Source organism: Nelumbo lutea, chromosome 1, assembly GCF_056320005.1.
Source record: "Nelumbo lutea isolate HS-2025 chromosome 1, American lotus-T2T, whole genome shotgun sequence".
In the NCBI taxonomy this organism is placed as follows: Eukaryota; Viridiplantae; Streptophyta; class Magnoliopsida; order Proteales; family Nelumbonaceae; genus Nelumbo; species Nelumbo lutea.
In genome coordinates this window covers 216,844,550-216,908,896 of record NC_142684.1, presented here as the reverse complement: position 1 = coordinate 216,908,896, position 64,347 = coordinate 216,844,550, and the positions used below count along the sequence as shown (strand labels likewise).

The 64,347-nt window shown below is 37.9% G+C and overlaps 1 protein-coding gene, 3 long non-coding RNA genes and 2 pseudogenes across 7 annotated transcripts; 4 read left to right on the top strand and 2 right to left on the bottom strand.

The window, feature by feature from the left end:
* Positions 1 to 4,098: 4,098 nt before the first annotated feature.
* Positions 4,099 to 8,532, bottom strand: LOC148880994 (auxin response factor 18-like). The gene is made up of 14 exons (XM_088963175.1): positions 7,931 to 8,532; positions 7,703 to 7,806; positions 7,447 to 7,542; positions 7,314 to 7,370; positions 7,019 to 7,171; positions 6,837 to 6,921; positions 6,597 to 6,687; positions 6,302 to 6,463; positions 6,083 to 6,196; positions 5,901 to 5,973; positions 5,661 to 5,814; positions 5,018 to 5,577; positions 4,723 to 4,910; positions 4,099 to 4,577 (listed from the first exon to the last, which is right to left on the bottom strand). Exons 1-14 carry the CDS (start codon positions 8,001 to 8,003, stop codon positions 4,430 to 4,432), a joined length of 2,058 nt encoding a protein of 685 aa, XP_088819301.1. The 5' UTR covers positions 8,004 to 8,532; the 3' UTR covers positions 4,099 to 4,429.
* Positions 8,533 to 15,563: 7,031 nt separating this feature from the next.
* LOC148880993 (uncharacterized) lies at positions 15,564 to 24,668 on the top strand. Its single transcript, XR_016104703.1, has 2 exons — positions 15,564 to 16,082; positions 24,483 to 24,668. It is a non-coding gene; the product is annotated as an uncharacterized LOC148880993 (long non-coding RNA).
* Positions 24,669 to 26,116: 1,448 nt separating this feature from the next.
* On the top strand, positions 26,117 to 34,085 carry LOC148880992 (putative GPI-anchored protein At4g28100; annotated as a pseudogene). Its single transcript, XR_016104702.1, has 2 exons — positions 26,117 to 26,790; positions 33,581 to 34,085. The product of XR_016104702.1 is annotated as a putative GPI-anchored protein At4g28100 (transcript).
* Positions 34,086 to 44,377: 10,292 nt separating this feature from the next.
* On the top strand, positions 44,378 to 45,011 carry LOC148880991 (nicotinate N-methyltransferase 1 pseudogene; annotated as a pseudogene).
* A 3,898-nt stretch (positions 45,012 to 48,909) lies between these two features.
* LOC148880990 (uncharacterized) lies at positions 48,910 to 53,980 on the bottom strand. 2 transcript variants are annotated; one of them, XR_016104700.1, is made up of 9 exons: positions 53,505 to 53,980; positions 52,541 to 52,931; positions 52,017 to 52,209; positions 51,605 to 51,692; positions 50,405 to 50,442; positions 50,202 to 50,236; positions 49,958 to 50,075; positions 49,787 to 49,838; positions 48,910 to 49,062 (listed from the first exon to the last, which is right to left on the bottom strand). It is a non-coding gene; the product is annotated as an uncharacterized LOC148880990 (long non-coding RNA). The 2 variants fall into 2 exon arrangements; XR_016104701.1 differs by lacking the exon at positions 53,505 to 53,980 and adding an exon at positions 51,039 to 51,188 and having other exon boundaries at positions 52,541 to 52,850.
* Positions 53,981 to 54,407: 427 nt separating this feature from the next.
* On the top strand, positions 54,408 to 59,633 carry LOC148880989 (uncharacterized). Of its 2 annotated transcripts, none has more exons than XR_016104698.1 (2): positions 54,408 to 54,767; positions 59,412 to 59,633. It is a non-coding gene; the product is annotated as an uncharacterized LOC148880989 (long non-coding RNA). The 2 variants fall into 2 exon arrangements; XR_016104699.1 differs by having other exon boundaries at positions 54,460 to 54,767; positions 58,972 to 59,633.
* The last annotated feature ends 4,714 nt before the right edge of the window (positions 59,634 to 64,347 follow it).

Sequence of the window (64,347 nt, the reverse complement as noted above, 5' to 3'; positions counted from 1 at the left end):
TCAGTGATATTTGTTCAACTACACGTTTTCCCTGACTCTTTATTGTGCTAGAGTGAGACGGACTGATGGGGAGGGTTCCAGGTCCCAGTTCTAACCCCTGGCATTCTCAGTGATATTTTTCGAACCACACGTTTTCCCCGACTCTGTTGTGCTAGAGGAGGTTAAATTTTTAGGGGTGGATTGAACAGTTAAAACCCTTAAAATCAAATATAGAATTATAGATCCCATTCTTTTGCCTTTTTATAATGTTTTAAAAATTGATCTGGAATCAGAACCATTTCTGACCACCTATTATTGGGTAGATGATCAGCCATTTGGTTTGAATAAATGGCTCCTTTCAATTTAAAAAATAAAAAATGACCAAAACTGTTGAATGGATCGACCGCTTGGGTCAGTAGGCTGCTGACCAAATCAACAATTTTTTATTAAGAATCAGGTTAAAGGTGAAATAGAACAGATTTCCTGGGCGGTTCCTAAACTGAATGATCCGACCGCCTGGGTGAATGGATGTTCAAAAACATTGCCTTTTTATTTATTTATCAAAATTCTCTGTAAAATGCCTTCTTCTCGAAAGGAACCCCCAATGGATAGAAATAGGAAGTGGAATCCTCGAAAGGCCGAAATGTCTGAAAGACTAAAATACCATGTGAAGATGTTTGTCTTGATTCTTGATCAACTAACTTATTGTACATCAGCAGAATACTGATTCCCACGTCCCCTCGCAGTTCACAGTCATGTCATTTTTCAATTTTTTAGGCCCTTGTGGAGTGGTCTATTTAACATTTTGAATGTTTATAGATGTGCTGCATATTGAATATGACTGTCCGTACTTTTCCGTAAAAATAAACGTCTTGTAATAATCAATAACGCAACTCCCTTTTCTGGTCTGCTCTACCAACTACAATACAATACATAAATATAAACCAACATAAATTGAAACAGAGATGGCTAATGCTCCCCAAATGGGAGTTAAGATCAGCTCCCACCTGATGCTCCCAACATCTCCTCATGCTATTTATGGGGAGATGTTTTCAATGAACGGCTGCAATGGCTTGTTGAGACAGTTTTGGAATCATTATGTTGGTAGCAGATCTACAGCTTGCAATGATTTGTTGGGACAGTAATAAAAGTATTTTGGGAGGACATTGAGACGTAAGAAGAAAAAAAAAACGTTAGCTCTGAAACCCATCGTTTTTAAAACCGACCGGGTGACCAAACCGATCAAGGGTCTCCAGGCCTGTTCTGACAAGAAATAAAAAATTTAAAAAAATTAAAAAATGGTCAAAACCATTTAAACGATTAACCAGCCGGTTCAGTGGTTTGCTGACCAAGGTCAGGCAACCGGTTCCTTGTTTTTCTGATCCAACCATTCGGTCTGATCCGATTTTAAAAACCATGCTAAGCCAACCAAATTCATTGACACACCCTACCAATATGACAACACATCTTATGCATGGCAGGTCTCATTGTGTGCAGTGTAGAAGAGTATTGGAATGTGGAATGTGTGGCAGGAGATCCCATTCCACCAACCCACCCCTACTCCCTCTACTTCTACACTTCTATAGCTTTGACGGAATGGTCCATGTCCATCCAATTGGGAAACTTTTGGCTGTTTGATTTCAAGTAACGCTAGCGTGAAAACTTCAATTTGCCTTCATAAATAAAAAATAAATAAAATACAGTTTATTTTCAAAAAATCCACCCCACGGTAATAATGATTCTAACTCCCAAAAAACCCTTTCCGTCCAATCCCTTCCATGTTTTTTTTCTCTCTCTTGGTGGAATTTGTTTCCGATGCCAAATACGATGGTTCTTCACCTCAACGGGTACTCATTCAATCGCTTTGGGCTGGTGTTGAACAAATATTGGTCTAACTTTGCATCTTCAATAATGTTAAACAAATGCCGGTGAGTGATTAAAAAATTAATCCATTCAAACGACTAACTGGCATATTTTGAAGGCAAATTGAGCTTTTAATGTCAACGTTAAATTGATCTATTGGTGGTGAATACATGTCATGCTTGGGGAGAAATCAAATAGCCTGTTTTGTGCAAGCAGCCAAAGTTTACCCATCCAACTGTTCAGAAATCAAATAGCCTTAAACATAACAGATATTTATGAAAATGAAGAATCCAGATCTGCTTTATTCATGGGAGATGTTCCAAATATAAGGTGGGATGTCCTTTATGTATGATTTTTATATAAACAATGCTCGGGTCTATTTGTCAATATATCCAACTACAAGCCAACTTTAACAACAGTAATGCAATTGACGGTGGGCCAGTTAGTTGGAAGGAAAAGGATGACCATTTCCGTTTATTCAACTTTTCTTTTTTCTCCTGTTCCTGTACGAGAGAAATGAAGTAGGGAGCTGTCTTGCCTCCTGTGCACATTTATAGGAATTCACATTCATGTCATTTTCAGCACTCTCTCTCTCTCTAATGTCACTCTCAAAGAAAGTGTGCATGTGTATGTGTGTATTAATTTGTTAATTTGAATTTAACCGACTTTGATGTAAAACATTTAAATTGGGGTGGGTCATGTCAGGAAGAAAGGGGCCATTGTAAATTTAAAGGAGAAGCTCTGAGGCGCGTCTAAAGATATAGTCTTTAGAACGTTATTTGCCCCTATTCAGTTTTATTGAGTTTGCTGTTAGGTTACAGGCAAATTCGTTCTCGAGATACAACAGAGTCTTGGGCAAGAATCTGCAACCAACAAAGTTGAAGAGTCTCCAGAGAAACCTTTTGTGAGACTGTAACAGACCGGACAGAGAGAGAGTGTGAATTTCAAAATTGTGTGATTTGGAATCTGATTCATACTTCTTAAATAATTTGTGAAGAGGTATGAAAAAAATGTAGGTGTTGGTTTAGAGAAGACACCATGAACAGTCACAGTTTCAAACATTGTGACTGTTTAAAAAGTAGTTAATAGTTGGTGACTGTTAACTTTGAATTGTGCCTCTTGATCACACCTGATCGAATGGTCATCAACGGTCATCAATGCACCAAAACCAAAACCGTCCATCGCGAGCCACGTGAGTGCTAGCAAAGTGCACCTCATTGCGCCGCACACACGTGCATTGCACGGTATCAAATCACCATACTCTCCTCTACTAATTCTAAGGAGTGTAAATCAACTCCTATTGAAATATTGAAAACAAAACATATAATTTTTCAATGTGGGACAAGTTCAAAACTGGGTTTTTGTAAGAGAAAAACTGATTTTTCAATCAAGTGTGCAAGTGCAATTTCTCATGTAATTGACCAATCAAACCCATTGGAGATTTAAATCCAACAATCCCTCGCATTAATTGATCAATTACATAGTTCTCTCAATCCAAACTACTATGACAGTTATACATACAAAAGGTGTTTATCAACTTAAATCTCTTATTAATATAACTATCTCAGAGCATTGTCAAAATTATTGGTGATAAGATCTTAAACCAATTACTCTGAAAACAGATCGAAAACACCTATACACACAAAAATGTCCAACATAATTAGTTGCTACTTGCTTGACAAGACCTAATTCCTTTTGAAATAATCTCCTTGAAAAGTGAAATTTACCCAAAGCCGTGCCATTGCTTCCTTTTGCCGCCACGGCCACGGGATTTCGACTATTATTTTATGCACCCCCCTATTATGTGGGCCATCGAACGACCCATGACCCAACCCACATTTCTCAAGCATCCTACCTCTTGTCCCTGGTTATGAAGTGTGAGAAGCAAATACTGCCAATCCATACCATACCCTCAATATATACGTCACACGATCCTCTCTTATTACTATTAGCATTATCATGGACCACTATATTGAAGTGCATGATGTATACTAACTACTACTGCCTCACCCTGAGGCCCTAGAAGTTGATACCCTCATTATCTTATATTCTAGTTCTAACCATTAAATTTAATTATCACACACTGTAAAACACAATTACTTTTTTACTTCACAAATTTCATTCTTTTGATTCGTTGCAGTGGTAAGCCATTAATGGGCCCGGGTTATTATTCATTGGGCCTCCGATTATTGAACTACAAACCAATCCCGGGACAGGAGTTTAGGACCCATTTTTCCACTCACCAAAGCCAAGCCATGACCCAAATGCAGATTATATATTATATTTACAAGCACATAAATTGCCCAGACAAGACAAGCATGATATTCACATCTTACCTCCTACAATCAAGCCTACTCCCTTTCCTAACCCATCCTACTTTGACTTGGCCCTTTATCATCATCATCATCATCAACCTCCTCCTTCCTTTGTAATAAAGCTCTAAAAAACTCAGCTTCCAAATTAGCCAATATCCTCCCTCGCCTTTCGGACCTTTCCCTCCAAGTTAGACACGCCCAAATGATACTAAAATAAAATAAAATAAAAAAAGAATTCAAAAAAAAAAGACATCATGAAAGAAACTAATCTTTCATATCTCAGTCTTTAGCGCTGAATCTAAGTATACAACAGTCCCTTCACCCTCCAGAGATGATGTGGGAATCTTGTTTCTTGGACTCATCTTCTTCACTTCTTCACTCGAGTAGATAAAAATCTTCCTTGCCATGTTAATGAACTCCCTGCCAAAAAAAAAAAAAAAAAGAATGTAAAGATGACGTCTAGTAAACAGGGGATTAAGTTTTTAAGATGCGGAGATAGAAGCATTCAGCTCAAATTATTAGGCAGTGAACCATTACCATCCATGATCAAGCAAAGGATACTTACAGCCACGGGTCGTCACCCACAAGCATCATGTCTCCTTCGTTATCAGTGTAGACAACTTCCCATGTTTTCCGTGGACGGAGCTCTCCTTTAATCTGGAACATCTCCTCCAGTTCATTTATAAGCTGATCATAGCCTTCCAACACAGTCAAGTCTACAGCCCGACCAACTGCATGTCCTTGCATATGCACCTTCAACACCAACCACAAAAGATCAGACTTTGACCATTAATGGAGCACCGTGCTTTTCATTTTCATTTTATCCCCACACCAACACCATATTCAGTTTCTAGTATTACCTTTATGCGACTTCTGGCACAAGTACCGCAAATCTGCATGCTCTGAATCTCCTTCGATGACACAGACACAGTGGTTGGGTTAAGCCCTTCGGTAGTCGCACTAGTTACACTTTCTGGACGCGAAGGTGCCTTGTCTGGAGTAGAGACGCTAGATTTATTTATCAACTCAATTCCAAACAACCGACAACCAGCAGATGGCTCAGATTTCTTCCCATTTTCCACTGGGTCAAGCAACGTGCTATTGGTTGACCTCGAGGGGTCCAGGGTTGGAAACCCTGAGAGGACTGACCATGTTTTGCCATCTATTTTGTCCTGAAACAGATTTAAAGAAACATTCACGAGTGTAGAGGGCCAGCCCCCCCCTGGCCAAATGGTCGTCCTTGAACTACAGCTGCTGTTGCTGTTTATGACATTGCCCTTTATTTCTTTCTGCTGCTTAGGAAGCCAGCCAACTTGGTTTTCACTTCCCTGTGCTTCAGCTCCACTTATTTGTGTAAGGTCATTGGACTGGGTTGAACCAGGGTACCAAAATGCTGAGGTGTCAGGACCGGTGGCTCTTTCTACATTACAAGTGAAACATGTCAAAAAATATCCAATTCTTTGCAAAGTGGAATAGGAGGGGAACCGGGAGAAGTTCCTGTACCAAGGACAGGGAGATCTACTGATGGTCGGAGCTTCTTGGTCTTAATGGCTGCTGGTTGAGTTAGACTCGGAGGGACAGACACAACAAAAGGCTCAATCTCCCATGGAGAAACCCTCTCTGGTCGTTGAATGGATGCTGTCTCATCCCATTGCACCTATGAAGGAACAAAACGTTAAGATTCAAATTTCCCAAATGTCACCAACAAGAAAAAGAATAGTATTACTTGAGAAAACATTCAACCTTCAATGATCTCCACTTAGAATCCTTCCAATAGGAAGATACATCTCCAACCCCAACAATTGTGCCTGTAAACCTGATCAACCAAAATGCACAAAACTTTGAATACCCCTAAATTTATTGACGAAAAAAAAAATAAAGAACTTCTGATGCATATTTCCCTACACGCATAAATAACCAAATACCTTCTCTCGGGAGAATCTTCTCCCTCAAATCTCATCTTGAATCTCATACCAACTGAAAACCCATTGTTAGCAGCATCTAAATATTTGTTCAAGCTTATGATGAATTGACTTGTTCTGGAGAAAACCATGAAGATTAGTAACAAAGCAAAAATCAATAAATGAATGAAGTAACAACAAGATTTTAAAAAAATCATAAACATCTTTAGGAACATTTCTAACCTTGGCTTGTAGTAGACAATGAAAAGGGTCTGCGTAGCTACTGCATGAGATGCAGTAGCGAGCACTCCCAGATGCATGCTCTGGCTGGAGATGACTGAGGAAGGCATGGTGCTATGCTGACGAGCAAGACGTCTGACTCCAACACGTAGGCCATCCTCCCCTCTACACAATCAGCCCTTTTAGTTAAAGTGCAAAGCTACTAGATAATATACCCCTAGTTGGTTGGATCCTAACTAGATGAAAAATGAAAAATATGTATTTTTTGGAAAGATCATACAGATCCGACATCAAATACCTAAGGAATACAAAGGCATCCCCAGCAACCAGTCGCTTAGAGGTAACAAAAGTACTCCACCCTGTTGTAAGCAAATGTCTCCGTGGTTGACCTGGAATAGTTAATTGTAAATACCATTTACCTATTGTTACTCGGTTTGTTTCAAATGGTTTAAGAAATAATCTAGTGCCTTGATACATGAAACATCGTTGTAGGTCTTGGGTGCAAGAGTAAATGGAGGATTCAGGCATAATCAATTACCTCTGAAGATGTGTTTAAATCGCCACTCATAACCATGGAGATCCTTAGCGGCCAATTCCTGCGTTGGGGTAGGCTGGCTCATGTCCTTGGGAAAGGAAAGTGGCAGAAGGCAGAACCAGGGTGAGGAACGAAAGAAGAAAATAAAAAGAAGATCCAAAGAATAAAGAGTGAAGGAAAAGTACCAAAGGAGGAAGGCATTCGTTGGCATGCTTACGCAGAACAGAGAACCCGCCGTGTGTGCTTGTATCAGATGCAGTCAAGATCTTACAGAAGGAATGAACAGCCGGCCTTGGATGTTCAGGAGGGCATGGATCAGGACTCGTCGGCTCATTTTGCTGCAGAAATTTCATTTGAAAAAAAAAAAAAAAACTCAGAAGTAAAATAAAAATATATAGGCATACACACCCACTCTTATAATCAGAGTTAAAAATGAAAAAAACAAGATCAGAGACAGAAAAAAGGTTAGAAATAACTTACATCTGATTCCGGAAGTAGGGTAATTTGAGCATAAACTTCATCTGTTTCTGGTTCCACCTGAAAACCCGAAGAGATAAAAAAATCTTGAAAAAGAAAAAGAACCAGGTGAAGCTAACATTGGTTAGAAGGATACCAGTAACTGAATGTGAACAACGCGACAAAGTATCTTTGAAGGAAGATTAAACAAATTGTTCTGATGATTCAACTCCTGGTTCGTTGATGCTTCCAACTGTAAAAACATAAACAAAAACCGATGAAATACATAAAGAACAGAACATATTAAAGTGATGTGAGAAATCACAGAAAAGAAGCTACTTTCTTGAGCAAGCAAAACCAGGAAAATAGGAGTAGAACTAAAAATTAGAAAAAAAGAAAAAAAAATAACTTACTTGCTCCATGTGACCTTGAGGGAAGTAGAAAACCCTCTCGTCCGTCCGAGGAACGTCGACGAGAGGTCCTGCACAAGCTCTCCATAGCTCCACATAGAGATCGTCTGCACCAAAGCATATAAAATACATTAAAAGATAATAAGCACTAACAATCTCCAGGAAAACAACAAAACTTCACCGGAAAACTACCAAAAATCACAGTAAACCAGATATCAACAGTCATTTCACCTGTCTCCGGCCGTTCACCCGAGAAATTCGGTTGCGAAATCGTGGGGCCTCTGCAGCTATCTCCATACGCCATGAAATCAGTTACCGAAGCTCGATTAAAATCGCTGCTCTATCAATCAATTAGACCTCAAATACCTTCACCGTACGACAATCTACCCCATTTTATACGAAGAAAAAAAGGAAGGAAAAAAGAATTGAATGAGCACGAAACCGTTTTTAGATTTTTATTGAACCTCCCCCGACTGTTCGGTTTGTGAAACTCCCTCTCTTTCACTCAAGACTAAAGATCTCGGGATCCGAACGAGAAAAACGTGAATCTGCTCTTCGCTTCGGTTATAAAACCACTTATCTGATTTGTCTTGTCCTGCTCCAAAACCGCTTTTATGAAACCGCCCTCGCTCTACCAAACCCACCAAAGCCAAAGCGGCTTACTCTCTTGCTTCAATCAACCAGGCAGCAGCCTTCTCTCTCCTTCCACCTCCTCTCTTCAGTCTTCTGTCTTCACTCCCGTGAGAATACCAGAAACGCCGTTACGGAATCCTAGAAACCGCTCTCCGAGCGTTCTATTATATGCCTCTCTGCTCCCTCTCTCTCTCTCTCTCTCACTTTCTCGTTAACCTAACCGTGGTTAAAGTTTTAACCAAGAGATCGGAATGCGTTTTTCTTCGGAGGTAACGGAAAAAGGTTTGCAAGTTGACGTTGCCGTTAGATGGAGTCTCTTTCGTTGTCTGCTTTGCAGCAGGCAGAGCTGTTGGCTCGACTAAACCCGGCAGAAATTTTCGGTCTTTGTTTTTTTATTTTTATTCTAATTATACTTTCTTCGCGAGTTTATATTTATTTATTAATTTATTTGGACCTCCAGGAATCGTTCCGAATGGAGTGGGATCTGCTCGCAGCAAAAACTATGTTGTATTCCAATATAATCTGTATCCGCACATCATACAGACATTGATCATGATCTGGAAGCCGAAGGTGGTGGTACAATTTGCTCCCAACAATCTTCCAACAAAATACGGAGATATTCCAATGTGCGGCTATTGGAAGATTGTTGGAAGTGCTGTGTCCCTACTTCGCCTCGTTTTGAATACGTAATTATCTACGATTCTCGTTTATGCGGGGCCCATGTGAAAAGGAAAACATGGCACCCATGCGCTTGTCCTTTTCTGCCTCTCTCTGGGATGCCTTGGTTTTTCTCCTCTTCGTTTTTCTAATTTTTCATGAAAATGATGGAAACTAACCTGGTCCAGATTCCAGCAACCCAAGTGGATTGGATGAGGTTGAAGAAGAGGGACGTAGGATTCTTTCCTGGAAATGGCGGGGGGGATATTTGGACATTGAGATGTCTGGTCAAGATATTTAGTTTAGGTTGTTGTTTTAGGTAGACAGGAAAAAAAAATCCAAAAGAAGGTTTCATTCAGTAAAAAGTTGGCATGATAAAACATATCCCCATTATGAATCATAGCTAGTCACGTTCGGCCCTTCATATAATTGGGACTCTTTTAGTTCAGTTAGTTTGCTAGAAAGCAAACCTCATCAACTAAGAATTAAGAATTAAGACAGTGTTTGGACGTCGATCGAATTATATTTCATTGTGGTACAGGTACTGTACTAAAAAGAGCTTTTACCAATACCATCTGATTGATCACCACTTTTAGACATGGATTGATTGGCAAATTAATATTCATAAGATATTTGAATAAGTAAAAATAGGATGTGTGAATCAACAATTCCTTACTTTCTTCAAAAATGGATTTGAGCAAATATACACATATTGTTTGCATGTTAAAATAGGGAGCAAAAATATCTGATTGCAGCGTCCAAAAGTGGAATTGAAGAAAGAAATGGAATTTGATTAGGCCCCGGTCGGTTCATGAATCATCATGCAGTTGGGATGTGTATTTATCATGAATGATTAGGTAGTGAAAACGTGAAAACAGGCCATTACTACCTATTCTTTTTTTTTAGGTAATTACTACGTGTTCATTGACCTCAACTCATCGCTTCATTCCCACTATAATTAAGTAATAGGAAGACCGGTGTGATGCACGCGTTTTATTAAGCGAAAGCTGAACAATAAAAGCATATAAGAGTAGTAGACAATTATTTTATATTTTAACTTTTTAATTAATTAATAATCAGTTATATTTCATATAAACTTTTAATAATTTTTTTACAATACAAAATAACAATAATTAATTTTAGATAGGGTTGTTCATCAAACCGATAAAATCAACCAAATTGACCAAACTAACCAACTTGACCCAACTCGACCCGAGTTGGTCAATTTTCTAGTTTTTTTTTTTTGTGAATTTCAATTCAGCAATTTCCCAACCCCACTAAATCAATTTTGTTGGCCAAACAACCTACAACTAAATCAAACCAACCCGTGAACACTCTTAATTTTAGCTAAACTAATAGTCTAATCTCTAATAAATAACAATAATTTAATCTCCAAATTCCAATGATTATTGAAAGTTCAAGATTAAATAATAAAACAAAAATAGATTTATACATAATTATTAAAAATATATTTATCACAAAAATACAATAAAAAATTAGTAAAAATACAAAAAACATAAATTTTAGTATATATAAATATATAATAAATGTAGACTAAGATTTTAAAATTATTATTAATAAATATCAAATTTGGTGAAAGTTATTTTCTAGAATTATTAATTGATGTAATTAAAATAATGTTTTTATTATTAGTACATTAATATTTGTAATTATTATTCTATTTTTTAATATCGATTAAAAACATTTTTTTAATCAGATGCGGATGTGGATGTTCTGATTGTATCCCTAGCTCACCCCCCTGCGAGCCACTTATTCGATATTCAGTGCCTTAAAAAAATAATTAAAAGATAGAAACCTATTTTCTATTAAACTTATAGAACCAATAACTTGGATTGAAGCAGTCAAACAAGGCGTGCCACTGTCTCTTCTGCATCCTCATCAATCACCAAATAAAACAAAACATGCTTTGAATGATATCGTTAGAAAGAAATAAAAAGATAAATAAAAGAATTTGGTGGTCTCTTTCTATCATAAGTGGGTTTATATGCATACATACGTAAAATATGTCCTACATTCAGTCGACAACCGGGCAATTTTTGGATTCTTGAGACATTCCAGAACCACCTTACGCAGGTCAAAAAACACTCTCTCTCACTTTGTATGAACATATCTATTTATCTATCAACCCCTACTCTGCATGAGTCCGGCTTCAGTCCAGGCACCTTTACTCTGGATGCACCATGCGTCCTTCAATTCGTATAAACGTTTGAACGATGCAGGGGATGCTTCATGCTGTTAGTTTGCAAGTTGCAAGCAAAACCCATTTTTTCAAATCCCCTCCCCTCTTCTCCTCTCCTCTCCCTTCTCCCTTGACTGTTACAGGGACTCGTTCTCTTCTCCCTCTCTCTCCCCCCATTCACCCAGCGGCGACTTAACAATTGTTACCGCCGGTGACAAACAACCATCACCGGCGGCTGGAATGGTGCCATTGGGACTCGCCGCTGCTGCGGAATGCTCCCGGGATTCCCGTCAAAAGGAAACACTATGGATGGGACATTGAATTCTTGCGCCATTTACAAAAGCTCAAATAGGGATCGAAAATGAAAATTATCACTTTTTAGTGCTTCAATTCGATCCTAACCGTAATTTGAAATGGTAAAGTGCCTAGAAATTTGAAGCCATAATGCTTACATCAGATCAATTCCTCAGATGGAGCACAACATCCGGCGGTCGGTTGATAGTTGCAAGAAGAGAGACCTTAAGAGGCTTCTGATGGAGTGGAATGAACTATAAAGAGAATTAGAGATTTATTTCAGAAAGGAGACGAGAACTAGGGTTTGTAGATGGAGAAATGAAAGCTGAAAGTCGCTTCTTAGTGATTCAGTGTAGTTAAAGGTAGCCCTCCTCCCCCAAAGAGAAGCGACAGCAGATCTTTCGCCATGTCTCCAATTCTTCCTAGGCTCCCATTGGTTTGGTGGCAACTGCAGCGAGCTCTTTGTGACTGTTTTACCCAAGGGGCTATGAGACCTCTGTTCGCCAGCAATAGTTGTTGGTATTTGGTGATGATGGCTGCCGGTTGCCGGTATCCAATTAGGGTTAGTTTTCATGGAAGAAGAAGAGATGAAAAGAAGATAATACCTAAGGTTGATCCTACCACCGGTGATGGTTGTTAAGTCGTTGTCGGATGGGTGGGGGCAGAGAGAGGGAGAAGAGAACAAGTCCCTGCGACACTCAAGGGAGAGGAGAGGAGAGGAGGGGAGGAGATTCGAAAAATGGGTTTTCCTTGCAACTTGCAAGCTAACAGCGCGAAGCTTCCCCTGCATGCTTCAAATGTTTACACAAATTGGAGGATGCGTGGTGCATCCTCCAATTGCACGAGAAGTGCCCTGACTGAAGGTGCCTAGACTGAACCCAAACTCACTCTGCATTCTCTCTCTTTGGTTCTCTCTCCTCTCCTCTTCCCACCACTCCTATTAAGACAAATCAGCACCCTCTCACATACTTTGTGATGATAGGAGATTTGGCCCTCCAGTGAAATTGCGACACGTGGTACCTCGTGACAATTAGCCAAACACCTAGGCAACAACTTACCAAGTCGGTGTCCCACCCGAGCACCAGTCTGGCCGGCCTGACGTGGCCTGGCGCGACCAGCACGCGACCTACGGGCGGCTTGCGCGCTGCCTGCGCGCGGCTTGCGCAAACTGTGTGGCCTGGATCAGCCTGGCACATGATCCGACCTAGCCGACCTGGATCAGCCTAGCACATGATCCGACCTGGATCAGCCTGGCACATGATCCGACTTGGCCGACCTAGCCTCCCATAAGACGCCCATACCCTACGAGCTCGATAGCTCACCAAGGAGCTCACCAAGGAGCTCGGTAGCTCACCAAAGAGCTCGCCAAGGAGCCAAGCAGCTCGGCATAGCTCCCCCGGGCAGCTCGCCACTTGTAGGGTAGCTCGATACAAAAGAGTAGTTTGGCATATCACAAGAAGATCTCCTACCTGACAACCTGGCCTAGACACCGACCCGTCGACTGAAACCGGCACCAACCTGACAACCTGGCCTAGGCGCCGACTTGGCCACCTGACACAAGCGCCAGCTTGACAACCTCGAGTAGTTCACCACCGTACCCCGGTTCTGACGGGATGTGACGAGTCTTACTGTTTGAGGGCTTTTCACCCACCTAACCCGCGAGGACTCCAGTATATAAAGACCTCACCCCCCAAAGGGGAAGGAGAGGATGGAAAAAATGGAGGTAATCCCTACTCTCTAACTCTTTTGTTTCTCCAATATCATCTTCAAAGCTCTCTACAATCAGAGTGCTAACTTAAGCGTTGGAGAGTCCCCACCAAGAAAATACACCCGGGTCCTCTGATTTAGTTCTCGTAGGTCCCTCAGCTCCCGCTGCCTACAAAGAGGAGGAAAAGGTGGAGTTCTCGCAGGTCCCTCAGCTCCCGCCGCCTACAAAGAGGAGGAAAAGATGGAGTTCTCGCAGGTCCCTCAGCTCCCACTACCTACAAATGAAAGAAGATCACCTCACGTAGAGGGCAGTCGGGTTGCGCTGCACCAGGGAGCTCCACCATTCTCTGAGTCACAGGCCGCCTAGTAGGGAGCTCGCCACCAGGGAGTTTGCCACCAAGCAGTTCTCCACTAGGGAACTTGCCACCAGGCAGTTCTCCACTAGGGAGTTCGCCACCAAGTAGCTCTCCACCAGGGAGCTCGTCATCAGGCAGTTCTCCACTAGGGAGCTCGCCACCAGTTAGCTCTCCACCAGGGAACTCGTTACCAGGCAGTTCTCCACCAAGGAGCTCGCCACCAGGCAGTTCTCCACTAGGGAGTTCGCCACCAAGTAGCTCTCCACAAGGGAGCTCGTCATCAGGTAGTTCTCCACCAGGGAGCTTGCCACCAAGTAGCTCATAACCAGACAGTTCTCCACTAGGGAGCTCGCCACCAGGTAACTCACCACCAGGCAGTTCGTCACTAGGCACTTCACTACTAAGTCAAATGATGAGGTGCGTAGCCAAAAAAATTGATACATCACAAAAAGTTGGTACGTGACCAGAAACGGTTACATCAATTGGCGCCGTCTATGGGAACACGCTACAAAAATCTAAGTTCTCATCCTACAAAAGCTAAGTTCTCATCTTACCAAAGCTAAGTCCTCACTTTTTAGAAATTGAAACTATCGCTTTATAGTTTACATTTTTTTATGAACTCAAAGACTATGTAGGGAGCTAGCAAACTAAGTAGCTCTACCAACCTTACTTTCAATTTAGATAAAGCCTCATCAGTCCTCTCCGCAAGGTCCCCCTACAAAGATGAGCTCTTCGTGGCTTCTGCGGGAGCTGGCGGCCAACAGACTACATAGGCGCCCTTACCGGTCGAGCCTTCCAAGGCTCCCGTGTGAGCTGGTGACCTAAAGTTAGTAGTGCTGCCCCCGAAGGTCAAGCTCTTAGTAGCTTCTTATAGGAGTGGGTGACCGGCATTACAAAGCTGATGCAGCGCAATCATAGCTCGGCAAAACCTACGGGCCACATTACTGCTGAAGACCCAGTCGCCTCTCCTGCATGGGCAAAGTAAAAAAAGAGTAGACTACGAGTCACTCCCAAAGCCTACTAGCCACACTATTGCTAAATACCCAGTTGCTTTCTCAACATGAGCACAATCAACAAAAGTGAACTATAAGTTGCCCCCAAAGCCTAAGGGCTACACTATTGAACTGGCGGAGACCTCCTCACCTTACTGGTAGCTCGCCACATACAGGCGGCTCCCAAAGCCTAAGGAATGGGATCAACACTTACTAGCTCGTCGACTTACCGACCAAAAGAAATCTACTCCCTTCACTGAGTTACTCTCAGCTCGGGAGTGGGGGGCAAATGATGAGGGCAGATTTGGCCCTCTAGTGAAATTGCAACACGTGGCACCTCGTGACAACTAGGCAAACACCCAAGCAACAACTTACCAAGTTGGTGTCCCACCTGGGCACCATCTAGCCGGCCTGACGTGGCTTGGCGCGACCTACGGGCGGCCTGAGCGCTGCCTGGTGACACCCATACCCCACGAGCTCGGTAGCTCACCAAGGAGCTCGGTAGCTCACCAAAGAGCTCGCCAAGGAGCCAAGTAGCTCGGTAGAGCTCGCCACAAACAGCTCGGCATAGCTCCCCCGGGCAGCTCGCCACTTGTAGGGTAGCTCAGTACAAAAGAGTAGTTTGGCGTATCGCAGGAAGATCTCATGCCTGACAATCTGGCCTAGACACCGACCCGCCGACTGACACTGGTACCCATTGTCCAGCATCATATCACTGCCACCTCACATCCCTGTTGTCAACAACGAGCTGCAGCTCCAAGAAACGCCTAATTCGAAGTTGCTCTAAGCCATGCCTTCTCGATTTCTAAGGCATAGATTGGAGCACCATTTTTTAATGAAAAATGGTTCCAAACAAATGTCCGTTTCCTAGAGCACCATTTTTTCCAATGTGGCACTAGTGTGGCGCTGTTTTCTAGAGCAACGGTGTAAGTAGCAAACATTTTTTCTCTTTTATTTCTGACATAGTGGGCCCCACTTGCTTTCCTCTTCCCCCCCTTTTCGTCTCTCCCTCTTCTTTCTTTCCTTTTCTCTTCTCCGTTGATGCTTCTCTCCACCCATATCTGTCCAAATTTCCCTCCCTAATTCCGCTCCACCATCTCCTCTTTCCCACCGTTTTCTTCCTTCCATGTCCCCTCTTTCCATTTCAAGAGGAAGCCCTAATGTCTTCCTCCCAAAACCTTTTAAATCCCAAAAGAGAGGCGCCTTGAAAGGACAGAACGCAGAGGCGACCATTGTCTAAGCAACACTTTATCCACTCAGCATCAAGTTCCGTTTCAGTTCAGAAACCATTCCACTGCTCTCTCTCACTTCATTGGGGAAACCATTGTCTCAACCGTTCACTTGGCTTCACAACAGGGCTGCAATCAGCCTACCATTGGATCCACATATCAGATTACAGACGCAAATCTAACAAAAATAGGCTGATGAAACAAATCTCTGTTTACTGCATTTGGCCTTGGAGAAGAAAGCTTCAGCCGACTGTATGCTCTATCATCATCGTATTTGCAAAGGGAGAAGAAACCCAATGTTATTTGAACAGGAAGGTACTAACTCCCTACCTATTGTGATTTCCTCCATGATCTATTCTGTACCAATTTGCTATATGATATTCATGCTACTGTGGTTTAGCAGAATGGTCTAATTGGTTTACCCTTTAAACATTTGATAAACACATGTCTGATTTATTCCTTTCTTCATATTAGTAGAATTAGATCCAAATCTTTAAAATCCCTTTTCTTTGAACTAGCTATTGTCTTCATTTGATAAATTGTTATTTGTTACTAATTCAATATTAGCATTTAGTATTTCTTATACAAATTGTTATTCGTTGCCTTGTTACTACCTCATTTTGTCATTTCTTGATAATTGTAGCAGCTGTACCTAACCAATATTAGCATTCATAATCAGGCTGTAATGCCTTATTTGCATATTTCGTACTACTAAGCTAAAGTCTGTTTTGTGAATTCTGTTACACTCACAACTATTATCTCTTTTGTTTTGTTGACTGGCTTATTTAATCCTACTTAAGTTGACGCAGCGTGACGTATTCGACTAGGCTAATTATACAAGCTCCCGGATGATCGAATCGGCCTCAGATTTGAAGTCTCACGAAAAGAACTAGGCGTAGAGAGAGAAGTGATGAAAGAAATTCTTGTGTGTTATTAAATATCAGAAACATAAGTATTTATAATAGACACCGGTAGACTTGTAGAGTAAAATAACTAGGTAATTCAGACTTGTAAAACAACTAGAAAACGTGACTTGTCGTCCGATGTCAATGCCTTCGGCATCCACCATTCGATGTCAACCATCATCCGATGCAGGTCGGTTGGCATAAGGAATCCTAATCTTGAGCTGGCGCCAGTTGGTTCGGTGGGTCCCGAGCTGGCCCTCCATCATTCTCCCCCACTTGGAAAGAACTCAACCTCGAGTCATGATCAGGATAGGCAAGCGTCACTTCCGGCAAATAATGGCGAAGATCAATAACATTAAACATTTTGGAAATACCCATGTGGTTTGGCAAGTCCACTACGTAAGCGTTGTCATTGATCTTCTTAATAATCCTGTAAGGACCGTACTTTCGAGGCTGTAGCTTGCTATGCTTCCCGATGGGTACACGTTCCTTCCTTAAGAACACCATGACTTCATCACCGACTTCAAACACCTAGTACCTACGATGCCTGTCAGCTGCAAGTTTATACTTCGCATTGGTCCTTTGAAGTTTTTGCTGTACTTCCTCCTATACGGACTGAATCTGTCATGCCAACTGCTCTGCTGAGGTACTAAGGCATAGTACCTTGGGTAGTTTCACCAGGTCCAACGCATGGTTAGGGACCTTCTTATAAACAATAGAAAAGGGGGATCTACTTGTAGAGCTATGAACTGCACTGTTGTAGGCAAACTCTGCTTGAGCAATGGCAAAGTCCCATTGCTTCGGCCTCTCTCTGCAAATACTGCAGACCAGGTTACCTAGAGTTCAATTTACCACTTTTGTCTGCCCATCAGTTTGTGGATGAGCTGTATTGCTGAAATTTAATGACGAGTCAAATAGCCTCCACAAGGTCATCCAGAAGTGACTTAGGAACCTCGTGTCTCGGTCCGATGTAATGGTCTTAGGCATCCCATGTAAATGGACAATCTCCCTGAAGAATCGTTTGGCTGTTGTTGTCGCATCCACGGTCTTCTTGCATGGGAGGAAATGTGCCATCTTGGAAAACTGGTCAACAACCACAAAGACGAAATTCATGTTTCGTGGAGTCTTCGGCAAGACCATCACGAAATCCATAGACAAGTCTTCCTAAATAATAATAGGAACTGGTAAAGGCATATAAAGACCAGTATTCTGGGCCTGTCCCTTAACTGTCTGACATATATAGCACCTACTCACAATAGTGGTCGCATATCTTCTCAGTTTAGGCCAATAGTAACGCCCTTTGGCAACCTCAATCGTCTTGTCCCTCCCGAGGTGTTTTGCTAAGCTGCCACCGTGCAAGTCCCTAATGACTTTCTCGCGAAGGGATATGCAAGGAATACACAATTGGTCTCCATTCATAAGAAATCTATCATTTACGTAGAAATCACCCGCTGGCTGCCTGTTCATGCATTTCTCCCAAACCTGCTTGAAGTCTTCATCCTGGGCGTATAGATCTTTCAAACATTCAAAGCCCACAATTTCGATACTGAGAGTCTTAATCAATGCCACACGCCTGCTCAAAGCATCTGCCCATGTATTCTGTTGTCCAGCCTTATACACAATTTTGTATGGGAATTTATCAATAAAAGCAGGCCACCTAGCATGCAAATCATTCCCCAACTGTTTTTGCTTACTTAAATACTTAAGAGCTTGATGGTGGGTATAGATGACAAATTCTTTAGCAATTAAATAGTGTTCCCTGGTCTTCAATGCTCTCACAATAGCATAAAACTCTTTATCATAAGTGGACCACTTCTTTCTAGTTTCACATAGCTTCTCACTAAAGAAAGCAATTGGTTTCTTCTCTTGTTTTAACACAACCCTTATGCCCACTCCACTAGCATCACACTCAACCTCAAATAATTTATCAAAGCTTGGTAGAGTTAAGACAAGAGCGGTATATAACTTCTCTTTTATTAGAGCAAAACTTTGCTTATGTTCCTCTCCCCATTGGAACTTACCTTTCTTCAAACACTCAGTGATAGGAGCTACAATACTACTAAAGTGTTTAATAAACCGCCTATAGAAAGTTGTTAGCCCATGAAAACGCCTTACGTCAGTGACATTCGTTGGGGTTGGACACTCCCTAATGGCTTGCACTTTCTCCTCATCCACTTCAATTCCATCCTTACTTACAACGAAACTCAAGAACAATAAACTATTTCTCATAAAAGTACACTTATTTAAATTAACATATAGTTTTTTTTCCCTTAACGCACTCAACACCCCTCGGATATGTCCTATGTGCTCATCAACAAATTTGCTATAAATCAAAATATCATCAAAATATACCACAACAAATTTACCAATGAAAGGGCGTAGTACCTGATTCATTAGTCTCATGAAAGTGCTTGGTGTGTTAGTTAGTCCAAAAGGCATGACAAACCACTCAAACAATCCATCTCTTGTCTTGAAAGCGGTCTTCCATTCATCTCCGGGATGGATCCTAATCTGATGATAACCACTCCCGAGATCGATCTTGGAAAAGACCACAACCCCATCAAGTTCATCAAGCATGTCATCTAGCCTAGGAATAGGAAACTTGTAGCCAATAGTGATCTTATTGATTGCTCTACTGTCAACACACATCCTCCAACTCCCATATTTCTTCGGTGTTAATAATGCCGGTACCGCACAAGGACTCATGCTAACTTGGATGTGCCCCTTTTTCAACAGTTCCTCTACCTTCTCCTGTAAAATCTCATTCTCTTTAGGACTCATTCTGTAGTGTGGCAGATTAGGTAGGCTAGCACTAGGAACAAAATCAATGTGGTGTTGAATGTCTCGCATGGGTGGAAGCTCATTGGGTAACTTGTCAGGAACTACATCATGAAACTTGTCGAGCAGTCCCTGCACTTCCACTGAAATTTTGTTCTCCCCTAGTGGTTCATTCATACTCTTCCCTTTTATAACCAATAAGTGGACCTCGCGGGTATCTTTACACTCCCTTACAAACTCAGAGTGGCGATGTGTTATGGTAAGAAAATTCCTCTCCTCTACCTTTGAAGCCTTGGTTTGGTTCTTTTCCGCCATAGGTAACAGTGTTAGCGCACACCCTCTTTCTCAAGCTGGTATGTGTTCTTCCTACCCAAGTGTTTGGCATCTGCATCAAACTACCAAGGCCTACCAAGCAAAATATGGTAATCATCCATATCCACAATATCACAATAAACCTCATCAATATACTTACCAATAGAGAATGGAATTGCAACATTCTTCCACACGTACACCCCCAACTTCTCTGATCCAACCAATCGTGTAAGGGTTCGGGTGTTTCTCAGAAATTAGTTATAGTTTCCTCACTACGTCTGTGCCAATAATATTCTCTTGATTGCCACTATCAATAATTAATTCAAATAATTGACCTTGTATCGTACACCTAGTGCGAAACAGCCGGTGTCGTTGTGTGTCATCTTTACTTTTCTGAGATAGCATGAGCTTCTTCACAACACACGTGTACTCTTCATGCTCATAAGTACCTCCTTCGTCCTCTCCATCGGGACCACAATATACTTCATCATCACAAACTTCTTCCTCATCCCTTTCTACTATGTTAAATGCCTTTCTCCTAGGACAATCACTAGACCTATGCCCAATTTCATTGCACTTGAAACACTTAAAAGGAGCAGGTCTTGCATAGGGATTAATGGTTTTAGGAGGGTTTGAAGTGTTACCTTGAGTATTTCCTCCCGTTGCGGCCTTATTGGTGTTAGCTACATTAGGCGGGTGGGAGGGTTGTACCCCTTGAGTTGGCTTGCCCTTATCAATTGTTGCTGGCCTATTGTCGTTCCCACTATACTGTCGATAATTATCAGCTCGAATCTTCTCTTGAAACATCAACTCAGCCTTCAAAGCTATGTTCATTGCTTCCTTCACACTTAAAACCATCTGGACTCCAATCTTGTCTCGAATAGTAGGCTTCAAACCACTCAAATAACGGGTTGCTTGTTGATTGTCACTTTCTGACAATTGGTTCATCTCGGCCAATCTCAGAAATTTTGAGGTGTACTCGTTCACACTCCTCGTTCCCTATGCACATCTTTGATGCGATTAAAAAATATATTGCTCATAATCAGGATGCAAAAATCTTCCTCTTATTAACTGTTTCATATGTCTCCATGTTTGAACTGGACCTCTTCCTTCTCTGATCTGAGTCTCCCTCATTCGTTCCCACCAGACAGATGCTCCTCCCTTCAGTCGAAAAGCTACTAGTTTCACCCTTCTCTCTTCTAGGATCTCCATGTACTCAAAGAAACGGTCGACCTCGGTGATCCAATCCAGAAGACCCTCTATATCCAGATCTCCACTAAAAGTAGGAATATCCACCTTTCGCCAATTCCTTCTAGTCTTGCCATCACCGAAAATAACTAAAGCAATGTCGAACTCTAGCTCATCGTCGCTATCATCATCAATAATAGGGTTCCTAGGTAATTGAGGCATAGGATCAATGATTGGCCTACCGTGGTCGTCTCCTCCGGCTTGATGCAATGTGTTATCCCTATTCCTTGGAACATCCTCTTGCAACAAAGCCTGTAGTTGTCCAGCGATCTTTGCTAACTGTTACTCAATGTAATGAGTGGTTGTTCGCTGTTCTTCGATTGCTTTCCAAACAGCTTGTAACCCTTGATCTCCGTCACGGGGTTGGTTGCAACTGCTACCGTCTTGGTTGGCCATCTGATTGGGTGAACTCCTGCTCTGATACCACCTAACGCAGCGTAACATACTCGACCGAGCTAACTATACAAGCCCCCGGATGATCGAATTGGCCTCGAACTTGAAGCCTCACGAAAAGAACTAGGCGTAGATCCTTAGTAGAGAGAGAAGTGATGAAAGAAATTCTTGTGTGTTATTAAAGCTCAGAAACAGAAATATTTATAATAGACACTAGTAGACTTGTAGAATAAAATAACTAGGTAATTCAGACTTGTAAATTAACTAGGAAACGTGACTTGTCGTCCGATGTCGATGCCTTCAACGTCCATCGTTCGATGTCCACCATCATCCAATGCAGGTTGATTGGCATAAGGAATCCTTCTAATCTTGAGCTGGCGCCGTTTGATTCGGTGGGTCCCGAGCTGGCCCTCCATCATAATCACTTTAGTTATTATTATCATTGCTCGTTTTCTTCATGTTAACTTTCAATGCTAAATCATTTGTCTTGCTGTAACTATTCCTTATAGCATTTATCCATTATATTTTGCTCATAGCTCGCCCGCCCCCCCTAATTTCATTATTGTTTTGTAACTTATATTTTACTGTATTGTTGTTCTGGGTATCTTCAATCTGTACCCCATTCCGTCATCATTTATTTGTTCATTCTACCTATTTGCTGTTTAAACCTTTCAGATTTTACTAGTGTTTTCATTTTCGCACGCGCACGCTCCCCACGTACCTGATCCTATTTAACCTCCTTGCATGTCGGTCCAAACACGACTACAAAAACTTAGAAGTGTCAACGAAATCATGGCATTAAATCAATTCCACTCCCTAAACTCAACTTAGAAAACCACACCCACCCCACATTCCCTGCCATTTCCCCTATACAACAAACAACCATAGCTTAAATTTCCGTAATTACCAAACAATATTTTTAATAATTTATCAACCTTGTTAAATTCATTTAGAGGTAATTAATTTATGTAAATTACTTTTGGTAAATTTCATAATGGATTTTGATAAATTAATTTTTTATTTGATAATTTAATTTTGTTAATTTTGTAAAATTTTGATATATTCCTAAAAATTTATTTCACTAAATTAATTTTGGAAAATTAATAATTACCTAGAATTTTTTTCTAATTTATGAATGAAAAATTTTGGTGATTTTGGGATATTATTAACTTATTAATTTTGGTAATTTTGTTTATTTTGTAATTATTAATTTATGAAAGTGAAGTAATTTTGGTAGTTTTTGTACTTTAATTTTGGTGATTACATTTGTTATGTCAAAAATAAATTTGTTATTCATTTGGTATATCAAATTTGGTAATTTTGTATATTAATTTTCCTAAAAATTTTATTTTTTGGTAAATAAATTTTGTTAATGTTGGTGATCTATAGGAATTTAATTATTGTAATTTTGGTTATTTGTGAAATTAATGTTGGTAATTTAGGTAAATCAGTTTTGGATTTTTTAAGTTTGCTATATTCCAAAAAATAGGTTTCACTAAATTAATTTTAGTTATTTTGGTAAATTAACAATTAGCTTTTTCTAATTTATGGATGAATAAATTTTGTAGTTTTATTAACTTATTAATTTCTTAATTTTGGTAGTTTTATATATTAATTTTCCTAAAGTTTTTAATTTTTTGTAAATAAAATTTGGGAATGTTGGTAATTTTTCATAATTTAACTATTGTAATTTTATTTGTTTGAGAGATTTGGGTAATCAATTTTAGTAATTTTGGTAATTTAGGTGAATCTAATGAAATTGTTTGCTCTCATTACAACTTATTTTCGATTCAATCAGCTAGACAAAATCATTGTTCTCAATATCAATATTCTTGATAAAAAAAAATTGCTTATGGAAAGTTTCATTTGATTAAAACTATATTTTTTTGGGTAAATTACAAACACTCCCTATATTTTGGGGTCTGTGACAAAAACCCCCTGGACTTTGTTTTGCAACAAAGACCCCTTGTACTATGACCGTGAGACAAAGACCGTTTTCCATTAGCTTTCCATTGAAATCTGCCATTGCAATATTTTAAATCCCCATACTACCCTTATCCCTTCTACCTCGGTTCCTTCACATTTCTCTCTCTCTCTCCCCCGATCTATCTTCTTCCCCTTTCTCTCCCCCCTTTCTTCTACAAGGGCTATAGTCTACAGGACAATAATTATTTTCCCCTTTCTTTCTATTTTTCATGCCTCTCTCTCTCTCTCTCTCATGTTGACAAATCCCTCCGGCGGTGGCACACACATACTAGTATTTCCCTTTCCTGCGCAGGGATACATGCAACCGCTTCTGGATCTCACCCACTAGTTGGTCATTCGTAGCTTAACCATCACCATACTCGTCACACCCAACAACTTCCCTTTCTACATCCTCTTCTCTCCAAACACCCTTCCATCCAAATCCTTATCTTCCCTTTCCCCCATCACCCATCTCTTCCCCCCGGCGTCGAGAATGTCAAGGACATCGGAAACCGCGGCATTACTCCCATCATACACGCCTTTTTTGCACTTTCTGATCGGATCACCCATCTCACGCCTAGTCGATGTCGTCGACCTAAGCCGATTGAAGTGAAAAACCAGGTAAAGGAAATGAAGGAAAAGTTAAAAATTAAACAATCAATAAATAAAGGCAAAAGAGAGGGGAGGCTGGAGCTCGCTCTTTCTTCTCTCTCAAAGCCAAACACAGCCTTGAAATAAAGGAAGGAAGGGATGAGAAGCTGTTTAATGTTTACCAACCTCCTCTGAACTCTCTCTCTCTCTCTCTCTCTCTCTCTCTCTCTCTCCATTTAAGACTGAACATTGTTGTCTTTCTTCTCCTGTGCTCAAAAACCATTTGTTTTCTCTTGTTCCCTGTGTTCGGTTGGAAAACCCCCAGAAGAGGAAAGCTGGGGAAAAAAACTATCTGGGTTTTGTATAATTTATCTCCTCTTTTTCAGCTATTTGGTTACTAAGATCCATCAGCTTTCTTTCTTATTTCTTTCATTTCTCTGTGGTTTATCTTCTTCCATTCGCAAATCGAAATTTATCTCTAATATTCTTTTTGTTCTCTCTGTTGCTCTGCTTGTCCTTGTAGACTTGTTTTCTCAAAGTGAACATTGACTGTGGTGGATGTAAGCCGAAGGTGAAGAAATTGTTGTAGAAAATTGATAGTATATTTTCATTTCCAAAAGAAAATTTCTTTTAGAAAAAAAATATTGGTTTTTGTGCAGAAACATTTGATTTTCCCAGCATTATAATTTCTAAAGTGGGTTAGCTGGAATTTATTGGTATTTTAAGCCATTTTTGTTGATTTTCACTTCAATACATTGATTAGGGGGAGAGAGGGGGAGAGAGAGAAATGTGAAAGAATCTGAGGTAGAAGGGATTACCACCACAGCTGTTCCTGTATCGTAAAGTCGGGGAATGGGAATTAAAATATTACAACGACATATTTCAACAAAAAACTAACAGAAGGGGTCTTTGTCTCACGGTCATAGTACAAGGGCTATCTTTGTTGCAAAACAAAGTATAAGGGGGTCTTTGTAATTTACCATTTTTTTTGAAAAATTGATAAAAAACCTACCACACTATCCATTTTGCATTTAAAAACATCAAAATTATCAAACTATTTAAATAAAGTATATCAATGAATTAAATATATGATATGATAACCCATTTGGAATGTCACATGGTTTCCTTTACTTCAAAATTTTCTTGACAAAGCTTATGCAATGACATGGTGTCCTGCTAGTCTGTCTATCTTAGGTCCTGTGCCCTTTTACTAGCCACCTATGTCTATTTGTCCTCAAAGTAATGAACAATGTCTTCTTTTGAAGGGTAATTTTGATATTTTCAAAAAAATTAAGTTGCACATATCATCATATGATCATATAACTAAGAATCAGGTACTGCATTAATACATTTGAAAATTCGGATATTAACTTTACACTATCCCAAATTTCTAGGTAATAAAATGAAAATTTCCATAATAAATATTGGGGCCCAATTTAATTAACAAAGCGAAGCTATTATACCTTTACACAAATTTTACACAAATTGAAAACTATAGAGCCATGTATCCATCTGAATGATAACAAGTCTAAATGTATGGTAGAGTGAAGAAAGTTTATTTTTCTTTACGAAAAAGACATTTAAAAAGTCAATTGGAGTCTTCAAAATTAAAACGGTGGATGAGCCTGGGATGGGAGCTTTCTTTTCAGACTAATTGGCACGCAACCAACCAACCCCAGAGCCCAGCAGCCCTACTAGTTTTATTATTTATAAACGTGGCAAAAAATGCTGTCTAGTAGTAGACGATGAGGTCACAGTCACATAATGCATGTAAACGTCATTCATCTACTTGCTTATTACCAGTATTACCCCACTGATTCCTGTATGTTTGGCTATCTTCCCTATCCCTCCGAAGAAAAGCATATATAAATATACGGGAAAATTCTCATAGGTACTTTATATTTTTGGTCGAATGTTAATTTAGTACCCAAATTTTAAAATGAAAGAATGTAGTATTCGAATTTTTAAAATGCGGTAATTTAATATCTACAATTAATAGACCGTCAATTATGTATATCACCTGATCTCATGTATATTTAATATTTTTAAAAATATCAAAATTATCTTTAAAATAAAATACTGTTTATTATTTTCTTTATCATAAAAATAAAACAGATAATCCTTGAATCTTTCTTCTTCAAGCAGGCAGAGTTTGGTTGCAGAGTAACAACTCCTCACAAAGGCAAAGTTTCCTTGAATCTTCACATTTTAGACATAAATAAAATGGACTTTTCGTTATTATTCGGATTCTCGTATCTCATCGCTTTATCCTCTTTGTTTTCTATATCCCTTTCTGCAATCCCGTCAGAATCTCAAAGCGGTCCCCAACAGCCCATCAAACCGGGTGATTTCTCTGGTACGAACACCGTTCTCACTTTTCTCGTCCAAACGCAAGCACAAACATGCCATCTCGACCTCTCTGAAGAGCTTTTCGGCGGCATCAGTGAGGCATGCGGGCGCAACCTCGACCGTAGCCCCTGTTGTCCGGTGCTCGCCGCCTGGCTCTTCGCTGCGCATGCTAGGTCAGCACTACAGGTACCATCAGCTGTGCCCTGATGGTACCGGATGACTCCCAGAAGTGCGTCAACTCACTTCAAAGCTTGCTGCAGAGTCGTAACATAAACATTCCACAACCCAACACCACATTTGACGCCATTCTCTGTTTCTATGGCATTCGACTCCATCAGAGTACCTCGCTGAGTTGCCCCGTCGCATTCAACCTTACCTCCCACAGGAACACAACTCCGATGGCTGGCATCAAGAATTTGGAACGGAATTGCCAGAATTCATCCTACTCCGGCTGCACCAAGTGTCTCGGCGCCCTCGAAAAGGTTAGGTTTTTTTTACTATTTCTTATCGTTTATTTCTTCCAATTGGCACTTTCTTCATAATTTCCAATCATCTGCCATTACTTGAATGGCAACTGAATTGTTAACAAAAATCTGTTGCTCTGTCATCTCTTCTGTATATTTCCTATTGCTAACATGCACCATACAAGCATACCAAGAACAAATTAACAACCAATTAAATCGAGCTATAACAACCAATTAACTCTCCATCTCGCTAGAAGCAGGATGCTTCATCAAAATTAAATTTGCGAAGCACCAATACAAATTCAAATCTGCCCAGAACTCCCAAGCCGAACCAGAAGAATTAACTCAACTCTTACGAGTCGATCCCGGCCAGCAAAACAATCTTTAGTCTCACTCTAAAAAACAAAGGAGAAAAAAAATTAAAGATTATCTATCCCCGCCACTGATGTGCAGCAACAACAGAAATCGAGATGAACCGTTGTTAACGGCAGGTACCAGTAAAGTTACAACTCTCGTGTTCATTCGAGATATTAACGAGACGTTTATATTGTCATTTTACGGATGGGTTGATAAAGAAAACTAAATGATATTTTAAGGGCAGTTTTGTCTTTTCACATGCTATTTAACGATTGTCATTTTTTTAAATTCAGGTACTAAATTGGCAGTCGACCTAAAGTACAGGTACCTATCTGGAATTTTCCCTAATATAATATAGGATAAATTTCTTAAATTATTCCTACACGAAATTGACAAACTCTACCTTTGCTGTTTACATATTATCTAATGCTATCCTTACTATTTCTGATAATTGATTAGCTCTACCCCTGTCATTAGCATCTGTTAATGCTCTGTCACGATTTGTGCATATGTGACCTATATAAAATTTTTTCAAAACCCAATATTACCCTTGTCCTGAAGCCCTCACTCTCTCTCTCTCTCTCTCTCTCTCTCTCTCTCTCTCTCCATTTTCAGACCTTCCCTTGGCCTCTATCTCTCTCTCCTTCCTTCTTTTTCTTTTTTTTTTTTTTCTTCTTCTTCTTATTCAACTGTAATAACAGCCATTCCAACCATTTCTTGCTAGATTTCCCGAAAGAAAAAAAGAACTGGCATAAGGATCGAATACACTAGAGACACCCAAGTTTCCGATGACTTGTGCTCACGGAATCCACTTATCAGGTAACTTGTGCTTGGAAAGTACCTTGGTGCCCAAAACATGTCGTCTTCATTCACCTCTGTGTTCATCGCAGTGGTTCCACCCAGATTGAATCCTTTGTAGTAAAAAATTGAAGATGAACCCCACTTTTTGAAATGCCAAGGAAAGCACACTGAAACGCCAAAGGAATGCATAGTGGTATGATTTTGTTGTCATGCTTGAAGCTCCCGTGATTGGGGGAGGCTTCTGATGAAACCCAAGTCTTACAAAGTACTCTAATGGTGGGTTTCTTGTCGGTGATAAAACGCCTTTATTGCTTACAACTAGTCCATATTTTGTTTCGGTCATGAGAGATAGAAAGAGAGAAAGGGATGACCCATCTCGTTCACACCAGTGCCTAACTCGGGATTTATCATGTTCATCTCCACCATCCCAGTAGTCTTCACTCTTTGTGTAGCCTTTAGCGTTGCTCACTCAGTTGTAGGAAAGAGATTCCACTACGATTTCTAAGTACATTATATGAGTATTGCAATCTCTATTAATTTGTACCCATGACTCACTATAAACCTAACCGATTTGGTCCAGAACAACACCATTGCAGGAGGTGGTGCCCTGATGTTAAACTATGGCTGGGTTTCTTTAGTGGAGACAAATGTTGGTCTCACCCATAGCTTCCATGCCCCACGGGTAGCTTTAGCTGTTGGCATGGAACATTGGTAAGGTCTACAAGTAGACAGAACATCATCAAGGGTGATGATTTAAAGCTTGCGGTGGCAGTGGATCACTCCCTTAGTAGAAGAGGCGATGCCGGAGGTATACACTTGAAGTAGGGGTCACCCTGGATAGATGGAAAAAGAAGAAACATGAAAAACTGGGGTGGGGGAGGTCTGAGAATGGAGAAAGAAGGAGAAATCTGACACCACCGTCGTGCATTCTATCTTCCGACTACCACTCTGAAATCCTAATGTGTTAAATTGCATAGGAGAAGATCTTGAAGACCTTGGCTTTGTGCTCAAAGTCCACTAGTATGGCGAATTCTGCGGTTGCATCCGTTGGGACAATGGGCAAGGTCATGGAGAAGGCAAATCTCTGTAATGTTGTCAATAGTAACCCCATCAATCTCGCCTCCCCTATTTTAGTGAGCACGTCACTGCCGCTGCATTCTCTCCGACAACCATTAATAAAGCCAATCGCAGGAAGAGAAGGTTCTGTCGGAGATTAGCTTCCTCCTCTCTCTATGCCAAAGAACGGTGTCTATGATGGGCATATCGACAACAAGTGCAGCCCTTGTCACCATTTGCTTTTCAGATTACCCATCTGGTTCTGAAACCAGTTGATGAGGACACAGAATGGTAGAGATTTTAGTTGTTGGGTTTGCATTTCAGTGAAAGACCAATTCGATTCATTTCCAAAATATCATTTCGTTTCTTTTAGTTGAATTTTATTTTAAAAATTGAAAAATAATGAAGGGTAAATTTGATATTTCGTTGTTTTCCATTAACACTTAGGGATGATGTCAATGAGTTCGACTATGATACAGAAAAAATATGATAACTGAAAAACAACTGACCAATAACACAGAATCTTAAACGTGGTTAGGAACATGATATCATTTATCAAAATTTATGGATGAATTTTGATTAGTCAAAACTCTTTTTGATACCATATCTTTTCCATATGATAAATTTTCCCTTTAGAAACAGTACGAATAATTTAAGAATAAAGACACAGTTGTTACTTTCATAAACAGTAGAGATAGTTTAAGAATTTACCCTATAATGTCTATTGCTTCCTGCTATACTCTTTCAACGAAAACGAAAGGTTGTGAAAACTGAAAAGGAGGAATTGGTGGTGTTTAATTAAATTTTAACGTAAGGGCCAAATGATTCCATCACTGTAATTTGGTGGCCCCATGTCGGCCAAAAGAACCTTCGTGCTTGACACAAGACTGGAGTTTAAAAGAAAAGAAAAATTTATATGTATTATATATCACATTCATGTCTTTTGACCGGCAAATAACCGCCCTGTCAAATGGCAATATATTTGATCCTTTTGATTAAGAAATTAAGAGGAATCTTTTCTTCATTTGTTGAAGAAAAATATAAAAACAGCTAACCCAAGATCTGGCCAGATTACATCCGAAGGGTTTTTAACTCTTTATCGTTATTAGATATGAAAATCTGTTGACTGCTATTTTGGTATTTTACTTGTAAAAAAAAAATCCTTGTTGTGTATCAATAAGGGGTGCAATTGAATTAAGCTCAATTCCATTCTAATTGAGTTTAAATTAATTTCGAATCGTGAGATAAGGTTATGACAAAAAATTATGTAAAATAATATAAAAATAAAATTGTTTTCAATTTCAAGTCTCATCGAATATTTAATCAATTTGAGTTTGAATTGAAAAAGTGTTTGAATGAAACTCAAACTCAAGGTCAAACCTCGTAGTATGTTAGTTGAGCCTAGAGGTTAATGTGGGCCACGCTGACCCACATGCCTGATAGGCTATGCCTACTTGGCAGGACTCCCCAAAAGGGGAGCCTAGCACAACCCATGGCCTGATCCCCATAGGTCAAGCTACTGCAGGCCAACACACACACACACACACATATATATATATATATATATATATATATATATATATATATATATATATATATATTTATGGAAATTTTGAAAAAAAACTGAAAAGTAAAAAATTTAAAATTGAAGCAAGACAAGAACAAATTGAAAAAATATTAAAATCTCATTCCATATGAATAATCAATTCATACAAAAAAATTAATTAAATGAAATTTAAAAAATTACAATGAAATTTGAAAAAGTATCATAATAAAATTGAAAAAAAAATTATAAATAACTTACAAGTTACAAATAAAATTAAAAAATCTGAAAATTTACAATATTCCCCAAATTTTTCTTTAATTTCAATTTCCACATTCTTCTTCAACTAGTGTGGTTCCTTGAATGATGTGTCATGTCTTCCTTTATCATCTAGACAAATACAAATCTTCAATGTTTCATTTATCATCTAGTTTTTCCTCTCACCCAACACTCTTTATTGCATTAAGCAAGATTTTGATACTATTATGGATATCAAAAGGATTAATAGATCATGTGCCATGACAGCAATTACAGAATAGTTATTTATTTATGCTTTCACATTGCTAAAATATCAAATTAAATTATCTATTTCCTAAGATGTGAGGAAATTTAAAACATTATGTTGCAAATAAAAATTAAGTTCATTGAAAGATAACCTAGAAGTAGAGGAAGATGAGGAAACAGTGACTATTTATTAAAGACCACGTTTCAGCTCTACTTGATCTTATTTTCTTGTACCTAATAAAATATAACTTCTAATGTTTTGAACCTGTTCTGAAATAAATTCTGAAATAAATTCTAAACCATACTGCACACATAAATTTAAAATACATAAAGCACATCTAATATACAATAAATTTCCTTCTAAAACAGGTTTTAATTAAGATTTTAAAATACTCGTAGCTAGATCATTATTACTAGCATTATTGAAAATAATTGAAAACAATTTTATCTTCTATATCATAAGCGCATTTAGTATTTAAAATAGTAATTACAATAGCTAGGCCAATATGTGGGCATTCTAATCTTGTAAAACTTAAAATTCTTTTATGTAAAACCCATGTTTCATCAATAAAGTGAGCAGTTACACAAATATAATTAATATTATACTTAGAAGATCAAACATCTGAAGCAAGAGGAATTTTAGAGAAAGATTTGTCAAAGTAGAAATTAATTTTTTTTTATATGTTTCAAAATTTTGATAGCACCCAATCTAGTTGTATTCCTAAAAACTTTTCTATACGCATAATTAATTGATGTTTCTACAAAATATAAATGGTTGCACAACATGTACTATATATCTAGCTAATGTTTGTCTCATTTTCTCTTAGAAATGATGAAAATTAGAAAATGATCCAAACCCAAAACAAATGATCCCATTTTGAGCTTGTTGAATATGTTTTAGCATGTCTTCTTAAATGGCAAGTTCTACTACTATTTAACTAAAATCACTTTTGCATTTAGGGGGCGTTCTTTTTTTTTTTTTTGGATTTTGAGAGGGGGGAAAGTTGGTTAATGGGATTTTGGTTCCCATTGACCAAGAATCTCATGTTCTTTTTTCAGCTTTATGTGGGAACTAGGAAAAGTTTTGTTTTCCTGGGTACCACTTACCCGGGAAATTGATACCCATCTCCTAGATGGGTAAATAACTTTCCCACATAGGGGAAAGTTGCCAATACTTAAATGGGACAAAAATGCCCCTTTTAATAATAAATTTCTATGGTTAAAATGGTCATTGCCTTATTCACCTAGGAAATAAAAGAACATGGGTAAATGCACTTACCTGGGTAAGTGTTTCCAGGAAAAACTTACCCATGTAATTGCACTTACTTGGTTAAATAACTTAACGAAAAGTGAACGGGGCCTTAATGCAAATTGCTCTTAACCCCTTTTCTGATAGTTCTTTAAGTGTAAAATATTCTCAACAATTGCTGATTTTTTCTTTCATGTTTTAAAACCTAAAGGTCTTGAATCATTGAGAATAGCTTCATTTTGATAGTAGTGGTAGAACTAGCACCAATTCCAGAATTGGTGCTAGCGTACTAGTAAAGTCAAAATGAAAGGGGGTTTGAGAGGAACTTACTGTTTTAATAAATATTAAAATGTAAATTTTATAAAAGAAATTCAAATAACCCAGGTAATTGAACCCCTCTGATCTGCTTTTAGGCCTCTCAAATTGAGACATTTGAGTAGGTTGCAAGCCTCCTTCTTGTTGAAATTAAAAAAAAAAAAAAAGAGTATGAAAGTACAAGAGTGTGAGATAGATTGATTGTTGTTATGATGAAAATGAACAAGGATTGGAGTATTTATAAGGGTTGGAAATAATTGATTTGACCAAAATTCCCCCCCTGTTTATAGCTATTGGATGATGTATTTTAGTCATTTGAAAAGTAATAAATGCCCCCCTAAATTAGTAGTTTATAGTTATTGGGGGCATTTAAGTCATTTTGTGCATTCTCATTTGGCAAATATACACAAATACCCCCAAATTAGTTGTGTATAGATATTGGAGGGTGATTTTGGCATTTAACCCCCTGAAACGGCTATATAACGGTTAATATACTCATTGCAACAGTCACCAGACCACAAGCCATGAACCCTTGGCCTAGTCTAGCATGGAGGTTTAGGCATGTCCTATTTTACACCTCTGGTGGAGCCAAGCCAAGACTTGTCAAAGTTCATCTCAGCTCAACTGAACTATACCCGTAGTATCAATCCCTTATTACATTCATCAACCATATGATTTTACATATTTGACAATTGTTTTGTTTTAAATAAACGTTTTTTTAGTTCAAAAAGCAAAGCATCCATTATTTAATGAGAGATAAACAATCAGTTTCAATAAGGGCAAATTTCTTAAACTATCCTTATGGTTTAGCTAATTGGCTAATTCACCCTTACTATTTACATATTGTCTTAAAGTACCCTTACCATTTCTAACAATTGTCTAGAACCTTCCCTACTGTTAGCTCTACATCATAAAATGTTCACATGTGACACCAAGTGATTGATATACTTTTCATAAATCCCTAAAATACCCTTTTATCACAGAGAACTCAAAGCATGATATCGGGAGCATTTGGCGGCAAACTCAAGGCACCTCCAATCCAATCGGCCAAGAGGATTGCATGACCAACAATGGTGCTGCAGTGAAGACTGTAACAAGGCTGACATCAGAAATCAAAAGCAACTGAAGTTTGATGGTTGATAATTAAAAAAAGATGAAAAGGCTGGTCGAGTGGCAACACCAAGCTCCTATTGGGTTTAACTAGGAATAAGAATGATGACTGATCTGAGGCTCTGTTTGGTTCATAGGAATAGGGGTCCGGAATTGGAATTGGAATGAGCTATTCTGATTCCAACTGTTTGATTGGGTGGAATTAGAATGCATTTCCCCATTTTAGGGAATAGCCACTACTTGCCCCTCCCTTGGGAATGAAATCTCATTCCTATTGGGTTAGTTTTGCACTAATAAATTTACCTTCTTATCAAACAAACTTTTAGCTGTAATAACATGAATTCCAATAAAACATATGCATTTTTTATTAAAAGTCTACTTGAATGCAAATCTTCTGTTTTATTGATCTACTTTAATTTCTTATTGTGAATGTAAATATGCATTGAACAATGTGTTTTTTGTAATTTGTCAATGCATAAATGTAATATTGCCAAATACAGGCAAAAGTGAATCGGAATGCAAATTTACCCTGAACTGGAATTTACACTTCATTTGCATCGTTTCCAAATGCAGTCTAAGGGAGACATGGCGGCATTTCTTTTTTTCTCTTCGTTAAAAATAGTAAAATGCTTTTATTTGAAACATTTAACTTTTCCAAGGTAATCAAACATAACATCCAATTGGTACCATACATCTTCCAATGACAACAAATCTTTGATAAAGGACGGTTCCTTTTCACGATGGGTGAGTACCAGTTTTGGGAGAGACTGTTCCTTTTCACAATGAATGATAAGGCCATGCCATTTTTTTAAATTCAGCATTTCGTTTTCTTAAATTATTAGTATATTATAATTTTTCGAAATTTTTATCAATTGGATTTTATTTTAAAAATTTAATAAATAATGGAGAACAAATTCAATATTTTATTTTTTTCCATTATCACTTAACAATAATGTCAATTGTGAGAGAACATAAGAATACTTTAAAACAATATATAAATAATAAAAGTAAAATTAGCCCCAAATCAAAACAAGTGATCGAACCAGCTTTGCTGAATTTCAGATCAATCCTTTCGAGCTGGCCTTAAGACATAGTAGAATAGAAGCGACATTCGTTAAAAGGCCAACCTTCCAAAGATTTAATAGGGAAATCGAAATCAAATCATAGATTTTGTGAGAGTTGGCCAATACGTAATTACCTAAAACTGAAACGACATTGGTAAAACAACCCCTGAACAGTGGCTTTGCTTTTATTTTAAAAATTGAATTCATGTAAAGTCTAACAACCCCTGAACCGTTTCAGACGAATTCATCACCTCAAAAATCTTGGATTAATTTTACAATCATCTGGGTTCAGGTTAATTAATGTTTTTCTATTTTTTCTTTACTTATCTATACTCGAGCCATTGAAGGATTTTAGCTTCTGCTTTGTATTACTTTTTCTTTTTCATAGTAAACTACTGTCATCAGTGCAAAGTGCAAACGTATCAGAGATGCATGCCTCCCACATAACATCTAATCTTCATATCGAAATAAATAAATTAGACAGCTTTTGAATGGCAAAGCCGTGTCTGTAACACAGGGAATCAGATTGTGTTCATAGTAGATGTTTAGACTCTAGTGGACATCGTTATATATATACTTCAACTATTTTCTTGTTCTTGAATGTTAATCAACCTTTTTTATATTACATGTTATACTTGGGTGGGACAGAACATGATGCACATGAGGTCTATTAACCTTATTATGGAGAGCCTTCAGTCTCATAGATTTTGATCCTATGCCATATATCGGAAGGATGCCAAATGAATCTCAGTCGCTTGCTTATTGTGAACTTTAATCAGTTCAAAGAATCACATATTTGAACTTTTGAAGGAAAGTTATATATTATTATTATTATTATTATTATTATTATTTTATTGGGCAAAAATAAATAGTGCGCATATATTACATCATGCATACATCAAAAAATATAAATAGATGATATTTTTAATTTATGAAAGTATATTTTATGAAATATAAACTAATAAAAATAAATATATTTTAATATGATCCATAAAAATCTAAATTTAATCAATATAATGAATGAACCTAATTCCATCTATTATTTAGGTCACTTAAGTATAATTAATTGGAGTGTTCATTCTAATTAATAACTAAGAGATTAATTAAGGGCCTCTTGTGGGTAACCATGTATATGTATGTTGAATCCACATCAGCATTATTAATGTTATAGTGGTGTAGATAAGAATCCCATGTACTATGTTTATTGTCCATGTGTTAAAACCTTTTAATTTTTCTCGACACAAAGACGACCGATGTTCGACCGAGCTCAACCATATATAATTGCTGGGTCCGAGGTATATATGCTTGAATATATTAATATTATTTTCACCACAACTCTCACAACCATACTTATTTATTTATTTTGGCTCCATGTTGTTTGATTATTATCATAAAAAACAAATCAATTAAGCAAATCAGTAAAGGCCAATCACAAGTTAAAAGTCTTGCTTTACCTCTTTGTTCATTTTTTTTTCATATTTCATGTATGGAAAATCCGCTTGAATCATTTTCCCCAACGTTTTAAAAACCAGACTGGATACAGATCAACCGTTTTGGGGATCGGGTCCTGGGTCGAATGGTCTGACCATCCTCTTTGAATGGACGGGCTATTTTGATTTAAAAAATAAAAATAACAATTAAAATTAAATAATGGCCAAAAAATGATGTCCGGATTGATGGGTTGAAGGTTTGAGTTCCCAGGTCAACAGGTTTTTGACTAAGTGGTTCAAATCAATGGTTTTTGGCCCAGAAATGGTTATAGGGTGAAACAGAACCGATTGGCCCAGAAATGGTTTTTGGCCCAGAAATCATGATTTTCCATCCTTGCCAAGATACAGAAAAAGTAAAAAATAAAATAACGACTTTTTCCTGAAATAAAATAATACAACAACCCAATAACCTGCTAAACGGTGCAGATAATAAAATAACAGATTTGAAGTTGATCCAAACCGATATTATCACCAGATCAATGACGGATTAGAAAACACTGCCATATATCTTCACCCGACACAATATTCTTCTCGACTCAATTCCATTCGTATCACATAATCTTTGAGAAATTCTTCCGATTATTTGTTATTATTATTTTTGGTCGAATTCTTCCCATTAGTTTGGCTTGTTGGGTTTGGCCAATTTTTTCTCAATAAGACATCTTAAGGCTTAATGCGTGATCAAATCATCTATGAATAAATTAAAGAAAAGAAAAAGAAAGAAAAAAAAAAGAAGAGTCCAAAAAGGAACAGAAAATTGAGTTCCATATCTAGACAGTGAGCTTCTCATATGTAGCTATGGTTGTGTTTATTTGCAATACAAACGTAAATATGTACATTACATATTTATTCAGTTTTGGTTCATAAATATAAATATAGTTTATATTTTAAACTGTTTTTACATTCATCCTGCTTGTTTAAAATCAGTGCAAAGGTGTGCCACTATCATTAAATGCTTTGACTATCTTGTGGTCAAATGCCTCAACTTTGATTAAAAAGTTAATTATTAAATGAATACAAAATTGTATAAAAAAAATAAGTACAGTCTGCTTTTTTTTAGAATAAAAAGGTTTGAAAAAATATATTTTTATTTTAATAATCGTTACTTTTTTAAGTTTCAAACAAACGCTCGCTACCCCGATTCCGTATTTGTATCGCAAACAAATGGAACCTATATTGCAAATTACATGATTGATGGGTAATTGATTTCGTATCCACAACTCCACGTGGACACCAATTTGCCTTGGGTGGTGTTTGGCGTTTCCTTGGTTGCTCTCAATGAGATACCACACCTTACAAGTTACACCTACACTGCTGCCACACGCAATGTTGTGAACGATTAATTAGTATATATTTGATATGCGGGGGCTACAAATAGAAGATTTATTTAGAAAGATGAGGACATTTCATATAATAATAATGCGTTTAACAAAGACAAGAAACATCTATCATTGTATTATAAAATTAATATAAATAAAATCCTTTAAAGGTTAGTTTATTTGATGTAGAAAACCCTAGAAACACTTGAAAAAAAAAAGTGGGCATTTGGGAACAGGAATCCATGTGAAGACAATCATGGGCAAATGGAATTTTTAAGCTTTATTGAGTGGAGTTCCCCTCAATCGTTTCTACGTTAACCGAATTGTGTATGTCTAAGCAAGTAGCTAATTGCTACCTAGTTTATACTTTATACTGTACACGGGGGGAGGCTGAGTGGGGTCGTACATTTATCACTATCTTTTGACCTAATTTGAGGCTTTCTCAGCCGTTGGATCAAATTATTAGCTACTGATTATCCAACTTAGACTAAAGAAACAAGGATTTATTGGATCCCCTGCTTCATCCATCTCTACTACCTTTTCCTCCCTTTATTATATAAAGTAGAAAACAAAGTAGGAAGAAAAGGACATAAATCCAATGTGGAAATTAGAAACAGCTACCTTCATCTGGGCCATAGCCCACCCCCCATGAGCCCTGTGATTTATTTAATAATCAAAAGTGGGTTCTGTAATCCTTTAACAAGGCAAGATTCCTTGTAGATTAAGCAGGGTCTTGATTAAATAAAGAATTGAGGTCATATGGAGAGCAGAGGATTGGTCAAAACAAGGGAAATGAGCACTAATGTGATCAACTCAACAATCATCTTATAAACTTGCTTCCGGTTGTCACACCATCAAATTAATTAGGGCTTAAAAAATCAAATAAATGAATAAATAAGAACAGCAGACCGGATGCAAACCGAGTAATGCGGTTGGAAACGACACTTTGAGTTGTGATTAGTTACCAACTTGGTTGCAAAATAATCTTTGTTTCTAAACATGCATGGTACATATCTCTTCTCTTCTCGAGCAAATCTTACAGTTATTAGTCTATGGCTTATGTGCATTTTTAAGTGATATATATATATATATATATAGAATTTGTGGAGTTAATATTAGAATAATCAGTTGGTGCTTGCTTGCTCTTGGATATATTATCAAAAGATGTTATTTATTTGTGGGGATGGGGCGGGGGATTCTTCTTCCAATCTTCATTCGTTTCACTTTCAGTCTTTCACCCTTTAAAAATGTTATTGTTAGGGCAGGTCCTGAGATCCATTGTTTAAGGGGTTGGCCCACAGCACTAATCTACCCAAAACTTGCTTTGGGCTATGGGATGGGCTATGATATTGGGGATAGTGGCTGACACCAAATGGAAATGATTGTTCTCAGCCTCAAGACCGGCCTAACTCCACTTTATTTCTTTTTCTTTTTCATTAAGGTTCAAAATATTAATATATCTGATATGCCGGTAGAGATGTATTGGGCGAATTGATATTGTTTTTTTCTTTTTTTTGTTATTTTTTTTTCTGAAATCGGTTTAGGGGGGTCGGTTTAGGATTCCTTCACCCTCTGAACCGGTCAGACCTCTGATACATCCACTGTAGAGGCATAATGAAGGAGTCTTAGAACGACAGATATTAGCTAATGCGGGCTAATACGTATCGATATTTTAAACCTTGCTTTCATCCTTTGTTTAGCATGGCTCCTCTCCTGTTATCTTGTTGAAAAAAACAGAATAGATGTTTATATTGATGTTAACTGACCCACGTTTTCTCTTAAGACATTGCCCCCTACAGAACACTCACTTTGATTATCTCTGTAAATGTGAGCTTTTGAGACTCTCTAAATATTGTCCCCTACAGAAGACTCAAAATGTGAGTCTTTAGTTCTCTGTAAACGTGAGTCTTTGAGACTAAATATTGTCCCCTACAGAAGAATCACAAAGGGAGTCTTTGATTCTCTGTAAATGTGACATGGGTCCAGACTTCAGGCCCAGAAACTCTCAACTGTGAATATTCGAAAACCAGGTCCCCTTGCTTTGGTTTTTCCATGTGAGTTGTGAGTAATTTCCTGTTTTTAGGCATTTTCTCCTTGCAAAGTTGTTTTGCTAATTTTGATGTATGAGCGGAACAGAGTTGACAAATCTCTGTTATCTATCAAAAAGAAAAAAGTTACAAAATCTGTGTTCCATTAGAACATTTATTGGAGGGAGGAAATTGATGCCCACAATCGAAGTCGAATAGTGGATCTGTGCTTCATGCCCTGTGAGTTTACGTGGTCAATATGGACATTACCCACTATTGTATGTTACTTAAAAGATATCTTAAAATTTTAAAATTGACTTAAATATGTCTTATCACTGTTTTATCCTCTATTTTCTTTTAAATGGACTTAATTTCCATCCTTAAGCCTTTCTGTTGTTATTGTTAAATTGTGATTAATAAAAGCTTAATATGAACCAAAAAGAAGGTAAAGAGAATAATTCTTTTGTATTATATTATTGTTATTCGTTTGAGCCAATGTTTTAAAAACTGATTAAGAATTGAAAATTTGGAATCACCTTGACCACCAGCTTTCAGTCCAACGGGTTGACGGTTTAACCACCTAAGTCATCAGATTGTTGATCTAAGTCAACAGTTTTTGGGATAAAAATGAAATTATTTTAGTTGTTTAATTGGAATCATTTTGATCATGGATCTTATTATACATCAAATAAAAAATCCAAAACTATAGGTACATAAAGTCCAAAAATCCCAATTCAATGACACTATGATCACCCAAATCCAAACACCATTTGCCCCCTTCATCCTAAGACCTGAAGCCATAACCAATTTCGACCATCTAATTGGGGTCATTTTGATCTTCAACCTCATTTTACATCAAATCACAAATCCAAAACCATGAGCCCAAAAATCCAAATCCAACGACATCATGATAACTCAAATCCAACACCATTTACCCCTTCATCCTAAGACCTGAAACTGAAACCAATTTCGACATCAAATCACAAATCCAAAACCATGAGCCCAAAAATCCAAATCCAACGACATCGTGCTAAATCAAATCCAACACCATTTACCCCTTCATCCTAAGACCTGAAGCTGAAATCGATTTCAATCATCTGATCGGAATCATTTTGATATTCAACCTCATTTTACATTAAATCGGAAATCCAAAACCATAGGTACATAGATTGCAAAAATCTAAATCTAATGACACCATGATCACCAAAATCTAACATCGTTTACCCCTTCATCCTAATACTCGAAGTCAGAATTAATAACGATCGTCCGACCGGGGTCATTTTGATCTTGAACCTCATTTCAGAACAAATCAGAAATTCAAAATCATATATTGGTAGAGCCCAAAAATCCAAATCCAATGACACCAAGATCACCTAAATCCGACATCGTTTACCCCTTCATATTAAGATTAGAAGTCAAAATTGATTTCGATAATCCGATTGGAATCATTTTGATCTTGCATCTCATTTCATGCCAAATTAGAAATCCAAAATCATAAGTACGTAGAGCTCAAAAATCTGAGTTCAACAACACCAAGATCACCCAAATCTGACACCGCTCACCATTTCATCCTAAGACACGAAGCCGAAACTGGTTCTGATTGTCCAATCGAGATCATTTTGATCCTGAACTTTATTTCACATCAAATCAGAAATCCAAAACTATAGATACATAGAGCCCAAAAATCTGAATCCGAGTACACCAAGATCACCCAAATCTGACACCGTTTACCCCTTTCGTCTCAAGAACCGAAGCTAAAACTGATTCCGATCGTCCAATTGGGATAATTTTTTTTTATCCTGAACCATATACCACGTGAAATCTGAAATTTAACCTTGTACATGGATAAATTTCAAAATTTTGAATCCAACGGTATCAAGATCATCCAATTCTGACATCATTCACCCCTACATTTTGAGACTCGAACAAAACTCGATATGGGCCTTCCGTTTAGAATCCTCTTCACTACAACTTCGGACCTAAGGCATCCTATGACCGAAATTTCCTCCCAAACTCTAGAACTATCCTAAAATTCAAAGATTTAACCAAGGATCTTCCAATCAATTAAGGCAATCACCTAAATTTTGAAGAAGTTTTCTTTTTATTGCGTTGATCGATTGAAAGAATCTCCCACAAAGCTGTCTTAACAGTCCATTCCCTTGCAAAAAAAAAAATCTTTAAACCTAAGCCCTTGATATTTATTGGCTCCCAATCTCAGCCCTCCATTCCTTTCTCAAAAATCTATAAGTACCTCTATTTTGTCAAATTTAAACACAATCTAGCTTAGAGAGAGAGTTATATCCCCATTAGCCTAGAGAATACCCCCTCATGTAAAAGGCCTTCTCCACTCACTCTCCAACATCTCTAGACTCCCATCATACCGGCATTACAGTCAAAGAACCCCGTGGTTGTGTTTATGCCCATGAGTGAAGCATGAAATGTTTTCTGAAGTAACGGCAGAATAGAAGAGAAGCAAATATATCCAGCATCATCCCTCACCATTTAGGCAATATACTGCTCTTAAGAATGGCATAAGATCGACCCAGGGCTCTCCATCAAAGTGTCTCAGTGCAGCACATGTCGTTGGAGTCGTGTATTACTCCATCTAAAGAAATGCAACTCGTTTAATGAAAAAAAAACATGTAGAAAGTTACAGACATTCAGCATTTTTTTTCAGATCATGGTCTACATTTTGAGTAATGTTGATAATGAATCGTCGCTCACTCCCTACATATGGCTTTAGTAGTTTTCGTATGATTCTAGTCGTTTTGGTATGTTGATTTTCTCCATTTACTAGTTTAATTTCCAGCTTAAAACATGAGCAACTTTCTTCTTTATTTGATTAACATGCTTTTATTAATTAGCTGTCATTTCTTTTTTAAGTAGTCTAGTAGGCTTTACCCAATTCATTCGAAAGATGAACAGTGTTTTTATCAATTTCCCATCTTATTTCGCCTAATACATGTAACATCATTTTATTATTATTTGATTAGAATGGAAATCAGTCCGCTCATTCTCTTCTTACTCGGCACCCATTTTTGGGATCATTCACTAGCATTTCATCCTATTATGGCATACATCAGTTAAAATGATCCATGTTCAGGTATTGTAGGCATATATTTCAAATTCAAATGTGGGCTCATTTTAATTTAAAATTTCAAAGGTTTTCAGCCCCACCGTTTCTATTATTCCCTTCATGGCTTTAATTCTTGGTCATTACACCCTTTATCAAAGTTCAAAGTATCGTTACTTATTGACCTGTGTTGGCCGATACGTATCATTCTAGGACCCATCCGATATGTCTCTATAAGGGATGGAGAGGTCCTAGACCGGCTCCCCTAAACCGGTTTTGAAAAAAAATTAAGAAAAGGTAAAAAAATAAGTATTTAAATGCCCGATATGCCCCTACCAGCGTATCGGGCGTATTGATATTTTTAACCTTGCCCTTTACCACATAGACCCCATTCGTTTACTTATCCAAGTAAATGTATTTATTCGGGTAAAAGACTTACCCAATTAAGTGCATTTACCAATGTTTTTTATTTCCTACATAAATAAGGCAATGACCATTTTAACCATTAAAATCCATTATTAAAAGGGGCATTTTTATCCCATTCAAGTGTTGGCAATTTTCTCCCTAAGTGTATAAGTTATTTATCCACTTAGGAGATGGGTATCACTTAACCGGATGAGTGATATCCAGAAAAATAAATTTTCCCTAATCTCCACATAAATCTAAAAAAAGAACATGAGATTCTTGGTCAATAGGAATCAAAATCCCAACCAGCTTTCCTCCCTCTCAAAATCCAAAAAAGGAATGCCCCTTAGTTGCATATTTTAGTATCTATAAATTTGCTCAACCTTCATTCAAGTCAGATACATCTTACCTCCCAAGCGAACATCATTTGATAGGAATAAGTGCCAGTAGTCGGTTTAGTATCCCCTAGAACACCTATGCCATTTTCACGGTAACAAAATTGTCGACATGGAATTCTAGCCTAATCTTCACGTTAACCAACCCCATGGGATTATAGTAAATAAAGGAAACTTTTTGCCCTTAATATCAATAAAAAATAATATTTTCATATAATAACTAAAATATAATATATTTTTTGGAAAAATATCAAGAAAGGGCACTCTTGCTCGTCTTCCTCTGCCTCTATATACATGGTAGGTTAAGGTCGCCGGCTTCAACTATAATGGAGTCCTCAAGAGAAACCATGTTATTCTTGCTTCTTTAGTCAAAGTGATGTCAACAACCTTAGGATCCCAGCCAACCTCAAACCAGAATTCTCTCTCTGAAACTTATTTTTGTAACTACAATGGCTCCAGCTGCTCAGTGGAGACTGTGATGAAGCAAAAGGAATTCATTTACAGGTCAAATGATCATGCTTCTACTGCCTAACTCGCCCGAGTTCGTCTTTGCCTTCCTCGGTGCTTCTTACCACGATGCCACCTACACAACAATGAATCCCTTCTACACCTTGTCGGAGATCGCCAAACAAGCCAAAGACTCAAATGCGATCACCGGTTTATTTTCTGAGACGGTGGGGTAGGATGGAAAGGAAACTAGTGAACAAAGATCAGGTATATAGACACGAGAGCTTGACCTAGGATACTCTGTCTTTTCTAAGCTTATTAGGTTGATTGAAACAAATAACCAATCGGTTAGTTACATGGTATCAATCCCTCACTTCCTTATCAAAACCAACAATAGCAGCGGACAATCGTCTCTTAGAAGTGAGAACTCAGAAGCAGAGCTCTACGGCCATGGCGGACAAGACGACAAAGACCCGAAACAACGTTAGGCTGGCCATACTGGAGCTCGCCAACATGATCAGCGTCCCGATGTCTCTCAATGCCATCGTCTGCCTCAAGGTCCCTGACGCCATCTAGCAAGGTGGTTCCAATGTCCCTCTCTTCGCCTCCGAGATCCTAGCACGTGTTCTCCCAACCGGCGATCCCAAAAACCTCCAGCGCATCTTCCAAATGCTCACTGGCTACATCTTCTCGGAGCACATTGCTGATGGCTCCGCGGAGCGCAAGTACTCCCTGACGGAGATTGGAAAGGCCTTGGTCACCAATGGGGAGCGTCTATCCTACACCGCGTATGTTTTGCAGCACCACCAGGACGCATTGATGAAGGCGTGGCCTATCCTACATGAGGTGGTGGTGTACCCGAAAGAGGAGTCGTTCGTGAAGGCAAACGGTGAGCCGACATACTCATACTACAGAGACAAGTAGGAGATGAACGAGCGAATGAAGAAGGCCATGTCAGGGGTATCGTGTTGTGCCATTCATGAAGGCGACATCGGAGGGCTACGATAGGTTCAAAGGGGTGGAGCGCCTGGTGGATGTGGGTTTCTTGCAGGGCAATTTTCTGAGATGTAAAGAACATTTCTAGTTATAACTTAGCTAGAATCTTATGATCCATTTGCATGAATATAGTGGCAGAGGAAGAAGACGAACAACAATGCCCTTTCATGATTTTTTTTTTTCAAAAAATTTACCCTGTTTTAGTTTTTATATAAAATATTATATTTTATTGATATTAAGGGCAAAAAGTTGCCCTTATCCGCAAGAAACCCAATTCTAGCTTAATCTCCACATTAACCAATCCCATGCTCTCAAGTACAATTAAACATCATACATCATTGGAAAATAGTGTATGCATCAACCAAAAAACTTTCCTTTTATCCAAAAAAATCCGCTGCACTCATTTACATAATCATCTACGATTCATTAATTTCAATAAAACATTATTTTTGTCCAAAAAAATCCATAGCACTCATTTACATAATCATCTACGATTCATTAATTCCAATTTTCTTATTCCCTTCTTTGTTTTGTCCTCGATCTTGGTCATGCTCATTTAATTCATTAGAACTCCATACTTTGCTTATATTTTGTTAGTTGCTTAATTACTTTCTCTTTAATTTTTTTTAGCAAAAAGATTTCTTTCTTGATTGTTGATTTAGATAGTTATTATTCAGTTTTTTTCTGTAATTTTAGTTTCTTCCTAAGTCAAAAAATATTGAATTTTCCTTGAAAGTAGAGGTCAGTTTAATTGGATGCGTGTGGGGTGTCTAACACTTTTCCACACTGTACCTTGGTCCCTGAACCCTAAGAATTTCATCCCCATTGGGCAACAATCACAAAAAAACCAAAATATTTTTCTTACAAAAATCCCAAGCTTTCTTAAATTCCCAATTTCTAAAAATTTAAGTGACGATTCCACTCCATGCTCCGTCTGTCCCCCCTCCGTGTCGAGTAGTCACACAGTATGGACCGGAAAAACTAGGAACCGGTCAGGTGATTAGTTCCGTTTTTCCCCAAAACCGGATTTCCCAAAAACTGTTGATTTGGGTCAGCAAACCGTTGACCCGGGTGATTAATTGTTCGAATGGTTTTGACCATTTTTTATTTATTTTTACTTAAAAAAAATTGACAGAACAAGCCGATCGTCTGATTCAAACAGTCAGACCGTTAGACCTGAGAACCGGACCCTGACCGGTTCATACTCCGGGTCGGTTTTAAAAACCTTGGAGTTTCTATATCATTCGAACAAAGGCTACAAGTAGGGTCCAATGAGATATGTCTTCGACCTAACACTATGATGAATGCAACACCAAATAAAAAGATGTCCCGATGCAGCATTGATTTGAATCGTCAAAAGTGAGACCACTTGACATTACTATACGCATAATGAGCATTGGAAGACTGAGGAGAATCCCATGAAAGAATCTTGTAGGCTGATGAAGAGAAGAAATTTCCATTTGGAATGTTTCCACACCAACACATCATCTAAATTAATGGAATCCTAATTTTGAGGATCGAGTCAGCAATTGGAGTAGAAAACGATCGAGTTTATGATGAAATCCTGCTTCCAGCAATTTGAAGAATGGTTAATGAGTTCCGCAACTTTACAGTTCATAGCTACTCCCTCCTCCTTTAACATGGTTGGGCTCTAACCTTCAATCAATGAGTCATCACCCGCCCGCATTTACCTGCCAACTAGAATGAATAATCCTGTGAATATTTGGTTTTTACGACATTGTAGTATTGAGGACTGAATGGTAGAGATACTTCCCTTTGCTTTTGAAGACCAAAACGATCACCCAAACTTCAAGTATTTAGCTTGTAGATTTTGAACCCAAAGACTATGTGGATTGGCTAGAAATCTCCAAACAAGCTTCAGGATGAGAATGATATTGCTTTTCCGAACGTCCTGAAAACCGAGATGGAGAGATCAAAAGTCCATTATGTGAGCATCAGATGGAGAGATCAAAAGTTATGTGAGCATCAGATGGAGAGATCAAAGAGGTTGCCAAGGAGTAATTAGGAATTGGCTCCACAGCACTCTTCAACAAAATACCCCTTCTGGCTTGTGAGAGAAATTGAGCTTTCCAACTTGATAATTTTGCTGGTAATTTTCTCAACCACTAGCTTCCAATTCTCCTTTTGTGATCTTTGAATGTCGAAGTAGGAGCCCAAATAATTGTCACAATTAATTCTTTCCTTGATTCCTAGTATAGACGAGTGAAATCTTCTTTTCCTTCTATGAACATTGGGGCTGAAAATAATAGAGGATTTATTGAAATTAATCTCTTGTCCCGACCAACCACTGAAAATCTCCAACTTATTCTTGATATTGGTTATCTCTTGTACCGTCGCCCTGCCGCAAATGATAATATCATTAGCAAATAACAAGTTATTAATCCTATGAGCTGCATTTCCAAATTTAATACCCATTAGGGAACCATTAGAAATTTCATTAAGAAACAAATGAGAAAGGGCATCCAAGCATAAAATAAAAAGATAGGGTGAAAGAGGACATCCCTGTCGCAAACCTCTGCAGATGAATAGGATTGCAGGGAATTCCATTCAAAGCCATAGCCGTAGAAGAGCACACTATGCAATTGTAAATAAGCTCGCAAAAATTGTCTGAGAAACCCCTCATCTGAAGAACTTTGAGAACAAAGTGCCATTCCATTCTGTCATAGGCTTTGGAGAGGTCAATCTTCAACTAGAAATCTCCGACTTTTCCTTTCTTTTTCTTTAGGGAATGCACGATCTCTGAAGCAATGATTCTGTTGTTCATGGTTTGTCGACCTAGAGTGAAAGCATTTTGATAGGGGGTAATGAGATCAGGGAACCGGAAAACTCTCAACCTATGGTAATGATTTTCGTCACCACTTTGTATACCACATTGGTAAGTCCTATCAGTCTGAAGTCTGTTACCTGTTCCACTCCATCTTTTTTTGGGGGATTAAAACCACATTTATATTATTATGTCCTTAATTCTTGTAGGGTCTTTGAAGAGATCTTGTATAAACATGGTCATTTCCTCCTCAATGAAAGTCCAAAACTACTGATAATAGAGAGAGGAAATACCATCCGGCCCCAGTGATTTAGAAGGATCAATATCAAAGAGAGCCTTGTGAACCTCGCCAAATGAAGGAATTGCAGTAAGGATTTCATTGTCACAGTCACTGATATCCTTTGGCACCATGCCTTCTGGAATAGTTGAGAGATCTGGACTTGTAGTTGAGAATAAATTAGAAAAATACTCGTTAATCTCCCCTTCAATAGCTGAAATGTCATTAGTCCATTTGCTTCCAATGCTCTTCTTCAAGTAAAAGAAGTCGATCAAGATCATAAAGGAGTTCTCTTTCTTCAACAATGTTTTGATCATTTCTGACTCCGCTTTGTATAAACAAAAGGCGGTTTTCAATCGAGGCAATTCTCTCTTAAATCCCCTATGGTGGCTCGTCTCCATCTTGCCAAATTAGATTTGCATTGCTGACTTTTGTGGATGAAGTCCCCAGTACTAGTGCTCCATGCCAACGAAGCTGCATTCAAGAAATATGGATGTTTTGTCCAAGCATTTTCAAAACGAGAAGGATAGTGGCCACGACACCCGCGTTCTTTGGTTGTATGTAGGGGTGGACACCACAAGAAAATCGGTCTAACTGCCGGCTTAGACTAAAAGACCACCGCCCTTGGAGGCTGGTCCGACGCGGTTCAACGTCCCTAAAGCAGCGGTATATCAGAACCTCTGGCTCAGCATTTAATAAAGGTGGCGGTCCTTACCGCCGCCTTAGGTCAATTAACATGTTTCTTCCTTTTTAGTGGCGGTCGGGACCGCCGGCTTAGGTCTCCTTAGACCGCCACCTTAGGTCGGTTAACATGTTTCCTCCTTTTTTAATTATTTACATGAATTTGATGTCAGCATTTTTTTGGGTACCTGTTTAATACAAATATCATGGCAGATAATACATAAAAATCAATTTAAATAAAAATGCAAATAAAAATATAACTTTTAATTAAATATTAATTATTACAATATCCAAAACAAATTGCTTAAATACAATATCCAATTGGCATTTAAAAAAGTCTTCTTGAATAATGTAACACTTCTTCCTATGCAAATCCACTTGACATAATGGTTTAACCTGCAAATCATAGCATATAAATTGTTAGATGATGTAAAGTAAATGAAATATCAAATATAATCCTAATGAAATCACAAAAGGAATGAATTAATCATTTATGGCAGCTTAAACATTTCCCTACATGCCATATTAAGGTCTTAAATCCCTATAAATTGCAATTTAGCAAGTTCAAACACCCAAGGTACTTCTTATTCATCCACCCAATTGCCGCCTATAAATTCCCTTCCATTCATCCACCCAATTACCATCTATTAAAATCCTCATCCACCTCCAACTTTCTGAGATTCAAAGAGAAGCATTTGCTCTACTTAGATTAAGCTCACCTCTCCACAGTGGTTTCTAACTGCTCCCCATTTACAGGAACTAAAGTAGTTCATCTTTTTGGAAGTCTTATTCTCAGTGAATTCTTGCTTCAACACCTCCATTAATTCAAATTTTACCATAGCTGTAAATAGCAATGCATAGACTATATGTAAAAACTAAATATATGAGATGCAGGGTATATTACAAAAAGGAATTAACCATAGCTACGAGTTGCTTAGTCAAAGAGAAATGTCATGGAGGAGAGAGATAAAAAGTTAAACTTAGATGAATACATTGGACCAAATAATTTTATCTTATTTCTAAATTTTATGAATGAATATGCAAGGAGTTCCATTATATTCCTAATGCAAGGAAGGAAATTTATTTTAACTGATTCTGAAGATTGTGATATATGATATACCTGTAGTATCAAGGACCTATCATATTTTACACAAAGGCCTTTCTCCTTGTTGCTGAACAAGGGAAAAAATTTTTAGTGTCTAAACATGATGTCACTCATGGTACTCTTTGATCATTATAATTCAGAAGAATTAAAATCTAAATATGAATAGAGTTCAACACTTCGACTTACAAGTATTGTGTTGATTTAATGACTACTGAGAGAGACTGAGTGCAGCTTCTTGTGCTCCTTTTTTTGGTGGAGCAAAAAATCAAAGCAGATTTTCCTCTTGAGTGTTGTATAATAATGCCTTTATACCAATTCTCAGCATCAGATTATTTCCACATATTTTAAGATGAAAGTAGGAGAGTGTAAAAATAGGTAAAAGAGGGGTGATTAGTTCTATGTTACAGTCAGATATGTGATCACTGCTTACCAAAAATGAAGTTTTGATGACGCTAAACAATGAACCTAGGGATCATCCAATCAAAATTTCAATTTTCCATCTGTGACTACGAATCTATATAGTACTTGAAAGTAGAAACCAAAGATTTATTTTTGATAAATGAAAATAGGGTTTAAGAGGATCCAAAACACTGATATAGAAAGCAAAACGAACCAACCTAAGTAACCAAATACCTTTTCAAAAAGGAAGTCATTCTTTGCAAGAGCATAACCTGCAAGTATAATTCACTTAGTAAATTAGGCACAACATATGTCAATAAATAGAGCAAACCTAAGATGTTTGTATAGTACTGTCAATAAGAATTTCAAGAGGGAAGAAATAAAAAAAGAAAGAAGGTTAAAGGTAATTCCTTTTTAATTTCATCCTCATGATCATTCATTTAAAATTAAATTAGAGCAGTGATAAATAGTTTTCAAAAGGCAACAAGGTTCAGCCGTTCAGGACAATCATTTTAAACCATCTAGTAACTATTCTATGTTTTCAAAAGGCCACTAGAATTTCCTATTAATGGTAGCACCCAAGGAGATACATATGAAACTCTCCATGTCAAAGGCCATCCATGTATATTTGCTACGGGTGGCTCTGCTGTTGTAAGGGACTCTTCTGGAAAGCTTCTTCCAGCCACTGCATAGGTAATCTCTATCTTCCCTTAATTTTTTTGAATAAGTTAGACATCTTATGTCTTTAGAGAATATCTTTCTACTAAGCTTTTACACAACTACTACAGTATATTTATTTGCACTAAGTTACTTCTCTGTGCTTTCTTTTAGCACTCATGCATTACTTTCTCTGCTACTTCTTCTTCACCTGTCACATAAGAAAATTGAATTTTCTTCTCTAGCAATAATGGACTGGTCTCATTCTCTATTACGTCATCTGTTTCTCTATCCACCATTGTTTGGCCTTCATAGGCTTGAAGATATTTCAAAATCATTGAGATGATAACCACAATAAATCCTACAATAAAGAGATAAAACCCATATCATTAAGTCCCTGGAAGCCTTCAAAGAGCAGACAAAGAGTTGAGTTAATATCTGAAACTGGTAATACCTAAAATTGCAATATAAATAATTAGGCGAGCAATGAAGGAGAGCACATTATAATATATAATATAGTAATAAATATAAGCAGCAAGGCATTCGAGAATTGTCTTGACCCACACGAGAATTGACACTTGATACACGTCTAGCATCAAGGCCAATTAGGCTGCAAACTACACTAGCATTTGGCATGTTTGAATGAAATGCTTCTGTTCTAAATAAATGAGAATGCTACTAGATTCCTGGTTTAAAATAGTATGGTTAAAACAGGAAAGAAAATTGAGTAGAGAACCTAACTACGAATGCAGGTTATACGAACAGCTAAGAACGTACCCAAGATACCAGAACATCTTCTCCAGGAGGCCTTTTCATGTCAACTGGAACTCTACCTATAAGAAACTCCAATAGAAAAACTCCATAACTGTATACATGGCAAACATGTAAACAAAACAACCAAAAACAACACAAGAAAATGAAGTTAGCTGACACAACAAGTGCTCATGGGGATTTGGATTCCTTTTACCTTTTTGTTACATACAAGCATGAAAACAAATCTCAAGGCTCGGTTTGGAAAGAATACAAATACAAATATGTACAATGCAAATACATATAAAATAATACAAAATACAAGATTTTGTACTCCTTCCAAATTAAGCCCAAAGAGCATAAAGCAGTTGTAATTGAAGTTCAATCACTTAGAATTCTATCTGAACAAGAACCATCAGCAATTGCAAATGAATCTAACCTGGTTTCGGTTACAGGTACAATAATTAAGTCTAGCTAGAAGCCTGATCCTATCTTTCATGGTCCCGGGTGACACCAAAGCTGCAAAGTCTTCTATAATAATCCACTTACAAGAACTGTTGGAAATGGGTCCAGATCTCATTGATGGGAAATTGCTCATCTAATGATACTGATCATTGTAGGGGAGGTACTTGCTGCATTACATAAAACTAAAACAATTCATAAAGCTATAACATAGTAATAACATAAGACATTATACATATGATGCAAATCATCAACAATCAGTTTGGTCAATGACAGCGTTAGTCTTGGGCATTGACTACTTTTGTGATCATTTACAGTCAAAAGGCTTAAGCTGGACCAAGGCATCATGTGGTGGGCTATTTATTTCTTTCCTTTCTTCTTGAGGCCTGTTCCACTATTATCTCCACATTTAATCTTTAATAGAATAGAATTTTCATTGTTATCAATCAACCAAAATAAATAGATAAATAAATAATTGTTAACCAAATTTTAAAGTAATACCATCCCTCATCCAGTAGACCAGTGTGGTTGCAAGTTGAGAGAACGGACACAAATGCAATGTGACCCAGGTTAAGACCAGAGTATTGCATTTTTGTGAACAGAGCTACCGCATCCCAGCCTTGTCCATGCATGCCATAAGCTGAAATCATACTAGTCCAAGACACAACATCACTTCCCTTGCATCCTGTAAACACCCACGTTTAGCATACATGTCAACTAATGTGTTCTCCAGGAAAAGATTTGGAGTGGTCTCTTCCTAACAACATAATCATGAATCTTTCTCCCCTGCCCTAGAGCATAGAGATCCCCACATGCGGGAAGAACACTAGCAATAGTATTGCATCAGGTTCCATTCCACTTCTTTCCATCTGTGAAAAGAGCTCTACAGCTTCTGTAAGCATAAAATTGTTCACATAAATAGCTATCATCACATAAAGTAAGAAGCAATTTCAAAAAACAAAAAAAAAAAAAAGTAACAAGCTTGTCTAAAATCTAGATGCGATTGATACATACTTCCATAAAATGCAATAGCCCATTGCCACAACCCTTAGAAGCATTTTTTTCCTGAATTCATTTTATTCATGTTGACACTCAAACTACCAATATGAAGGAATAAAAAATAAATGAATTTGTTTTTGTTCAAACTGAAATTTGAATGTTGGACTTATGTGACGGAATTATGATATGAATAAACATAGAACACATATCATCACTGAAGTTCATCTTAACATTTACATATTTTAAGTGAGAGCAAACTTTTAACCCGAACTTAGCTTTGATTGTCACACTCTGCTAACTAACATCTTAGTGATCTATAATGCAAAACAAAATACAAAGTAATAAATCAATTTTCAAAAAGTAAAAAAAAAAAGTTCAGAAGTGAACCTTTGACATAACCATGTTCCAAAAACCCTATTTGTACTATCCAGGAGGGTGTGAATCAAACAGTAGTGTCAATATTTACCTACTTAGCACCTTTGAACACAGCTTCAAAAATAACTCCAATGTAATAATGAAGACCTCTTGCAAGACTCAAAGTCAAAAACCACTTTTTCTATACACTATTCGATTTTTCTAGAGCTTTAAATAGAATCTCTAACTCATTCAATGCTAGAACAGATCCACTGTTGTTTTGAAACTCGTTGCCATCTTGTTTCAGTTCAGACAATATTTCCAATGGGAATCCCCTTTTCTTTACAAGAGTGCCAATTCTTTCTGTTGTTTCAATAGTTAATCCTTTCTCCTCAACCTGCATACATGATAAATCAAGAGAGGTCGGTTTGAATGAAGATGAAGGGAAGCCCCGTTCGAAGATTCTGCCCTCTGTTTTTCTCGTTTGATCCCAGAAAAATCCCATCGATTGAAAGGCTTAGCGGAGGACTCCTCTTCTTCCCCGTCTTCTCAGAGGACTCCTCTGTTTGTTTGCTTTCATCACAAAAATCCCACGAAGCGGCAACTTCGAAGATTTTGCAGAGGTTTTGGCGGGTTGGGTTTTGTCAAATTGTCGACCAGAATATAATGAGGTTTTATACCGGTTCAAGTCCGGTTCAGATGTAAACCATCGTGCCAAGTGTATAGGGCTGCCGCTCAATTTTCATTTTCCTCTTGTAGGTGGCGGTGCCTTGGAGAACGCCGCCTTACTTCTCTCTGAGCGGCGGTCTCAAAGAACGCAGGTTCTAGACCGCCACCTTTGGCTCTTTTTCTTGTGGTGGGACAGGTTTCAAGTTGGACTCCGTCCGACCGGAAGTGTTATGGACGGTCCTAAAATTGATATGGACTCGGACCGGTCCGAACATGAATCGTCCATTCATAGAATGGACCGAAAGTGGACAAGGCCAAAAGTTCAAACGAGCCCACTGGTCCATTCATTTTCATTTGAAGTTTGAGCGTTAAAGGCTTGAAAAGTGGAAACTTTCGAAGGCTACGGTTCGGCGCCTCCATCGCTCCATCTCAAAGTCTCATCGGAGGTATTTCGTTTGAAGCTTCGAACGAATTCCAGTGGTATTTCCCTCTCTCTGGTGATCTTCCTCTTGCCCTCTCACTTTCTCCAACGACGGTCTCTCAACGCCTCTCACTTGCTCTAGCGAGCAGTACAACACTCTCTTCTCACAACGCCCTCTCACTTTCTTCAGCGGCGACAGCACTCCCTCTTCTCTCAGAGTCTCAGGCAATCATTTTTTCTCTTGTATCTCTCTCAAGTGATAGGCTCCTCTGGCCTCTGCAACAAGTATTTCATCTATCCTCTGTCACTAGAACCTAGCACAAAAATCACCATTCTCTCCTTCTTTGTTTGGATTTCAGGATGTTTCCAAATGAAACGTTATGTAGTTTTGGTGATCTTCCTCCATCTCTTGGTTTGTGATTTTCTTCGTCAACTTGCATTTTGTTCTTCAATGTTTCTTGATGGATTTTTCTTATTTATCATGCATTACTAGATTTGGTTGTGTTCTAACCTTTTGAATTTGCTTTTAACCGTTTATTTCTTAGGAAATCCCTATTGTCTGATGTGCACTTGGTAATTGTGTTTTTTTTTTAAGGCCACTTGGTAATTGTGTTTCTTCAAGTCTATTATTTAGTATTTTGTTATGATTGTGTTGAACAGATCACTTGTTATTTTATATTTTAGAAATATAGCTTGAATATGTTTAAGTTTGAAATCATACTATCATCTTGTTTTTCAAAGTAAAACTATAGAGGTAATGTTTTTTAAATTCTATTTATCAAATTAGTTAGTTGATCCCAACAATGGGCAAAGAATTGTTATTGCTATTGATTTTGACAACAGTGGTAAACTAAAAATTTTGAAACTGAGATTAATTACAGGATCCAAACACAAAAAACTTGACCCATCAAGGCTCAAGTGTTTTTTTTTTTTTTTCCTTGGGGAAAATCTATTCTATCGGAAAGGCATGATACTGGAAAAGCTTTGACCCCGCCCGTGAATTTTGATAAATATCATCTGATTGGATACCAGTTTTATGATATTGGTTGATTGGTGATTTGGTTTCAGGTTTTTTCCAGTATCATAGTTGAACCCTTTTTCTTGTTCTTAAATTTGGTATTCAATTGCATTTTCTTTTTATTTTTACACTAGAAGAGCCATATTCAACGCACAAGCTGTAAATAGTGAAGGGATTTACAGCTGTATCCTTGTACATGGAGGTGTCGATGGACCTAGTCCATTTGTAATGATTTATAGTGGTCTAGGTTGGGTTGAACCAATATGTAGTCTATTGACAGAAGATAAGAGGGGGGCTGTGAGGTTGTCAATGGACCAGGTTTGGGTTGGAGACAATCTGAATTAAAACCAAATTGAACAAGTTGGACAGTCCAATAGGACAGTGGATTGGATTGGACCGGTCCAATCTGGTCCATGTTGAACAGTCCAATAAGTCAATGGATTGGATTGGACTAATCCAATCTGGTCCAGGTTGAATAATCCAATAAGATAATGGATTGGATTGGTCCAATCCATTCCAAGTTGAACTGTCCAATAAGACAGTGGATTGGATTGGACCAGTCCAATCCGGTCCACAGCACCCACCTAATCTTATAGTGCTTTGTTGGGTTCAAGCTTTCTTTGAAATTGCTGCATGTAAATTCTGCTTTCTGAAGCAGAATGTCCATGAATTTTAGTCTATTTATCACCCATGTAAACCTCACTATTTATCACCTCTGTAAATCCTACTTTCTCTGACCCACTTATGGTTTGACTTAAAACCATAAAAAAGAAAACAAAATAATAACTAGGCCCACTTCCACTAGAAGGAAAAGAAGTAGAGGAATTCCCAGCTTCTCTGACCATTTCGATCTCTATAGCATTATTGGACTTCTTAGTCAGAGTGTGAGTGGGTCGGAGATTGTTCAATTGATAACCACCATTTTGTGGGATGGCATTAAGTTAATTGTGAAGTTTGGCCAGCACTAAACAGCTGCAATGGTCCGGAGAGAAATGATCACTAATAAAAAAACTTTCCGTAGCACAGTGTTCATCCATTTGATGAGAAGTGCTCTATTGTCTCCCTTTAGTTTGGATTCTTTATAACATTGTCAACTGAGTATTAGTTGTTAAGTTTATTATAATACCCAGATAGGTATGAAATGGTTCCAGCTATGTTTGAATACCATACTTTAGAAGGTGCTCCACTATAATGGGTCCCTTCATTGAATTTGAACTCAAAAACATGGTACAAAATTGCATGAGTTTCAGTTTTCAAATGTAGTTAATTGGATCAAACTCTCAACTGGCTCCATTAATATTGGTACAGTGATTATTGTGCATCCTCTTACCATTCATTTAACTCCATTGCCATTAAAAACTAAAACACTACAATTAAATTCAAGACATGGTTTCAAATAAATAAATACACTATTGCATTGGATATCTGTTTTCTAAACTTTTTGACTCGTGGTAGTGTTCATGTTTTATTTGATTTAGAAACACAATCATTGTATAGATATTCCATGGGTTTTGCTTTATCACATCACAAACTATTCTGATCTCAGTATCTTGATACTTCCATATTTAGCAAGTTCTTCCCATCATCCTCTGGCTTTTAGGCTATTGATGACTGCATCTGGTGTTGAGATTAAGGCACAACCAGATGGTGCATAATAGCTCCTAAGTTTAAGATATTTAGGTAGTGAATCTCTTTGTGCTACAATGACATCATGAACACACTTTGGTGTTATCCAGTGAAGACAATTGCCATACATCAGGTTCTTGGACATGTATCTTGCTATCTATTCTAGATGCCAAGCCCTTAGTATGCTACTGGCTTGTCTTTCATACTCTGAGGCCTGTCCTAATCGATAAATAGATCCACGAATCCTGTAGTTGTGCTCCTTGATGAAGGGCAGAATGCCAGCAGCACGGTTGGCATCTCTAATGTGGTTACTGATTTCTTGGAAGTCATCTATAAAGAGTTGCTCTACATCTTCTGGATATTCTGGCATTGGAATTTGCCCGGTGGCTGATTGGTAATCAAACCACCCTAGCTTAAAGGCCTCCATCCTGAGAAGTGCATACTTAACTGCCTCAGGATTACTTATTACCCATTTTCTTCTTTGCAAGTGCATAAACACCATGAGCCATAGTAAGAGTAGTAGTGTCTGTCGTATCCACTCCTTTGCCTACGTTCTTGGGGTCTACAACTGTATAGGCGAAGTTGGTTGGTATTAATAACCACCTATCTCTAGGAATTTCACCCATTGATTGCTTCATATGAAAAATTACCATACTCTTTAAAAAAGTTATAAACTTCAATTAGATCATCATCAACACAGTCTTCTGCTATATTACCATTTCGATCTAGCCCAAGATCAGCATTAACTAGATTACTAGTGTCAAGTCGGTGTGAGAGCTTCTGCTTTGTACCTGAAAACTGTCCAGTTTCTGTTTGTGAAGTCGGTTGGTTATTTGTTTCACTGGGTGGGATGACATTCTTTTAAGCTCTTGTCTCTTGATTGGTCCCCTATTACTTGTGTTGCCCTGGTCCTCGTTCCTGGATATGTCATCACAACCACTGTTCACTTCACTAGACATGATTTTAGGCTCTTCGTGAATAAGAAAAGTGATAGCAGAAGCAATACTATCTTCTAGCCAAATGTCCCTCGCCAATGGGGAGTTTGTATGGCTTGGATTCTAGTCAAGACCTGGATTTCATATTGCATTCATAATGATTTCATCTGACACTCATGCTTTTAATGGAGTTAAATCTGTGTATAGATATTCTATGATAGCTAACATTTGCATTTTATTTCTTCATAAATGAATCTAGATGAGAAGATTCATTTTGGACAAGATTCAAAGGACAAATGTAAAGATGTTTTCTAGTGACCATAGACACATTTGATTATGCAAAATAGTGGTCAGCTTAAAAGCTTGGTTGTTGTTTTGTATATAGTTGGATCGAATTTCTCACACCAGTATTCCATTTTAAGGTTTCCTCTAACATGGATGGTACATGAATCTATTCATCTTTTATTAGATCATACAATTTCCATTGGATATATGATTGTTGTTTTGAAAGTGTATATTTGTTTCAGGATAGTGAGTTGCTTGTGTATACTTGTTACAGCCCTACTATTTTTTAATTGTTAACTGAACCTTCGTTAATTTATGAAGAAAGAATCAGGTATATGTATATTGGTTTTTAGGGTGGTATAGACTCCCACTCCATTACTGTTTACCCAGAATAACATGACAGTCCTACCCTTCAATAGTTGCATCTACACCAATTAGAGAGCATTTCTGCCCTTGTAATTTGAATGATGGCCATGAAATGAGTAGTTTTGGTGGTTTGTGTTTAGCCTACCCTACTCTGTGACTCTGTGTTTACCCTACCCTGATTTAAGCTAATGTTTGCATAGTTTTGGTGGTCATAAGTTGGTGTAATCTAATATCAGTAGTTTTTCTTCTTTTATTGCAGATGATTTCAGTCACTTTGTAATATAAGATCATGTTCCCATTGTGACAGCAAGCAATAGAAATGAAATAATTGGGTTATCTCAACAAATCCACACAAATTTAGGTGTAGGGGTAGCTTTTCAAAAGCTGAATGAGCTCTAGAGTCAAAGAACCCAAGAGACTGTATTGAGTTCCACTCCATGAATTCCACTGTATAGCTTAGTCACCAAGATTGCTTTAGCCAGAAGTGGCCATTTGGTAGTGTTGATGAGTACTCCTTGGATCAGTCTTTATGCTCAGTAAAACAGACTTTCATCTGCATTTGTTTCTCCTGTAATACAGTGTTGAGCATGCGACAGACTAACATAGTGCAGCACAATTCTTCTGTACTTATTTCTATTTTGGATTATTGATGAGCTGTTGATGTCGATAACAAACTTCTTTATACTTGGACTATTGCAGAATGATTCAGATGGTCAAACTATCTACAACATCCTTTTACAGAATGCAGAAATAGACTAGATATTAAACTGGTGAAGTCCACCAAGTATTGCACCGAGATGTGGTCCTCTTGATATGAACAATTTCTTTAGGAAATGATTATTTTTTTTTGTGTTTGATTACAGATGGAGATGGAAACCATTTTTTTTTATTTTTTGAGAAATTAGGGAAATAATTTATTCCTTATTGAGTATAATTTTCTGAGGAAAACATTTAATTTGGACTGGATTGGGTCCAATCCAGTCCATTTGCATTTCAATTGGACTGAACTGGATCTGGTTTGTATGGGGTTTGGACCAGATTTGGTCCAATCCAACATTGGTCCATTTACAAATGGAGTTTGGACCGGACTGAAATGGATCTAGTTGTATGAATAACGATGGGGTTGTGATCACTTCCTTCCATTGGTAAATGACTAAGCCAAGCAAACTTAAAGTGAGATAACCAAGAGGTAGAGACAAGGGCCTGATCCAATCTTTCACAAATTAAATTTGGGAAATATATTTTGTTTGGCCAAGTAAATTTAGGTTGATAAAGTTTGAATCTGCTCACCTGCTTGTTTCAAATTAATCAGAGAGGAAAAGATAAAAAAGAGAAAAAGAGAAAAGAGAGGGAAGAAAGAAGAAGAGTGAAGAGAGAAATCCAGATCATATAGGAGAGAAAAATCAAGTCTCTCCAGTGGGCTGGGATGTATTTAGCTTTCTATTTTACATAAAAAATGACTCTTGTACCCCCACTTAAGTATGTGACACATCATCTAACTCAATATTATACCTCGTATTAAATATAAAAATAGACTAATTTGCCTCTATATAATCGGCACTAACACTCCCCTTTAAGCTAGAGAGTATATATCATATAATCCCAACTTGTTATATATGTAGTCTACTCTTGCCTGACTCAACCCTTTGGTGAACAAATCTGCCCATTGGCTTCCTGTGTTAACATTATGCTATATTTATTACACCACTAAGAACTTTCTCTCACAAAGTGACAATCAACTTCTATATAAGAAGAAATGTGGATATCAGCTTGGTTGTCACAATGAAGTTTCATTGGTGTGTCAATTGAGTATCCTGTCTCCTGTAGAATGTTCATCAACCATATTAGTTCACAAGTTGTATATGTCATGGTTCTATATTCAGCTTTTGCACTACTTTCCATCACCTGTCTATTTCTTATTCTTCCATGTCACTAAGTTACCCCCAAAAAGGTACAATAACATATAATCGACCTCCTATCAAATACAGAAGCAGCCTAATCAGCATTGGTGTATCCTTCTATTTCAACTTTTCCTCCACTATTGTATAGCAAACCACGACCATGAGCTCCTTTCAAATACCTTGTAATCCTTAGAACTGCATTCCAATGAGGGACCTGAGGATTCTACATAAATTGACTCACTACACCAACCGCAAAAAAAATATCTAGCCAAGTGATAATTAGGTAATTTAGCTTATCCACTAACCTTTTGTACCTTCTTGGATCTTTAAACTTCTCACCCGTATCACTACTTAACTTAACATTCAAATCCATGGATGTTTCATCTAGTTTGGCACCTAACAACCTCGTCTCCTCCAGTAAATCAATGACATATTTCCTCAAGCACAAGTTAATATCATATTTGGACCTTATTACCTCTATCCCTAAGAAATATTTTAGTTTGCCAAAATCCTGTCTTGAAGTGATCATGCAAAAAGGTCTTTAACCTACCAATCCCGGACCTATCACTATCAATAATAACAATATCATCTACATATACCACCAATAAAATCTTTCCAGCAACAAAATCATAACTAAATATTGAATGATTGACTTGACATTGTTTCATGCCAAACTTTTTCACTATTTCATTAAATATTTTAAACCATGCACGAAGGGACTGTTTAAGTCCATAAATAGTTTTTTTAAACTTACACACTTTACCATCCTCCCCCTGAACAACAAACCTAGGTGGTTGTTTCATATACACCTTCTCAAGAAGATCATCATGTAGGAAAGCATTTTTTATATCAAACTGTAACAATGGCCAATCATGCATGTTAGCAAGGGAGATCAAAACATAAACAGAACCAATCTTAGCAACAGGAAAGGTCTCTGTATTGTTAATGCCATATAACTATGAATAACCCTTGGCTACCAACTGAGCTTTCTATCTTTCAACATTACCATCAAGCAAATACTTGACCGTGTATATCCACTTACATCCTACAACATGCTTATTGAAAGGAAGAGTGGTGAGATTCCACGTACGATTATGAACCTGTGCAGAGGGTTCTTCTATTGCCTGATGCCACCCCGGAGAGATAAGGGTTTCTTGGACATCCTTAAGAACAAAAATAGAAAATAACAACAAAACAAACTATTGATGACAAGGAAAGAGATGAAAAACAAAAACATAATTGGAGATAGGATGAAGGGTACAACTACGTTTACCTTTTTGCATGGCAATGGGAAGGTCAAGGTCAGACACAAGGTGTGATGGTGCTATGGAAACTACTTTTGGATCCGTCGGCGATGAAGAAGCTGGAGGGGCCGATGCATGTTGGTGTGTATACACTTACTGGATAGGTGGTTGTGCTGGAAGAAGTGGCACCAAAGGCAAAGACTTAGTTACAACTGGAACAAGAGGAATGGGGTCCACAATAGGAACTAGAAGCAGAAGGAAAGGGGAAGGGGAAGAAACGTTCAACCAAAAAAGAAAGGAATTGATTCAACAAATGTAACATCGAGACACACAAAACAACGTCGAGAATTGGGATTGTAACACTTGTACCCATTCTGGGTCCCATAATAGCTAAGAAAGACACATTTTGTAGATCGTGCATCCAATTTGTCTAGTTTGGAAACAAAGTTATGAACAAAGCACACACACCAAAAAGTGTAAGGGGTAAGAGGAAAATGAGATATTGTAGGAAACAGAACAGAGAAGGGAGACTGACCATAAAGGATGTACATAGGCATTCGGTTAATAAGAAAGCAAGATCTAAGCACAACACTACTTCAGAATCGTTTGGGTACATTCATATGGTGCAACAGGGATCGAACGGTTTCTAAGAGATTGAGGTTTTTCCATTTAGCTACCCCATTTTGTTGAGGGGTGTAAGAGTAAGAGGTTTAATTATTAATACCATGTTGTTTTAAATATTGCTAAAAGGGTGTATAAAAATATTCTTGGCCATTATCTGAACGTAGGACTTAATATGGACACCAAATTGAGTGTGGATTTATGTATGAAACTTTTGGAAAATAGAAAATAATTCACTTATTTTTTTCATAAGATAAATCTATAAACCCCAAATGTCCGAATGGACCAAAGAAAAAGGACTTGACATATGACACTTGATTCTAAGACTAAAGGAAACTTGATGATGTTTCCCATACTAACACGACTCACAATCTAAAGTAGAAAGACGACTCAATGCTGGAACAAGTTGCTTCAATGCTTTAAGAGACGGATGGCCAAGTTTGCAATGCCACTAGAAAAATGTGAGAGACGACTGAAGAGCTGTTGATGAACCACCACCATCACCATCAGTCCACCAGCTTCATGCCCTCCACCAATCTCCATCCCTGTCTTGAAATCTTGAAATACACAAGATGAAGGGTAAAAGTTGATAGAGCAATTAAGAGACTTTGTCAGTTTATTAACAGACATAAGATTAAAAGGAAATTTGGGAACATACAAAACTAAAGACAAAGATAATAAACTAGTGTTAACATTACTAATACCACTTATGGAAGAAATGGAACCACTAGCAAGGGTGATAGTGTGGGTAATAGAGGATGAAGAAAGTGAGAACACACCCGGAGTCCCAATCATATGATCGGAAGCTCTAGAATCAATGATCCAATGGGAGGGTTTAAATGCCAGACAAGCTATACTTGAGTGAGCAAGCGTAGCTGTACTCGGTTGGAAAGTAACCTGGATCAATCGCTCATATTTAGTATATGAAATACTTGTTATCTCTTGTCAGAAGGCATTTGTAGGTGGTGTCTGACCGGTCTATTGACTCCCTTGTTCCATACCACCACTAGTCACTGCATGAATTGCCCAGAATGAAGGTGGGCCATGTAGATTATAGAAAAAATTAATAGTGTCCATCCATACCACAATGTGTACACTTCCTCAGACTATTATTACGTCCTCTACCACGAGTTCCCCCTGAATCTCGACCTCCAACATGTCCACCACCACAACTGTACATGTGTCCACCTCTACTACCACGACTCGGTTGGCCCTGATGAGCTACTCCTTTACCACCACGACCTCCCCCCCCCCCTAATGTTACTACAAAAGAAGACCTATCTAATATGGTAGGGTTCTCCGGATGTCCAATGGAAGTCCTTCGGAGATGGGCAAACACCTCTTCAAGAGAAGGGAGGGAAGACCCACCCAGAATTTGGGTTCTCACCAGTTCATATTTAGACTTCAATTCCACAAAAAATCTAGTAACATCAAGTTGTCCTCTCTGTTGTTGCTGGATTTTGACATCAGATGTAAGAGGGTGATACACATTCAACCCATTCCTCAAAGTAAGATAGTACTCCTTAAGACTCTGATTACCATGTTGCAGATTAAAATACTCATGATAGAGTTGGTATACCCTAGTGGTATTGTCCTGCCCTTAGTAAAGCTTCTTTTCATGATCCCAAATCAACTTGGTTGTGTCTAAGAACATGAAGTTCACAATAATCTTGGGTTCCATGCTATTCTATAATTAACTTTGTAAATCTTCTTGTTCCCAATCATTGTACTCTTCGGATTCAACTAGGGTTTTTTCTTCTCTCACATGTTTTACTTTCTTCTTAACTCTAAGAAATTTCAACATATTTGACCCAATGCACATAATTTTCTCCATTCAGTTTAATGGAGGTCATTTGCACATTCAAGTAA

Bases quoted from the DNA above. Each gene is read 5' to 3' on its own strand.
- LOC148880994 (XM_088963175.1), bottom strand. From the start codon at position 8,003: ATGGCGTATGGAGATAGCTGCAGAGGCCCCACGATTTCGCAACCGAAT. The intron at 5,815-5,900 runs GTTGAATGTTTT...GTTCCTTCATAG, and splicing joins CTAAGTGGAGATCATTGAAG to GTGCAATGGGATGAGACAGC. The intron at 4,911-5,017 runs GTAATACTAGAA...TTGGTGTTGAAG, and splicing joins GTGCCAGAAGTCGCATAAAG to GTGCATATGCAAGGACATGC.